Source organism: Carassius auratus, unplaced genomic scaffold, assembly GCF_003368295.1.
Source record: "Carassius auratus strain Wakin unplaced genomic scaffold, ASM336829v1 scaf_tig00017159, whole genome shotgun sequence".
In the NCBI taxonomy this organism is placed as follows: domain Eukaryota; kingdom Metazoa; phylum Chordata; class Actinopteri; order Cypriniformes; family Cyprinidae; genus Carassius; species Carassius auratus.
Genome location: NW_020524748.1, coordinates 1 through 72089, shown reverse-complemented (window position 1 = coordinate 72089; position 72089 = coordinate 1). Strand labels below are relative to the sequence as shown.

General features: G+C 39.1%; 3 protein-coding genes, 1 long non-coding RNA gene and 1 pseudogene across 12 annotated transcripts in view; 4 read left to right on the top strand and 1 right to left on the bottom strand.

Moving 5' to 3' along the window:
• The window catches only part of LOC113075551 (gastrula zinc finger protein XlCGF8.2DB-like), an 11334-nt gene extending 1949 nt beyond the window's left edge, over positions 1 to 9385 (top strand). The window contains exon 2 of the mRNA XM_026248236.1: positions 8335 to 9385. Within this exon, the coding sequence (XP_026104021.1) occupies positions 8340 to 9218 (879 nt within the window). The 5' untranslated portion in view covers positions 8335 to 8339 and the 3' untranslated portion in view covers positions 9219 to 9385. The remainder of the gene's footprint in view (positions 1 to 8334) is intronic.
• A 20201-nt stretch (positions 9386 to 29586) lies between these two features.
• On the top strand, positions 29587 to 33114 carry LOC113075552 (uncharacterized). 2 transcript variants are annotated; one of them, XR_003280976.1, is made up of 3 exons: positions 29587 to 29794; positions 32470 to 32618; positions 32696 to 33114. It is a non-coding gene; the product is annotated as an uncharacterized LOC113075552 (long non-coding RNA). The 2 variants fall into 2 exon arrangements; XR_003280977.1 differs by having other exon boundaries at positions 29589 to 29752.
• Positions 33115 to 33152: 38 nt separating this feature from the next.
• Positions 33153 to 38762, top strand: LOC113075550 (gastrula zinc finger protein XlCGF8.2DB-like). Its single transcript, XM_026248235.1, has 2 exons — positions 33153 to 33427; positions 37204 to 38762. Exon 2 carries the CDS (start codon positions 37209 to 37211, stop codon positions 38163 to 38165), a length of 957 nt encoding a protein of 318 aa, XP_026104020.1. The 5' UTR covers positions 33153 to 33427; positions 37204 to 37208; the 3' UTR covers positions 38166 to 38762.
• Positions 38763 to 49481: 10719 nt separating this feature from the next.
• On the top strand, positions 49482 to 71244 carry LOC113075549 (gastrula zinc finger protein XlCGF57.1-like; annotated as a pseudogene).
• On the bottom strand, positions 50719 to 59581 carry LOC113075547 (uncharacterized). Of its 8 annotated transcripts, none has more exons than XM_026248229.1 (12): positions 58670 to 58940; positions 55997 to 56070; positions 53679 to 53880; positions 53269 to 53571; positions 53117 to 53176; positions 52972 to 53022; positions 52796 to 52867; positions 52615 to 52692; positions 52226 to 52512; positions 51864 to 52084; positions 51537 to 51696; positions 50719 to 51432 (listed from the first exon to the last, which is right to left on the bottom strand). In XM_026248229.1, the coding sequence occupies exons 3-9, from the start codon at positions 53878 to 53880 to the stop codon at positions 52310 to 52312; spliced, it is 969 nt and encodes a 322-aa protein (XP_026104014.1). In that variant the 5' UTR covers positions 55997 to 56070; positions 58670 to 58940; the 3' UTR covers positions 50719 to 51432; positions 51537 to 51696; positions 51864 to 52084; positions 52226 to 52309. The 8 variants fall into 8 exon arrangements, with proteins under 8 accessions (XP_026104014.1, XP_026104016.1, XP_026104015.1 ...); XM_026248231.1 differs by having other exon boundaries at positions 53679 to 53723; positions 55840 to 56070; positions 58670 to 58939; XM_026248230.1 differs by lacking the exon at positions 55997 to 56070.
• Positions 71245 to 72089: the final 845 nt, after the last annotated feature.

The following is a 72089-nucleotide window of genomic DNA, read 5'->3' as shown; positions in this document are numbered from 1 at the left end:
AGAGTTGCCATACCAGACAGTAATAGAAAAAGTAAGGACACATTACCATCTACAGCCACGAGAGAGCGCTCTCTGCTGCTCAGTGCTACTGTAGCATACACCTGAAAATAACTGAAAACTGTTAACTGAAATATTAACTTAAAGACAACTGAGAAAGACTGAATGCTAACAAAATGCCCCAAAAAGAAAATCCTATTCTGCAGATTACAACTGCAGGTAGTAAAATATGCAGCTGAAAACGGTAATTGGAAATTCTAAATAAATGCGACTTATAGTCCAGTGCAACTTATGTTTTTTTTTTCCCTCATCATGACGTATTTTTGGACTTATTTTTTTTGGACATTTTGGGAAGGAAATGTAGTGTTTTTGTTGTTAATGTGAAATGTTTGATTGCTTCAACCAAATTGCCCTTTGGGAAATGAATAAAATGAACTGAACTGCACCTGCTCTCAGTGTGGAAAGTTTTTTTGTGCGTAAAGGATACCTTGAGACTCACATTTTAAAGGGGTCATCTGATGCCCATTTTCCACAAGTTGATAGGACTCTTTAGGGTCTTAATAAAAAGTCTATAGCAAACTTTAGTTTAAATTTCTCAATTGTAGTTTAAAACAACACAATTTTTTCCCTGTCAAAAACAGCTCTGTTCACATTGAGTGGTTTCACTGCAGGTTCCTTTAAATGCCAATCAGCTGTGTTTGTACAAAAGGCCCAAATATTCTTGAATGTCCCGGATAATCCCAACCAATCAGAGTGCTCGATGCTACCACATCATCCCGTGCTTCTGAATAAGTGAAGAGCAGCTGCGTCACTTGTGTGAGAGTGGAAAGTCTGCCATTTTCTGACTTTTAATACTTATAAATCCACGTTGAATTGCCATTAATTGTGGTTTATATCGGGTTACTGTGTGCGTGCATGTGGAAAACTTAGTGTAGATTATATATATTTTCTGTGACCAAGAAATCAGGAGGTTGAGGGCAGTGTTCTCACACAGGTCTGGAGCTGGAGGAGGATAAGTGCAGTGATCTTACACAGGTCTCCTGGAGCTGGAGGAGGATGATGGCAGTGATCTTACACAGGTCTCCTGGAGCTGGAGGAGGTTGAGTGCAGTGATCTTACAAGGGTCTCCTGGAGCTGGAGGAGGTTGAGTGCAGTGATCTTACACAGGTCTCCTGGAGCTGGAGGAGGTTGAGTGCAGTGATCTTACACAGGTCTCCTGGAGCTGGAGGAGGATGAGTGCAGTGATCTTAACACAGGTCTCCTGGAGCTGGAGGAGGATGAGTGCAGTGATCTTACACAGGTCCCCTGGAGCTGGATGAGGTTGTGTGCAGTGATCTTACACCGGTCTCCTGGAGCTGGAGGAGGTTGAGTGCAGTGATCTTACATGGGTCTCCTGGAGCTGGAGGAGGATGAGTGCAGTGATCTTACACAGGTCTCCTGGAGCTGGATGAGGTTGAGTGCAGTGATCTTAACACAGGTCTCCTGGAGCTGGAGGAGGATGAGTGCAGTGATCTTACACAGGTCCCCTGGAGCTGGAGGAGGTTGTGTGCAGTGATCTTACACAGGTCTCCTGGAGCTGGAGGAGAATGATGGCAGTGATCTTACACAGGTCTCCTGGAGCTGGAGGAGGTTGAGTGCAGTGATCTTACACGGGTCTCCTGGAGCTGGAGGAGGATGAGTGCAGTGATCTTACACAGGTCTCCTGGAGCTGGAGGAGGTTGATGGCAGTGTTCTCACTCAGGTCCCCTGGAGCTGGAGGAGGTTGAGTGCAGTGATCTTACACAGGTCTCCTGAAACTGGAGGAGGTTGAGTGCAGTGTTCTTACACGGGTCTCCTGGAGCTGGAGGAGGATGAGTGCAGTGATCTTAACACAGGTCTCCTGGAGCTGGAGGAGGATGAGTGCAGTGTTCTTACACATGTCTCCTGGAGCTGGAGGAGGATGAGTGCAGTGATCTTAACACAGGTCTCCTGGAGCTGGAGGAGGTTGAGTGCAGTGTTCTCACACAGGTCCCCTGGAGCTGGAGGAGGTTGAGTGCAGTGATCTTACACATGTCTCCTGGAGCTGGAGGAGGATGAGTGCAGTGATCTTAACACAGGTCTCCTGGAGCTGGAGGAGGTTGAGTGCAGTGTTCTTACACAGGTCTCCTGGAGCTGGAGGAGGTTGAGTGCAGTGATCTTACACAGGTCTCCTGGAGCTGGAGGAGGTTGAGTGCAGTGATCTTACATGGGTCTCCTGGAGCTGGAGGTATAAGTGAGGATTCAAGATGTCGACAAAGAAAATCTTGTTATATGATGTTTACAAAGAAGCCCAAGTACCATGGTGAAAGGTTAACATATATGAGCAGTCAATGGCAAAAGTAAATGAATTTAAGTATTTGGGACTATGGTTTGATAGTAGTTGTACATGGAAAACACATATAAAGCACTTGGAAACTAAATGCAAAAAAGTTATAAACCTTCTGAGAGCTGTGGCTGGATGTGACTGGGGTGCAGACAGGCAGTCATTAATTGATATCTATAGGGCTTGCCTGAGGTCATCAGTAGATTATGGTTGTGTAGTTTATGGAGCAGCAGCAAAAACAATATTGGGAAAAATGAATAGATTACAATATAGAGCATTAATGCTATACTCATAGAAGCAGGAGAGATGCCACTGGAGTTAAGAGGAGAGAAACGATGGCGTATTGGATCACATTAAAAGGAAGTGGGAAAGAAAATCCAGCAAAAGAAACAATACAGGAATGTTGGGAGTATTCCAAGTTTCAGGGGCTTGGGTTTTAATGGACAAGGGAAATGAGAGTGAGGGAATATGAAATGGAAACCTTAGATTTCACCATGGTCGGTTCAGTTAGTAGTATTCCACCATGGCTGTTTCCAGAAATAAAGGTTGATATTAATATAATGGAAAAGAAAATAGAATGGAGGAAGTGGGAGTTAAAACAAGCATTTACATAATAGTTATTATAATTATTTACAAATTTACACAGACAGATCCAAGAACAAACAGGATTGTGTGGCAGTTGGAATACCTATGACAGAATTTAAAATAAATCTCTCTAACCCTATCGCTACAACGTTTCCAATGGGACTAACTAGCGACATCTTTTGAGGACGTGCCCAGAATGTTTCTATAGGACGTTAGCCGAGATTCCAAAAAATTTAACTTTACCACAACGTCCTTACAATGTCGCGCTGACCAAATGACGATGAACTGGTGACATCATCACAGCATTCTGTGTTTTCTGGGCTGTTATTTGACAGACTATATACAGCACAAACTGCAGTGACCGCACAATAAGTGACTGTGACCAGTATAATTCATATTTAATGCATAGCATGCCAATTAAAAAGTACACCCCCAAAAAATTCAAATAATTTAGTCCCCATTATAATATCCATACCTGACATACTTGTGGTTTTGATTACCAGCATTATTCAAAGTTGCTGTTGATCAGGTCTACAGTAAATATTCCCTGCAGTTAATGCAAAAAATAACTTGGTGAAGTGGTCTATGCAGACGCTTTACTTGAACTTTACTCCTGTGTGTCTCTACATCCTGAGTGAAAAAGCAATGAACTGTAATGCTGTTTGTGTTGTAGTCACAGAGGTGTGCAGCTGTAAAAGCAGGACAGAGATCTTGCAGATGATGGATTGCAAATGGAATGAGTTTTGGTGAAAAATCTTATTTTGAAACATATTTTGGGTAAATTGAATTATTTTTAAAAACTTAACAATACACTGTGGGCAAATTCACCACCCTTTCATTGTGTTCATGGATGAAAACATCCACTAAATGAAACTGCTGTAAAAATGTATCAGATAAATATTTTTTTTTCAAATTTTTCTGCATAAATCTATTAATCAACTTCAGTCATGATCAAAACTACCAAATGTTTAAAATAAAAATCCAAGATTTTAATTCTTTAAAGCTGCGATAGGGAACTTTTGACACTCTAGCGGTTAATAAACAGAACTGCTTGCGTCTTGCGGAAGAACATCGTAGCCGGAACTACTTATCTCTGTTTATGTCTATGAAGAATCACAAAGGTACTGGGTTACTCCGCCGCGGTATCCCAGAAGCAATCTAAAATAGTCAGAATATAAACACTTATTATTAGGGGTGTAACGGTTCACAAAATTCACGGTTCGGTTCGATACGATACACTGATGTCACGGTTCGGTTCGGTTCGGTTCGATACGTTTTAGATACAGCAAAATGTAAAAACATCTCAACTTTTCAGAATGCCGCAAGCGCACCGCGGGTCATGTGACAAGAACCAACCAATCAGCTTCATCCTTTCCCGTAACAACGTTGAGAGCTCAGCCAAGATGAAGGAACAGCTGATCATAGTTGTATATGGATTGCAATTTTGAAATAAATTCAGTAGCAGAGCTACTGCAAGCGATTTTTAGAGCTGCAAATCCATTTATCCTTCGCTGAAATTTCCGCGTCTCATGGAGAGAGCACGTCATCGTTGCTTAGCAAAGACAGACGCCTCAGGAGAAAGACGCGCTTAGCGTTTTCCATGCGTTTTTAGGCACGATATGTGAACGGCCCCTAAGGCGCTCGCTCACTCAGCACGCGCTGAAGGCTCGTTGCAAAATGTCTAATGCATTTAACAGACCAGAAATATAAGATCCTAAAATAACCAACAGGTCTGGTGTTTGGGTTGGATTCCCTGTAAGCTATAGTGTCTAAATGCTGCAGGGATAGTTTGCTGCGTGCATGTTTCTCCTTTTTTTCGTCTTTTCCCAGATAGTACTGACGCATATATCCCAGATATTCCCGCTGTTTTTTTTTTTTTTTTTTTTTTTGTAATCCCGCTGGTGTACCCTGTCATGTTGCAGATGCGACATACCGTTGTTTATTTATCCACCACTCTCTTGCCATCACCATTATAGCTTAAAGGGAATCCAAAGTGCACCCAAACACCAGACCTGTTGGTTATTGGAGGATCTTCTCATTTCTAGTCTGTTAAACGCATTGGCTATTTTGCAACGAGCCTTCAGCGCGTACTGAGTGAGCGAGCGCCTGCTGAGTAGCCTAACATAAACATATAAGATGGTGTTTTTTTCTTCTTCGGGAGTGTCAGGGGCGTTGCCTGTTACGTTGTTTGGGTTATTGGGCTACCTTGTTGAACGCATATCATTATATTTCTTTCACTCTCTTTTTTTTTTTTTTTTCAAATATAATTAATTACTCCAACGAACCGTTCGGTATACATAATGCGTACCGCGTACCGAACCGAAAGCGTCGTACCGACCGGTTCAATACGAATACGCGTATCGTTACACCCCTACTTATTATAGGTGCACCCTAGTGATTCAGGACAAGCTAAAAACACGGTTTGGAAAATGGATTCATGGTGTACTCGCTTATTATATACATTTTTCTACATTTTGAACACAAAGTTACTGCAAATGGCAATAGGACCACTGGGAGGAGCCAGAGGAGCTTGATATTTTTCACAGATTATCTGTCTCATATTCTACTGTGAGGACATAATGACAGGTTTAACAAATATGTAAAAAATATATATTTACAAAAGTTACCTACTGCAGCTTTAATTACCAAGTTCATAAATTATGTCACTGATTTGGAAAAAAAAAAAAACACAAAATGACATTTTCAATATGAAAAGTGATTGTGGACTGGATACTTTTTTTTAACCTTTTTATCACAGTCTTGGGCTTGTGAAAGATCAGTAACAACACTGGCTTTGATGCATTATTAGTTTTTGTGCAGCAATATTTAATTTGTTCTCCCTCATTTGTTGTTCGTGGCTGTTTTTACTACATTGACTTCCATTATAACAACATTTTTTGATTGCAAAGCAATGACACCATAAAATTATGCATTCTTGATTGTTTGTGGTTTTCCCTTTTGGGAAGAGGTCAAATTTGTTATTTTTACAGATGAGCACTAGGTGGGACCATTAACCCTTTAGATAGGCCTTAGCAAAAAAATGCTTAGTTTCTGTCTTGTATATGGAGTATAACAGCAAATTTATTGTGTGTGTGTGTGTGTGAGAGAGAGAGAGATAGAAAGAGAGAGTGCGAGAGAGACGTTTGTGCACTTACCTTGATGTGTATGTATCTGACAAAATCCAAATATGCAAATATGAACTACATGGATTAAACAATAAAAAAGAAGTGTTTATGCACCTGTCACCTTTTGATGGTGAAAAAGTATGGACGGCCTATATGTGAAATGTAGAGGTCGACCGATTTATCGGTTTTGCCAAAAAAAATCAGCACCGATACTTGATTGCTGGAACAAGGATGAGTATCGGCTGATAGTTTTCCGCGTTCCGTCAGTTGCTGGAGCGGTTGATAGTTTCCCAGGTTGAGTCCGTTGCTGGAGTGGCTGAGAAGGCTCTGTTTTCATAATACAGTGCGAGAGCAACCCCTAGTGGCTGTAATCACTGACAGCACATGCTGTGTGTTTAGACACTTGACGCTGAACAAAGCGAGAAACTTCTGACAGAAAATACTGCCTCTTATAGTTTAACATTAAGTTACATTATGTTCTGAATGATTGTTAAAGTACATAATGAATTGTATATTGAGCATTTCCAAAGAAACGTTTGTCTTTCTGTGGCTCTATTAAAGTCTGTATGCTTAATTAATAGAACTACAATATAAAAAAAAAAATGTCAGAAGATCAGTTCGTTAACTAGAAGATCAGTTCGTTCCTCCCTTTCCGCGCTGACGGTGAGATCGTTCGCCAGCTTCAGTGAAAGTATAACGTGCCTAACGTTTTCGACTCATACATTACACGTCACGCCCTGATGTCACGTGTCGTTACGGGTTCTTTACTGGTTGTGTGTGAAAGCATGCAAATATCCCGGGTAATCACTGGCAGTGTGAAAGTGCAAAATCTAGCAATTGCCGGAACACTTTATCTGTGTATTTGCTCGAATCGCAGTGTGGAAGGGGCTTAAATGAGGATGGAAACACATGAAGAACATCTCACTTGAAGTGAAGAGAGTCACATCATGAGCATCTGACCATTTGATTTGAGCAAAAGCATCATATTGCATGTTCAGAATTGTAAAGTTATTAATTTATTTTGCAACCCATCAAAATAAAAGTCTAGTTTTTAAGTCTTTTGTTCAGTAGAATGTAAATCATCCACTACTACTTCTAAAATTAAACAAACATAATTTGAAGAATAATCACACAGAAAGTCTTCCATGTTTTAATTTTAATAGTAAAGTTTGCTTAATTTTAAGTAATTAAAAGACAAATCAAATTAATGTTTCATGCCTTGATTTGATAACAATAAAAATGTAAATAGACACATAATTTTTTAGGGGAAACAGTCATTAGGCTTATTTCAGAAAAAAAAAATTCAGTTGTTTGAAGCATACAGCGCTATGATTTCCGCGAAGCAGAAAACGCGGACAGAATCTCAAAATTTATTTTATCCAAAATAAAAGTTCACTTTTACATAAAGGCATTGTGCTAGAAAGTTACTGTTATTTACTAGAATGTGTGTGATACTGCTACTACTGTTTTATTTTTTTAAGAAATAAATCACACAATATTTCTTCCATGTTTAAATTTTAATAGAAAATACCCTTTATTTATCAAAATATTTTTTACATTTAATTAAGACAAATTTATATATATATATATATATATATATATAAACTTTAAACATAATTGTAAAAGAATGGCATTGGTTTTATTTTTAGTGATAAAGTGTTTTTTCTTTTTTTTTATTAGATTATTTTTGTGTTTTGCTTTGGTACCGAAATTGGTACAGAGAACCGTGGATTTTCACTGGTATCGGTACCGAATACTGACATTTTGGTACCGTGACAACACTAGTGTAAGGTAGAGAACAGTATCGTCTTTATTATGATTTTTTTATTTATTACTACATTGCATGTTTAATATTTAAAATAATTAGTGCCATGGCGTTTCAACAGATTCGTGAGACTGACCCAATCAGTGATCTGTGATGTGTAATTATTCGAGTTCAGTCAGATTGTTTTTGTCTCAAAGTGTTCCATGTTTTATGTGTGTGTGTGAATCAGTGACCAAACTAAACATTGTTTTTCCCAATGATAAGACTGTAGTATGTTATTTAAATTGTGAAATAAAAGAAAGTGATCAAATAACAAACCTTGTTTGCTGGAGCTGTCAGTGTGTAGTGTTTCTTTAAAAAGTGATATCACCATCTAATGACCTGTCAACATAATGCAGTGTTTTTAGTTATTTTCATTGCACACTGTTAACAAAGGACAGTTTTGATATCGTTTTCGTAAACAAATATTTTAGCCTCTTATTTTTCAAATTTACCATTTGATTTTCATTCTTTTTTTATAGGCCTAATGAAAATGAATGAAGAAAGGCAAGATCTGAATGAGGTGGAGGAGAAATATCAGGATCAGAAAGATCATGATGTCAATGGAGAAAAATCAGTGAGTTCCAGCCTTAAAAAAACAGGAGTCAAGAGGCCTTTCAGCTGTTCTCAGTGTGGAAAGAGTTTCATACGTAACAGTAATCTTAAGACTCACATGTTAATTCATACTGGGATAAAGCCTTTCATCTGTTCTCAGTGTGGAAAGAGTTTTACACGGAGAGCCAGCTTAAAGGATCACATGTTTAGTCATACTGGAATAAAGCCTTTCATCTGTTCTCAGTGTGGAAATAGTTTTACACTGAAAGCTAGCTTAAAGGATCACATGCTAATTCATACTGGAATAAAGCCTTTCAGCTGCTCTCAGTGTGGAAACACTTTTAGACGCAAAGAAGGCCTTGAGAAGCACATGTTTATTCATACTGGGATAAAGCCTTTCAGTTGCTCTCAGTGTGGAAAGAGTTTTACACTGAAAGCTAGCTTAAGGCATCACATGTTAATTCATACTGGAATAAAACCTTTTAGATGCTCTCAGTGTGGAAAGAGTTTTACATCTAAAGTAGGCCTTAAGAACCACATGATAATTCATACTGGAATAAAGCCTTTCAGCTGCTCTCAGTGTGAAAAGAGTTTCATATGTAACCGTAATCTTAATAGGCACATGTTAATTCATGCTGGGATAAAGTCTTTCAGCTGCTCTCAGTGTGGAAAGAGTTTTACACGGAAAGAAGACCTTAAGACTCATTTGGTAACTCACACTTCAGAAAATCCTTTCTGCTGCTCTCAGTGTGGAAAGTGTTTTACATATAAATCCAGCCTTAAGAGGCACATGTCAATTCATACTGGGTAAAAGTCTTTCATTTGCTCTCAGTTTGGAAAAACTTTTACACAGAAAGGACATTGCAGGGTTCATTTGGTAACCCACTCTTCATAAAACCCTTTCACCTTGGGGAGTTAAAGTAAATGAAGTGTAAAATGAAAATTCTGTAGGGAATAAATAAAATGAATTGAACTGCACCTGCTCTCAGTGTGGAAAGTTTTTTGTGTTGTGTAAAGGATACCTTGAGACTCACATTTTAAAGGGGTCATCGGATACCCATTTTCCACAAGTTGTTATGACTCTTTAGGGTCTTAATAAAAAGTCTATATGATACTTTAGTTTAAATTTCTCAGTTGTAGTTTAAAACAACACAATTTCACCCTGTCAAAAACAGCTCTGTTCATAGTGGTTTCACTGCAGGTTCCTTTAAATGCCAATGAGCTGTGTTTATACAAAAGGCCCAAATATTCTTGAATGTCCCAGATAATCCCAACCAATCAGAGTGCTCGATGCTAACACATCATCCCTTGTTTCTGAAGAAGTGAAGAGCAGCTGCGTCACTCATGTGAGAGTGGAAAGTCTTAGCCTGACTATGTCAGACTTCCTACTTCCACTCAATTTCATTTCGCTTCTGTACTCAGTCTGATACAGCGTCAGAGCTTTCTGTTTGCCACCGGTCTGGAAACAGCCGGACCAATCAACGAACAGAGGGCGGGCTGAGAACCGTGATGTAGATGCTAAGTGCCGAGTTTTACATTGTAGGTTAGAGAAATCAAAAACCTAAACGACCGCGGAAATGGGAAACGAGACACGGGATGCAATTCGCTCTGTTATGGAGAACATTCAACTCTTTTTCAAACTGAAGCCAGAACAAGAAGAGTGTTTGATAAACATTTTAAATGGAGGTGATGTTGTGGCCCTATTCCCGACTGGTTTTGGGAAAAGTTTAATTTATCAATTGTTACTGTTAGCGAGAAAGTGGGGAGGCCAAAGGCCGGCAAGGCTATAGTTGTAATTGTGTCCCCCTTGGTTGCACTCATGGAGGATCAGGTCAAGGAGGCAGAAAAAACCTGGTCTGTGTGCTGCACAGCTTGGCGTGCACAATGATCAAGATATAATGGCGGGGTATTACAGCCTTATTATTGGTAGCCCCTGAATCCTGGATTCTGAATCCCAAATGGTGAGCTATGCTAGCATCAACGCTTTATAAAAAATAAGTTTAGAGGGCGTGATTGTACCGTGTATGCGTAGATTAACTTCGCATAATCTGCAAAAGTCATTTACAGCCATGTTCACTCCGGTATTTCGCTCGCATCATCATGTGTTTACAACAGGTTTACAGTGGAAGTTCAATCATAGATTTCAGTTCGATACATGATGTCTGTGCTTCGATGCCACTGCACAGGCGCATAACATACGTCATAACTAAACGTATCTGATTGGTTTATGGGTAACCAATGATTTTAAACTTCAGACAAGTGCCCCCTAGCGAGAGAGAAAACACTTCTCTATTATGCCATTCCAGACTCTGTCTACGAAGAAAAATGAAGTAGCAGAGTCTGGTATTACCAGGCTAGGAAAGTCTGCCATTTTCAGACTTTTAATACTTATAAATCCACACTGAATTGCCATTAGGTTGTGGTTTATATCGGGTTATTGTGTGTGTATTTGTCGTCCTTGTAAGTTCATGAATGAGTATGTGTTACGGTCAGCTCAAAACTGCAACAAGAATGACGAAGACCAAACCAAAAACATATAATGAAGAAGATTTTTTATTACATAATTCTAGGGGTTTACATTTAAAATTAACACATCAATTTAATTACTGACGACAGATCCATAAACAACGTGCGATCAACTGACAGCATGAGATGATGTCACTTCCCACGTGCCTCGACCCACGTCTCAGAGGCACTTTTATTCGTACGTCCCGATCTATAACAGGTGTTGTTCATTACGCCATCACCTAGAAGAAATCACAAGAGAAAAAACAAAAAAAAACAAAACCCACACACCCATACACCATAACACCTCCCCCTTTAAGATAGAGGATCCTTGTAAAGGACCTATATTAATCAGAAAAAATAAGGGTTACAATGTACCAGATGTTCTCAAAATGGCCTCACTTGTAACTGGAACCATGGCAACTCTCTGCACCTACGAAAACAAATCAGTCACAGTCATACAAGTTTTTAAATCAGGTATCCCGATTCTCACATGGAGTCCGAGACAAGGCATCGGCCAACACATTCTCGACACCCCTTATGTGTCGAATCTCTAATGGATAAGGCTGCAGAAAAAGAGACCAGCATATAAGGCGCTGATTTGGGCTCTGCAAAGAATGTAAAAAGGTAAGTGGATTGTGGTCTGAAAACACCACAATCGGAAAAGTGCCACTTGTCAAATAAACTTCAAAAAACTGCAAAGCCCAGATCAATGCCAATGCCTCCTTTTCAATAGTAGAATAATGCAACTGGTGAGCCTTAAACTTCCTGGAGAAATAACAAACTGGTCTTTCTATTCCATGTTCATCAGTTTGTAAGAAGACAGCTCCGGCCCCAACTTGATTGGCATCAACCAGAATCTGGAACGCGTATCCAATCCGAGGCGCAGCCAAAACAGGTGCCGTACTAAGCAATAGTTTGACATTGTCAAATGCTTGTTTACATTGCAAGGACCACTCAAATTTCACACTCTTCTTCAATAAATCGGTCAGGGGGGCTACCACTGAAGAAAAATTTGAACAAAAACTCCTGTAATAGCCCACCATTCCCAAAAACCGCATAAGCTCTCGTTTTGTATTTGGTGGCGGAAAATTATCTATTGCCAGTACCTTAGCTCGCACAGGACGTACATTTCCCTGCCCAACTACTTTCCCCAAATAAGTCACAGTCGCCTTGGCCAACTCACACTTGGCCAAGTTGACGGTGAGCTTAGCTTCAGCTAATCGCTCAAAAAGTGCTCGAATACGTACAATGTGTTGTTCCCATGAATCACTATACACAACCACATCATCTAAGTAAACAGCACATCCATCCAAACCAGAAGTTACACGGTTCATTAAGCGTTGGAAAGTAGCTAGTCCATTTCTAAGGCCAAAACTCATTACTGAATAAGAATATAGTCCAGGAGGAGTAATAAATGAAGCAATCTCCTGTGCACAAGTGGTTAAAGGCACTTGCCAATATCCTTTGAGTAAATCAAATTTACTAACATGCAGAGCAGAGCCAACCGCATCTACACAATCTTCCATCCTGGGCAAAGGGAACGAATCTGGTTTTGTAATATTGTTAAGCTTCCGATAGTCAGTACAGAATCGGTACATACCATCTGGCTTTCCCACCAATAAACAAGGTGATGCCCAACTTGAAAAGGAAGGTTTAGCGATGTTATTCTCAATCATGTATTTTATTTCAGACTCAAGATGGCGTTGTTTTTCCAAAGAAACACGATAAAAATGCTGGCGTATTGGCTTGGCGTCACCAACATCTATATCATGTTCTATCACATTAGTACGCGAAGGAGAATCTGAAAACAACATAGGAAAATCTGAAATTAAAGACAATTCATCTCTCTGCTTAAAAGGCAAGTGTTTAACAAACTCATCCAGTTTCTTTAACGTTTCAGAATTGTTAAGCCGAGGCTGTAAAATACCATCCTCGGGGTACCTTAACATCCTAAGCCATTTCAGTCACAGAAGATGCTATGGCCACAGCAGCTGGAGCCTTCTCGGACTCACTGAAACGAGAGTAAAAAGGTTTTAACAAATTTACATGGCACAGCTGTGAATGTCGCTTCCGCTCAGGAGTTGAAATCAAATAATTCTGCTCTGAAACTTGACGTACAACTGTATAGGGACCCAAAAACTTTGCACAAAATGGAGAGGTAGGAAGAGGCAACAGAGCTAACACCTGGTCACCTGGACAAAACACACGAGACTCTGTGTTCCTATCAAACAACCGCTTCATCTTCTTTTGCTTATTCAGCTAATTTTCTTTAGCCATTTGACCAACCAAAAATAACCGACGCCTGAAACCCTCTACATATTGTAGCAAACCCTGAGGTGGGTCAGATACTTCCTTTAAACCATCATGAAGTAAAGCCAATGGTCCACGCACTTTATGACCAAACACTAACTGGTTGGGACTAAAACCCAGACTATCCTGAACCACCTCACGAGCTGCCAACATTAACCAGGGCAACCCCTCCTCCCAATCACCCTTTAACTCCACACAATAAGCCCGCAGCAACGACTTCAAAGTTTGGTGGAAGCGTTCCAAAGCCCCTTGACTTTGTGGATGGTAAGCACTAGACTGATTTTGCTTCACACCAAGTTGCTGCAACACTTAAACATATGCGAAAGTAAAATTGGATCCCTGGTCACTTTGAATAACTCTTGGAATCCCAAACACAGAAATAAACTGTGTCATAGCTTTAACAATAGCACGGGTAGTGATTGAACGAAGCGGATAGGCAGCTGGATATCTAGTGTTCTGGCACATTACAGTAAGAAGATATGCACTTCCTGACTTAGATGGAGGTAATGGACCCACACAGTCTATAATCAGATGTTGAAACGGTGTATCAATTACAGGTATGGGATATAACGGTGCCGGTTTAAGGCACTGATTTGGCTTCCCCGTAAGCTGACAGGTTGAACAGGTTTTAATAAACCTCCTTACATCTTTCTTTAACTGTGGCCAATAAAAATAACGCAACAAATGATTGTACGTTTTATTAACCCCAAGATGCCCCACAACATCTCCATGTGCCCAACGCAACACAGTATCTCGAAGAGACATTGGCACAACAACCTGTTCATAAGGCTCACCTATGGGTACTTCCCTACCAGATAGCCATTTTCTTAACAGGAGGCCATCCTCAACAAAACAACCACTCATTGCACTCTCTACCTCTTCCGGAGCTAGCACTTCAGAAAACATTTCTTTCAGACTGGGGTCCTCCCTTTGTGCCACCACCAACTCCTGACGAGAGACTGTAGGGAAAAGAAGAGAAAGATTAGGAAACACTTTCCTTCTATCCCTAATCTGTCTAGGTTCCTTATCCTGATTTTCGTCAACATGTTTACTCATTGCCCGAGTAACAGCACACGTTACGAACACATCAGGAAACTGTTTATCAACATCCACCTGTTCAAGTAAAGAAGGAGAATCCGTTACAATAGGTGGGGGTGGTACATCCCCCATTACACAACCTCCAGCCAAATTATTTCCCAAGATTACAGCTATGCCCTCCACTGGTAAAGAGGGTCGCACACCTACTACAACTTGACCAGTAATCAATTCAGATTCAAGTACCATAGTGTGCAAAGGTACAGACAAAACTTGTAAACCAATTCCTTTTATCAATACCTCACTCCCAGTACTGGAACTCTCTGAAAATGGTAATACGGACTCCAAAATAAATGTCTCTGAAGCACCAGTATCCCTAAGGATTTTAACTGGAATTTTCTCATCACTCCCAACCAGAGACACAGAACCATCAGTAATAAAAGGAGCATAACTCAACTTTTCATCACTACACAACACCAAATTACCTTGAGCAGTATTTACATCAACCCCCTCAACTACTTTAGTAACCGAGGAAGCAGCAAGAGCAGGTTTTAGATCAGATTTAGAACGGTTCATTTTTGCCTTAAGGGCTGGACAATCTTTTTTTCCAATGTCCCTTATTTAAGCAATAAGCACACTGATCACTCTTGTCACCAAAAGCTCTTAACTTTTTCTCAGCTTTTACATTAGCAGGCAAAGATGGAACCTCCACTGAAACATTGTCCACAGAGCTATTTGGACGACGCCAATTAGTTCTTTTTACATCTTTATGGGTCAACACATATTCATCGGCTAAAACAGCAGCAGCCTCTGCACTCTGAACGTTTCGCTCTGTTAAATAAACAGACAAATTTTCTGGCAAAGTATTTCTAAACTGTTCCAACAACAACAGCTCACAAAGAGAATCAAAATCCTCTACCTGTGAGACTGAGCGCCAACGATCAAATTGAATCCTTAGCTCCCTTGCAAACTCAGTAAATGTTTGTTGTGCCCCTTTTCTTAAAGCTCGAAATCGTTTCCTATAGGCCTCTGGAACCAACTCATAGGCTTTTAGCACGGTTTCTTTCACTTTACTATAAATCTGACTGTCCCTAACAGTAAGAGTGGAATACGCTCTTTGAGCTTTACCATAAAACACACATTGTAACAGAAGCGTCTGCTCAGAATCTTCCCACCCCATAAGATTTGCCAACCGCTCAAATAAATTAAAAAAAGTATCCAAATCATTATCATCGAATTTTGGCATCAATTTAAGAGCACGAGCCACATCAAAAGCTTTTGGAGTTGAATCGTAGTTTCCCAATCTACCCTCTCTAATCAGAGCAAACCTCGGAGCCTCCACATCGAACCTACGCAATTCAACTTCCTGACTCATTTTATTCTTTTCCATCTCCAAGAGCAGCAACTGTTTCTGTTGTTCAAATGTAAGTGATGTAACGGTCCCTTCAGGAAATTTCTTTTTAGTCTGTTCCTGATCACCTATAAGAGGTAAAGGGCTTCCTAATTCACATGTCAAAATGCCTAATTTTACCAGAGCAGCCTTAATGACCAGCCCCAGTCCTTCCTTTAGACTTTTATCTTTAATGGTAAGGGGAATTTTAAATTTGTCTGCGACCTCTAATAGCTGTTTTTTAGAAAGCTTACTAAAGCCCTCCTCAGAAGGATATTCAAAAAAAATCCATCAATTCTACACTCATTGTGAGACAAAAAAAAACTCACAATATTTACAAACTCAAACTTCTCACATTTAGTGACGTTTCCCACCTACCTAACAATACTACCTCAACCCTAGACTTCGTACTTCAGCCAAGAGCTAAGTGACTTTAAGCACTCTAATACCGTCAGCGCCGACCTCTCTCGGACAAACCAAAGAGAGACAACATCTGCGGCAGTGCCCTCAGCCCAGCGTCGGCACAAAAATAACAAACTAAAATAATAAAGGGTCAACGCAAGCGTTGCTTCAGCCTAACCAGGAAAAGTCACAAATGTGAGAAGTAAACGAACACTTAACCTTGCGCTTTTCACAAAGTCCTCGTGGAACTTACAATTATCAACTGCTGATACCAGACTACACAAAAACTCTTGAGCAAAACACTTCAACCACATGAATCAGTTTCCAAATAAATGTTAAAGTGTTAACTCACCCATCGCCATATCCTTTTCCATTAAAAGTGGAAGAAAAGACGAAAAACTTCACAAAAGCATCAAACTACACAAAGATCTGTCGGCTGCTTCGCGTGCAAACAGCTTAACTGCTGATAACGCAAAACAGGTGTTTCCAATTACTAACGTGCTTTACAACACAAATCCAAACAAACGCACAGCTGATTTAACTTGTCTATGTGAATGAAAAAAAAACGGGAAAAACATAACTATGAGAGGAAAACAAAACTGGGAGAAATAATATAATAATATTTTCCTCTTAAAAAAACAGAACCAGACGAGCTCCCATTTTGTTACGGTCAGCTCAAAACTGCAACAAGAATGACAAAGACCAAACCAAAAACGTATAATGAAGAATATTTTTTATTACATAATTCTAGGGGTTTACATGTCTTCTTCTTCTTCTTCTTCTTTGTGCTTATTTGGCGGTTCGCATTCTTAAAAAGAGCATTACCGCCATCTACTGTGGGTAATAGATCAGAGACAAAATACACTAGACTAGATCACCACTACCAGAACAATCAGGACTTGTGCTTTCAATGTTGCTGCGTGTTCAGCTCCTCCATCTACGGCAAAGTCCATCTCATTCCAGAGAGGGATGCTGTAACAAAAAAAAAAAAAAAAAAGTATACATTTATAACCCTTCTATATTCTATGGATCAAATTGGTTCTTCTTAAAAACTTTATTATTAACCTACCCCCTTCTACTGAATTTAAAATTATCCTTAATGTTAATTGCTGATTACCTTTCATCTGCAGTTCTCCTCTTAGCTTACTTCTTTCCTCTGGATATTTATTACACCTAATTAGAACATGCTCCACTGTTTCTCGTATTCCACACCAATCACACAAACCTGTATGATGTTTCCCTATTATTTGCATTGTTGAATTAAGTCCTGTGTGTCCCAATCTTAATCTAGAAATAATACAGTCTTTCTTCCTTTTTCCACTTGTCTTCCTTCCTCTACCTACCACTGGTTGTATTGAATGTAAATGTCTACCCTTTTCCTCATTGTCCCAGTACATTTGCCAATTATTATTTATCTCCCTTTTAATTATTGATTTGATTTCTAATTTGCTATATTTAATTTCCATATCTATAGTTTCTTTTGCCATAGCCTGTTTTGCTAACTTGTCTGCTGCTTAATTTCCTGCTACTCCAGTATGTGCCGGAACCCATAAAAACTGAACTATCTTATTCTCCTGTTGCATCATGAACAATATCTGTAGGATTTCCAAAACAATATCTTGTCTAGTATCTGATTTCTGAGCTTCCAGGCACATCAAGGCCGAACTTGAATCTGAGCATATTAACGTTTTACTTAAACCCATTTAATTTATTTTATTAATTGCTACCATAATTGCTAGTAACTCTCCTGTAAACACAGATACATGATCTGATATTCTTTCCCCTCTCGCCACTTTCAATCTGGGTATGATGTACGCTACCCCCACCCGTTCCTTTTGTGGATCCTTAGATGCATCTGTGAAAACATGTGCATATTGTTCATACTTACTCCCAATATACTCTTTTGTCATCTCTGCCTCCAACTGCCTCCCATTTTTATCTTGCCTTGATTCCAATAATAATAAATCTACCTTGGGTTGAGGTAATATCCATAATGGTATTGTTGGTAATATTAATGCTGGAATAACACTGTACTCATTTAATTTCATATCCTGAACTAAATCCTTAATGATCCAACCAAAATTGTTAACTTTCCCTTTCCCATGTTCCCAACATGTTTCAAGTATACCTTTTGTTGGATGACTATCCTTCTGCCCTTTTAGATTAACCCAGTATGCCAGTGTCAATTGCTTCCTTCTTAAGTGAATTGGCATCTCCCCCATCTCCACCTGTAATGCTGAAACAGGAGAGGAAGGGTAAGCTCCACAACATATTCTCAACGCCTGAGATTGAATTCGCTCTAACTTTCCTAACTGTGACTTAGCTGCTGTTCCGTATGCAATACAACCATAATCTAATATTGCTCTTATCATTGTTGAATAAATTGTTTTTAATGCCAATCTGTCAGCCCCCCATTCTTGTCCTGAAATACACCTCATTACGTTTAATATCTTCTTACACTTTTCCTCCATCTTGTTTATATGTACACTCCATGTAGCTTTGGCATCAAACCACATACCTAAAAATCTTATATCTTTAACTTGTTCTATTTGTTTATTATATAACTTCATCTTTAAATCAATGCTTGACCTTTTATTTGTAAAAAATATATATTTAATTTTCTCCACTGAAAATTTAAAACCCCATTTATAAGACCATTTCTCAACACTTTTTAACACTGCTTGCATTTTATTAACAATGTATTCTACATTCCTACCTCTAAACCACAGCACTCCATCATCCGCGAACAGTGATTTATTTATATTCTTATCTATTGTTGCAAATACATCATTTATCATAATAATAAACAACAAAGGGCTTATGACACTACCCTGCGGAGTTCCATTCTCAATTATTCCTTTCCTTGATATATATTCCCCAATCTTTACTTTAATATTTCTTTCCATTAAAAACTCTTTAATCCAATTATATAATTTTCCGTCTATTCCAATTTGATCTAATTTGATCAATAAACCTTCCTTCCATAGCATATCATATGCTTTTTCTACGTCAAAGAAAACTGCTACTAGAGTTTCTTTATTTATCAAAGCTTTCCTTATATCTGAATCCAAATTAATAATTGAGTCCATTGTACTTTTTCCCTGTCTAAAACCATTTTGATATGGGGAAAAAAAAATATTCTTCTCCATATGATACATTAAACGTTACGCATTAAACGCTATTGGTCTGTAGTTTAGTGGAATACTTGGATCTTTACCTGGTTTTCTAATAGGAATTATTACAGCTTCTTTCCAATTCTTAGGTAACGTCCCTTCTTCCCATACCCTGTTGTAAAACTCTAGAATGACTTTAAGAGATTCTTCACTTAACTTTTTTAACATTACATAACTAATTCCATCCTGTCCTGGAGTTGACGCTTTTGTATTTTTTAATGCCCTCTTCAATTCTGAATATGAAAAAGGCACATCTAGAATATTATTTGTTACTCTTTTTTTCCCTAAAATAAATGGATGTTCTTTTAATAACTTCTCCCTCATTTCCTTACATTCCTTCATCAAATTATTCGAACTATTTATTTTTGAAAATTCTTTTCTAAACATTTCTGCTCTCTCCTCATCACTTATTGCTATTTCTTCTCCACTACTTAACACAGGATACTCGTATTCTCTTCTAATGCCACTCATCTTTTTAATCATACTCCATACTTCCCCTATTGGAGTATTTCTCCCAATTTTGTCACAATATGCTCTCCAATATTCTTTCTTCACTTCCCTAATTGTTCTTCTAGTTTCTGCTTGTGCCTTTTTATATATTATCATGTTTTCCCAATTGTGAGTTTTCCTTAGAATTTTAAATGCTTTCCTTTTCCTCTTAACTGTTATTGCACACTCCTCATTCCACCATGGGACTATTTTCCCCTCCCTTTTTCCTTTGTTTTTCGGAATACATTCTCTTGCAGCATTCTGTATCACTGATATTATTTCTGTATATATTCTTTCAATTATTATTCATTCTTTCATCTTGATCATTTTCAATCCTTCCTCACATATTCTTTCAAATTTTTCCCAATCTGCCTTCTCATATTTCCACTTTCCTGTATTTACTTTCTTTATCTTCCTTATTTCATTATTTACAATTGTACTTAATATTGGAAAATGATCACTACCCACTGTACAATTTAATACCTCCCAATTTATTATTCCCCCTAATTCATTAGAAACAATAGTTAGATCAATTGCTGATTCCCTCCCTAAATTTACACCCATACGAGTTTTTGTTTCATCATTTATACAAACTAAATTCTCCTTTTCCATTACCTCTTCAATGACCATACCATTTGTATCGGTCAATAAACCTCCCCATAAAGTATTATGGGCATTAAAATCCCCGCACCATATTACTCTTTTTCCTCTTAATCCTTTTATTGCTCCCATACTTTCTTGTGTTATTTTTTTACACGGATTATAAAAGTTTATTATAACATAATTCTTATTTCCAACCCATATTTCTACTACTATATATTCCATCGTTTCCCCTTTCTCCAAAACTCTATATGGTATTCCCTCTTTTACAAAACTGACACATCCTCCTCCTTTTCCTTCTACCCGATCTCTTCTCACACTTATGTATCCTTTCAAGACAAATTCTAATCTAGGATTCAACCATGATTCTTGAATACATATCACATCTGGTTTATCTTTCATTTGGTTTATATCCCCTTTAAATTATTGTCCATTAGCATACAGGCTTCTAGCATTCCATTGTAATAGAGCTAACATACTAGCCTACCCCTAATTCCTGACTTGACTGAGATTCTGTAAGGTTTTTCATTATGTCTTCACATTTCAATCCCTTTATATCTAGAAATCTCTCTGCCGCTTTTACTATTATTTGTAGCTTTTCTGTTCTCCTTTCTGTTTGTGCTGTACAATTAATTACTTCCACCATAAAGAGCACAACATTTCTCTTAGTAACTATCATTGCATCTTCTGGTAATCTACCTTCATCCATTCTTCCTGTATCTTCATTTATTTTCCCATACCCCAGTCTCTCAGTTCCACTTTGTCTATATCTATTATTTACCGCTTTCACAGCTTCAGCATATGTCCCATTATTCTTTGTCTTTTCCTGTTGAACTTCCACTGCCTTTTTCCTCACCTCACAACCTCCATATGCCGCATTGTGATTACCTCCACAGTTGCAACACTTCAATCCAACTCCCTCTCCACACTTCCCAAATTCATGCTCTCCTCCACAACGCGCACACCTCATTTTAGACTTACACACTAACGCAGTATGTCCATAATGTTGACAATTATAACACCTCAAAGGAGGGGCTATATACTGCCTTATCGGGTAACTGATATAACCCAACTTCGAATCCGATCTGGTACTTCTTTTCCCTCCAATTTTAGACGTACTGATAAGCTATCCATTCTTTTACCTTCTCTGCTCATTTGTTGTCGGACTGCTTCTATGACCTTTACCCCCTCTAAATTTTGGGGGTTTACATTTAAAATTAACACATCAATTTAATTACTGACGACAGATCCATAAACAACGCACGATCAAGTGGCAGCATGGGATGATGTCACTTCCCACGTGCCTCCACCCACGTCTCAGAGGCACTTTTATTCGTACGTCCTGATCTATTACGGGTGTTGTTCATTACGCCATTACCTAGAAGAAATCACAAGAGAAAAAAAAAAAAAAAAAAACCCACACACCCTTACACCATAACAGTATGCTAGAGCAGCAGGGGTCAGAAGGGGCAGCTGAATTTGAATGTGGTTCGCATGTGTCCAGGCTACAAGACAAACTTCCACAAAAGCTTAGGACCAGTTGCAAGAGGTATGTTCACCCATCAAGAATAACAGTTCCTACTCTTCTTGACTTTAAGGATTGGTTGGAGTGCGAGCTCCAAGTTCAGGATGATACTTCTAGAACAGGTACTTATGCTCCAGACTCATCAACCAAGAGGAGAGACGGTCATTATGGCTCCAAGTCCCGAGTAAAACCCACCCATTTTTACCTTGTGGTGTGAATGGGAGAAAGAGTTGAACGGACTAGATGAGATATCTCTGCCCAGATGTTACTTCAGCTCAAAGATGGATCACCTGTCCTGTAGGCATGAGATTCATGTCTTCTGTGATGCTTCAGAACAGGCATATGTTTCAGTGGCTTACCTGGGGACCAAGAGTAAAGAGGGACAAGTTGAAGTTGCCTTTATACCTGCCAGGTCTAGAGTCACTTCTCGCAAGCAGCAGTCCATACCCCGTCTGGAGTTATGTGCAGCTCTTTGTGGTTCTCAACTTTCCAAACTCCTATTTGCAGAACTTAAGGCCAATTTATACTTCTGCGTCGCGTAGTAGGTACGGCGTAGCATACGCATTGACGTGTACCATACCCCGTACCCTATGCCGTACCCTGACGCACACCTCCTCAAAAATGTAATTACACGTCACGACGACGCGGACCGCAAGATCTGTGATTGGTCGGCTTGGTAGTATCACGTTTCCTCCTACACATTTCTGGAATGTTCTTCTGCACTCTGGACCGCCCGCCATTTTTTAATTCCGAAATTCAGTGAAGAGCGAACATTGAAATGGACCAAGTGACCAAGCGATTAATTGAATACATCATCTTTTATATATAAATTATACTATTTGTTATTTCTTTCATAATCAGAGGATGGGACTGATACCAGCTCAAACTCCACTGGTTTATCGGATGTGAGACCTCCAGCCAACAGCGATGATGACCAATTACCAAGTGGTAGCCCCCGTCACCAGCCATCTCTTCCGTCCCCTAGTCCAAGAATGGCACAAAAAAGGAAGAGAAAAGAAAAAGATGACTGGGTCCAAGCGCAGGTTGCTCGGTTGGAGGCTCAGTTGGAGGAATGGCTGGTGGAGCCCCAACAGAGACTGTGTCAAGGCAATGATGAGATGACCGGTTTGGACAAACTGTTGCAGATATGCTACGGAGGGTGCCAGAGGAACACAGAGCACAGGCAATGTTCGACGCGTTGAAAATACTTTTTGAGTGGCAGCAACAATTGTGCCTACGTTGACAACGTTCAACCTTTTAAATCTGCGCATATGGAAATGCCCTGTATCTGCAGTTTGCACTTTTTTATTTTTTTTGTGTATAGTTTGCACTTTTGCATCCATTAATATTTTATCTTGTTTTACTATTTGTGGAGGGTATAAAGTTTGCACATTTTTGTATGTAGTATGCACTTTAGCTTTATTTATTGTCTGTTCACACCAAATCATGTACCTCTTTTTTACTATCTTTTACATTAAACAATTTGTGTATATAGTTTGAACCAATTATGTTGGTTCCTGCTGTATGCATATTTTATGGTTCAGGTTACAGTAAATTAAGATCTTACAGTTAATTTATTTGTATAGTTTGCTCTTTTGCATTTATTTAATGTAAACAATTATAGACCATTGCACCTTTACATGATGTATTATCATATACATAGTTCGACCATTTGTATGTATAGTACAAACTTAAAAAAAAAATCTATCCCTGCTGTTTGCAGATTGTATTGTGTAGGTTAATGTAAATAGAGGAACAATGACATGACTTTAAAGCTGGGCTTTATTTAAATGGTTTCATGTAATTTATTGGTGCATTATATTTTACACCAATACAATTTACACAACAAGTTGACCAGGTAGGACAAGCACAGAAAATTCACCCTCTTTCTGTCTCAACTGGTTCACGAGTCGCATGTACCATCTCCTCCGACGCCTTCTCTCGTTTCTGCCTTTTAGTTTTAGTAACTTAACAAAAATTAACAGTTTTTGGACCTCGATAAGCTCTAGCTCCAACATGATCTGCTCTCTGTTAGTCACCATTGGTCGTAGAAGCCCGCGAGGATCGAGCAATGTGAACACAGTGGAACCCGCTCGCGTCAATTAGCGTTTCGGCGGTGTAACTGCAGAGCAGAACAGACATACACAGAAGTATAAATGCTCATGACGCCGTCGCCTACATGCGTAGCCTACGACGTACACTACGGCGTACACTCGACGCAGAAGTATAAATCGGCCTTTACAATCCCCATTCACTCTGTTAAAATCTGGTCAGACTCCACCACGGTGCAAACATGGTTGAAATCCAGCTCATGCTGCTTCTAAGTTTTTGTAGGGACACGTGTAATGGAGATTCAAGAGCTGACAGAATCTGCTTTCCGGCACTATGTAAAATGTAGAGACAACTTGGCGGATGATATAATTAAATTAAATTCAAGATTATTTGTATAGCGCTTTTTACAATACAAATCATTGCAAAGCAACTTTACAGAAAATTACGTTTCTACAATATTTAGTACTAGCTTATAAGTGGTGACTGTCAGTTTGTGCATGTATGACAGGATTTTTCAGAAAAATTTATACAAGACGTAGTCAGCCAGACTATGAACATTATTAACAGCAATTATTATATGATGCAGTCACACTTGTACCAATATTTGTTAGTTCTGTTTTTTGATTTAGGGTTAGCATCATCCGGGTCCTCTGAGGGGTCAGCATTATCTCTTCTCAGGTGTTCTAGATCCAGACTGGAGCTTGTGTAAATTCTAGTTACGCAAAACAGAGAAATACATAGAGACATCATTAGCATAGCTGCTGTTCCAACAAAGTTAAATTAATTAGTTTAAACCAAGCTAAAGAATAAGAATGCGCATTTGATCAGATGCAACTACACTCACAATTTAAGAGATAAATTATTTTGAATGCTTGGCGAAAGAGATGCGTTTTTAATCTAGATTTAAACAGAGAGAGTGTGTCTGAACCCCGAACATTATCAGGAAGGCTATTCCACAGTTTGGGAGCCAAATGCGAAAAAGCTCTACCTCTTTTAGCGTTTTTTGACCTTAGGGTGCGTGATGGGTTGTAGCGTGGTAGAAGGCTAGTTAGGTACGCAGGAGCTAAACCATTTAGGGCCTTATAGGTAAGTAATGATAATTTGTAACTGATATGGAACATAATAGGTAGCCAGTGCAGAGACTGTAAAATTGAGGTAATATAATCATATTTTCTTGACCTGGTAAGGACTCTAGCTGCTGCATTTTGGACTACCTGTAGCTTGTTTATTGAAGAAGCAGGACAACCACCTGTCCAGTCTAGAGGTCATGAATGCATGAACTAGCTTTTCTGCATCAGAAACAGGTAACATGTTTCGTAGCTTGGCAATGTTTCTAAGATGGAAGAATGCAGTTTTTGTAAAATGGGAAATATGATTTTCAAAAGACAAGTTGCTGTCTAATATAACACCCAGACTTTTGACTGTAGAGGAAGTAACAGTACATCCGTACTGACTCAAAACCAAATACATCTTATAACAGGTAAATAATATATCCACGATATATGTACACCGGCTGAAATGTTTTGAAATCACTTGTACCCTACCTGTTCGAAAAAATCTAGTCTCTAGTCTGTGTCAGTTTGAGTCTTGGTAAAGGTTTAAATCCCTGCGCCAAGAGGCTCCCCTGTCGGTCACAGATTATGGTAACTGAACATAAATCTATAGGGGTGGTTGGATATATCCACGCACTTTAAAATATTAATTTGAAGCGTCTTTCTTTTCAGATTGTTACAACTTTATCATAAAAGGCTGTATATTAACTTATCGGGAGAAAACCAGTAGTTCTATGTGAAATCAGACATTTGAGCTCCCCCATATAGTCAAAATGGCATAATCAATAACACCCCACAAATATTTGACAGTTAGATTGGTAGTCGAATCAGGCTCCTTGAATCAAAGCATGGATTCGTCGACTATTTGGGATCACATCTATTATTTTTACAAATCATTGTTTGAATTGCGAACGTAGCCACTGGAGGAGGCTTTAAGACCATGCAGAATGCTCTGTTGTCTGGTCGCTCCCATTTCACAGCGAGTGGGATTTCTGCAGATTAGTCGAATGCAGAGATGTGATTATTGATCATGAGCACAGCATCCAGCAGGGCTTGGGTCTCCTGGAGCTGGAGGAGGATGAGTGCATTGTTCTTACACATTTCTCCTGGAGCTGGAGGAGGTTGAGGGCAGTGTTCTCACACAGGTCTCCTGGAGCTGGAGGAGGTTGAGTGCAGTGATCTTGCACAGGTCTCCTGGAGCTGGAGGAGGATGAGTGCAGTGATCTTTCACAGGTCTCCTGGAGCTGGAGGAGGTTGAGGGCAGTGTTCTCACACAGGTCTTGAGCTGGAGGAGGCTGAGTGCAGTGATCTTTCAAAGGTCTCCTGAAGCTGGAGGAGGATAAGTGCAGTGTTCTCACACAGGTCTCCTGGAGCTGGAGGAGGATGAGTGCAGTGATCTTTCACAGGTCTCCTGAAGCTGGAGGAGGATAAGTGCAGTGTTCTCACACAGGTCTCCTGGAGCTGGAGGAGGATGAGTGCAGTGATCTTATACTTGTCTCCTGGAGCTGGAGAAGGATGAGTGCAGTGATCTTTCAAAGGTCTCCTGAAGCTGGAGGAGGATAAGTGCAGTGATATTTCACAGGTCTCCTGGAGCTGGAGGAGGTTGAGGGCAGTGTTCTCACACAGGTCTTGAGCTGGAGGAGGCTGAGTGCAGTGATCTTTCAAAGGTCTCCTGAAGCTGGAGGAGGATAAGTGCAGTGTTCTCACACAGGTCTCCTGGAGCTGGAGGATGATGAGTGCAGTGATCTTTCACAGGTCTCCTGAAGCTGGAGGAGGATAAGTGCAGTGTTCTCACACAGGTCTCCTGGAGCTGGAGAAGGATGAGTGCAGTGATCTTTCAAAGGTCTTCTGAAGCTGGAGGAGGATGAGTGCAGTGATATTTCACAGGTCTCCTGGAGCTGGAGGAGGTTGAGGGCAGTGTTCTCACACAGGTCTTGAGCTGGAGGAGGCTGAGTGCAGTGATCTTTCAAAGGTCTCCTGGAGCTGGAGAAGGATGAGTGCAGTGATCTTTCAAAGGTCTCCTGAAGCTGGAGGAGGATAAGTGCAGTGTTCTCACACAGGTCTCCTGGAGCTGGAGGAGGATAAGTGCAGTGTTCTCACACAGGTCTCCTGAAGCTGGAGGAGGATAAGTGCAGTGTTCTCACACAGGTCTCCTGGAGCTGGAGGAGGATGATTTCAGTGATCTTTCACAGGTCTCCTGAAGCTGGAGGAGGATAAGTGCAGTGTTCTCACACAGGTCTCCTGGAGCTGGAGGAGGATGAGGGCAGTGTTCTCACACAGGTCTCCTGGAGCTGGAGGAGGATGAGTGCAGTGATCTTACACTGGTCTCCTGGAGCTGGAGGAGGATGAGTGCAGTGATCTTTCACAGGTCTCCTGAAGCTGGAGGAGGATAAGTGCAGAGTTCTCACACAGGTCTCCTGGAGCTGGAGGAGATTGAGGGCAGTGTTCTCACACAGGTCTCCTGGAGCTGGAGGAGGTTGAGGGCAGTGTTCTCACACAGGTCTGGAGCTGGAGGAGGCTGAGTGCAGTGATCTTGCACAGGTCTCCTTTGTAAGGAAAGCATTTAGGCAAGTAGAAATGTGGTCATATTAGTGAGGATTCAAGATGTAGACAAGAAAATCTTGTTATATGATGTTTACAAAGAAGCGCAAATACCATGGTGAAAGGTTTACATTATATGAGCAGCCAATGGTGAAAGTAAATTAATTTAAGGACTTGGGACTATGGTTCGATAGTAGGTGTACATGGAAAACACATATAAAGCACTTGGAAACTAAATGCAAAAAAGTTATAAATCTTCTGAGAGCTGTGGCTGGATGTGCCTGGGGTGCAGACAGGCAGTCATTAAATTAATATCTATAGGGCTTGCCTGAAGTCATCAGTAGATTATGGTTGTGTAGTTTATGGAGCACCAGCAAAAACGATATTGGGAAAAATTTATTGATTACAATATAGAGGATTAATGCTATACTCATAGAAGCAGGAGAGATGCCACTGGAGTTAAGAGGAGAGAAACGATGGCGTATTGGATCAGATTAAAAGAAAGTGGGAAAGAAAACCCAGCAAAAGAAACAATACAGGAATGTTGGGAGTATTCCAAGTTTCAGGGGCTTGGGTTTGGATGGACAAGGGAAATGAGAGTGAGGGAATATGAAAAGGAAGCCTTAGATTTCACCATGGTCGGTTCAGTTAGTAGTATTCCACCATGGCTGTTTCCAAAAATAAAGGATGAAATTAATATAATAGAAAAGTGAATGGAGAATGGAGGAAGTGGTAGTTAAAACAAGCATTTACATAAGAAACAGTTATTATGATTATTTAAAAATTTACACAGACAGATCCAAGAACAAACAGGATTGTGTGGCAGTTGGAATAGATATCCCAGAATTTAAAATAAATCTCTCCAAAAGACTCTTTGATCGGTTATCTGTATATACAGCAGAAATATATAGGCCTTGTGGTGCCATCCCAAAGAAATTCAAAATCACTCTCACGGACCTTTTCCTGGACTGTACCCAGCTGGTGGAATGACCTCCCAATCTCAATTCGTACAGCTGAGTCTTTACTCATTTTCAAGAAACATCTAAAGACTCATCTTTTTCGCCTGCACTTAACCTACTAGCACCAGTACTTTTCCTTTTTTTTCATTTAATAAAAAAAAAAAAAAAACTATATACACCTGGCTATGCGTTCTATACTAGACTAACTGAGACTTGTCATGGCACTTGTATTCTGTTGTTGTTCTCTTGTTGACCTGACTGCTTCTATTGTACTCATTTGTAAGTCGCTTTGGATAAAAGCGTCTGCTAAATGATTAAATGTAAATGTAAATGTAAATAGTGGCAGCCATTATTGCACTACAGTAGGTTGAAACGTGCTATGCACAGACTCTTTAGTTGTCATTAAAAGTATTCAGTCAATGACATCGGTAAGAGAAGATCTACTAGTAGAACCTTTTCTCAGTTTATTTAGATTACATCGGGGTGGCACAGATGTACAGTTTTGCTGGGTGCCAGCACATGAAGGGGTTAAAGGGAACAAGAAAGCAGACAAACTGGATAAAGGCGCTGCTAAAAGAAATAATAATTACAATTTCCACTAGGAAAAGGTGAAGATAAAGCAGTGGTTAAGGAGAAAGGACTTGAAATATGGCAGAAATGGTGGGAGGAAGACTGGAAAGTAGGATATATTATAAAATACAAAAAACTGTCAGTATAAAGAATTACATGGAAAAGACCAGGAGAGAGGAAATTGTAATGACAAGATTGAGAGTGGATCACACAGGGCTGAATGGCACATTATTTTTAATGGGGAAAAGGAATAGTGAGAACTGTGAAAACTGTGGGGTTAAAGGAAATGTTGAACATGTAATATTTTACGGTGAATTGAATGAGGTGGAAAGACGGGAGTTTAAAGATAAGGTTCAGGAGACAGGGCGGGAGTGGAATCTGGTAGGGATACTGGGACTAGAAGGAAAGGGGGAGGAATCAAGAATTACGAGGAAGGCACTATTTAAATTTTTAAAAGACTCAGGGTTGTGGAATACAATCTGAAATTGTAAAATGACATGATTATACATACTCCAGTACAGTAGGTGGCGGTATGCACCTTAATCTTGGTTGCAGTCCGCTATTAAATAAAAAAAGAAGAAACTCCTCTTTTTTTTTCTACTTGAGCTCAACGGCTGCAGTCCTGGATTCAGTGAGAGCTAAGGAACAAATAACTTTCAGCAGAAACCGTGAACTAAGAGTCCTCAAATCTTTCGGACGCAGCTGCAGCGATCTTCTGAGGAGAGGGGAGCAGTTCATGGTATTTCTCATCTTTAAACAACAGGAAAACACACTTTACACTGTATGTTTGAACAGTACACGAGCTCATTTCTGTCTTGTTTGTGTTTGTGTCATCTAGTAAGCTGTTTGTGTGTTTTCTGACTTAAGACATTTAGAGCAGCAGAAGGCAGTAAGTAGCTCTATGTGAGGAAAACACACGGAGTTCATTAAGAACAGCGATTTCATGTTTATGTTGCTGTTAGTCTCGTGATCTGTGAGGAGAATGAATGCGAACCAATATCAATTATTGCATCTGCGATTTCATTGATATCATTTTTCTTAGGCATTTCAAATCTGTTTGTGCAATAAAGTTATTTTCAAGTTATGTATATCTATGGATATTCGCATTGTTTAAGGGACCGTCTGCAAATTCCAACGTAAACAATGCCCAGTCGTTCTTTGACATTAATGATTTTTACAAGGTTGTAGTAAATGAAAACCAACTTACTTCATGTGAGCTGCAACAATTGGAAAGTTAGTGCACTTGTTTAAAGACGGTGATTGAGGTAAATAGTTGAGCGTGGCACTAACGGTGTTCTTAAGAAGTATTGGCAAAATGTCAGCTGTATAGAGCTTGGGAACATGACGTCAGCAACGCAATGCATTCTGGGACTTTAGGACACGGACGCTGCTGTATGTATTGTATTGGATTGATAATAGACTGTTTTGTTTGCTCTCTACAGCTAAAAAATAAGATACAATGGTAAAACCTTGTTGTGTAATTAACTACCATACTCGTACTCATGACCGGCATGGAAAAATAATTTGAATGGAGTGCGATTTTTCAGCTTTCCTGCTGGAAAACCGCACCTTGATCTCAGGTCTCCGTTAACAAAGCGGCGTCACATAGCTTGGTTAGCAGCAGTAAGAAGGAAAAGAAGGATTGTCCCTTTGGTCTGATATACACACGTATGTATGTGCATTTTTATATATATATATATATATATATATATATATATATATAGAAATGTACGTTATATATATAGAAATGTACGTTATAGAAACAACTTTTTTTTTGGATGTGATTAATCGATTTGACAGACTTACATTAAATGTTACCTATGCATGAACCACATCTCCTGCATTATCAGTGTTATGCATATTGCATACCACCTGTTACAGTAATAAACGACAAAATTGATCAATTCTGTATATCTTTATTTGTGCATCATAACACACTGAGGTTAATTTGTACAGTTTACAATAATGCATATTAAAAAGTGAAGGGGCAGTGTAACTCGCTCTTTGACGCGGAAAATGTGTAGGTTCTGCACCCATCCATTTGTAAATTGCAGGTGAGACTCGAGAGATTTATCATTTTTTAAACTGATCAGAGGTGTACGCTCTGACACTACAAACAAGGTTAGAAAACACATTGGGGAAGGTTACGAGTGGCAGCTCTTTAAGATCATCCAACCACTCTTTGTGTTCGTGCAGATTGAGTTCGTTGATTGTCTTGATTTTTTTCTAAATACCGCATCTTTGCTTCCTTGTTGAGTTTTTCTTTATATGTAATCTTACACTTGATCTGTATGTCATGTCACTTTCACTTTTACTGATAAGCGTGCCCCAAAAAATGGCTGCGACTACCCAGAATGCAATGAGCAGTGACGTAATTTCCCAAGCTCTATAGAGAAAATAAACGCTGAAAATGAAGTGGATTTACGGCCGATCGGAGTACCCCTACATTTTGGTCCAAAAATAGCAAAAACGCCGACTTTATTCAGCATTGTCTTCTCTTCCGTGTCTGTTGTGTGAGAGAATTCAAAACAAAGCAGTTTGTGATATCCAGTTCGCGAACGAATCATTCAGTTCACCAAATCGAACTGAATAGTTTTAAACGGTTCGAAATCTCTAATACGCATTAATCCACAAATGACTTAAGCTGTTAACTTTTTTTTAATGTGGCTGACACTCCCTCTGAGTTCAAACAAACCAATATCCCGGTGTAATTCATTTACTCAAACAGCACACTGACTGAATTGCTGTGAAGAGAGAATTGAAGATGAACATTGAGCCGAGCCAGATAATGACTCGTTCACGAGTAGCGCTGCTACTTTAAATGTAAATTTGTCCCGTGCTCTCTTTAAATAAATCTCTTTCATTAACAAACATTATCACCATTTGCTAAGTTGTTTGTGTTTTCTTAAATTGATGGCAAATGTTATATATATTTACTATATTTCCCAAATAATAGGCTATTCAAATGGTATCTTAATAATACATGTAGGTCTGATCAAAACTACCAAATGTTTAAAAAAAAATCCAAGATTGTAACTCTTTAATTGCCAAGGCAAGTTCATAAATGTTACTGATTTGGGGGGAAAAACAAACAAATTTTTCAATATTAAAAGTGATAGTGGAATGGATATATTTTTTTTTTTTTACCTTTTTATCACAGTTTTGGGAAGAGGTCAAATTTATTTTTACAGATGATCACTAGCTGGGACAATTAACCCTTCAGGTAGGCATGTGCAAAAAAAAAAAAAAAAAAAGGCTTAGTTTCTGGCTAATCGGGAACCTCCAGCAAACCATCTCACGCACTTCGAAGGGCCCTTCGTGAACTTCGGAGACCTGGTCTTCCAAGTCCGCGGCCTTTGAAGTGTGTACACTCAACTTTGGGACACAGCTGTCGGGTCACCATACTTGGCTGTATGACACATCACTTTTTTTTCTTCTCTCCTCTCTCCAATCAAGCGTGCTGTGGGCAGAGTGGATAAAGACACATGCCTTTGGTGTGAGAGACACGGGTTCGAATCCACTGTGAGACACCAATGTGTCCCTGAGCAAGACACTTAACCCCTAGTTGCTCCAGAGGCGTGTGACATCTGACATGTATAGCAATTGTAAGTCGCTTTGGATAAAAGCATCGGCTAAATGACTAAATGTAAATGTAATAACTGTAATATTGTCATCCTCACAGTAGTGACTACGTTTTGATGAAAAGCAGGAATATTTGGAGGAGTATCATCTGAACTGAGATCTGCTGCTGTGAAGATGATGTTTGTTAAAGAGGAGAGTAAAGAGAACACGAGTGAACCAGAAACCTGGAGAATAAAACACGAGGAGCCAGAAACCTGGAGAATAAAACCAGAGGAGCCAGAAACCCGGCGAATAAAACCAGAGGAGCCAGAAACCCGGAGAATAAACCAAGAGGAGCCAGAGACCCCGGAAATAAAACCCAAGGAGCCAGAAACCTGGAGAATGAAACCCGAGGAGCCAGAAACCCGGCGAATAAAACCCGAAGAGCAAGAAACCCGGAGAATAAGCCACGAGGAGCCAGAAACCTGGAGAATAAACCGTGAGGAGCCAGAAACCTGGAGAATAAACCGTGAGGAGCCAGAAACCTGGAGAATAAACCGCAAGGAGCCAGAAACCCGGAGAATAAAACCTGAGAAGCCAGAAACCCGGAGAATAAAACCTGAGAAGCCAGAAACCCGGAGAATAAAACCCGAGGAGCCAGAAACCCGGAGAATAAAACCTGAGCCAGAAACCCGGAGAATAAAACCAGAGGAGCCAGAAACCAGTAGAATAACCAGAAACCGAGAGAATAAAACGCGAGTAGCCAGAAACCTTGAGAATAAAACGCGAGGAGCCAAAAACCCAGAGAATAAAACCCGAGGAGCCAGGAGGATAAAACATGAAAAACAAGGAGGTTGGTGTTTATTCTGCGTTCATCTTTAAATAATATTTTTGGTACATACACAAATCCTTTATGCAAAAATAAGACGTTAACTATCATTACATTGTCTTAAATCCATGTTTTAAAATGGTTATTGAAATGTAACTGCACTGACACTGAGGAGATTTAATTATTACTTTAATTAAACTTTATTTTTGCTTTTTCAAAATCAAGAAACTGTATTGAACTCCGAGCCTGGGAGACTGAATATATTTTTTACGCTCGTAGTAGAAACCAGCGTGGGTATTTAACATTTAAATATTATTTAAAAACATCCTAAGTGTATGGTAGCAACAAATTTAAACCAGAGAAAGCTTTGATGTGCTAAAGCAGCGCTTGATGTGTAAGCGATCATCTGACGATTTCAGAGATTGGGTTTAAAACGTCTAATCTACTTTTTTTTTAAGCCTTTTGTTTTACTGGCACACAGGAGCTGTCCTCATAAACCATATTTATGTTGTAGTACCCATGACATTATACACATTTCATAAACCATATATACCAGTATACACCAAATAAATAAATAATAAATGAATAAATATGAATATAAATAATTTGCTGTAGAATCAAAAGCCACTAAGAGTACTACAACCTTTAGCACATGAAAAAAGAGAATTAGGTGAATTTTGATAAATTAGTTTTTTATGAAAATATTTGTGTGCTATACAAGCAGTAAAGGTGTTACTGTGAAAATGTAACCTTTAGTAAATCAGTCTGGTCACTACGAATGTACAGCAACCAAAAAAAAAAAAAAAAAACCTTTAGGTAAATTACAGTAATTGTATTTGATAATTATGTACTTTATGTACAGAAAGGGTGATTATTGGCAAACTTTCACCTGTTTGAAGTCAGTCTTGTCACTAGGAATGTACAAACCCGATCCCAAAAAAGTTGGGACACTGTAGAAATTGTGAATAAAAACCGAATGCAATGTGGAAGTAATCAAATAATAAGTTTAAAATTTCAATATTTTATTCAGAATACAGCATAGATGACATTTAAATGTTTAAACTGAAAAAATATATAATATTAATGGAAAAAATAAGATTTTAAATTTCCTGGCATCAACACATCTCCAAAAAGTTGGGACAAGGCCATGTTTACCACTGTGTGGCATCCCCTCTTCTTTTTATAACAGTCTGCAAACATCTGGGGACTGAGGAGACAAGTTGCTCAAGTTTAGGAATAGGGATGGGTACCGAAACCCGGTATTAAACTGGCCCCGGGGCTAAATTATGAAAGACTGTAGTATCGGTAAGTTCTGACCGTACCGGTTCTGCTTTCGGTACTGGAGGGGAAAAAAATAATGTAGGCTACTATGTATTTTTGCTTGATAATGTTATCGTGCACATTTTATCTCACCAAACATTTCTAATGTTCGATCACATTAAGATGTTTGTCTGTGAGATCTGCGAGATCGCTCATGCGCGCCGCAGAGGCTGTCTGTCAGTCACACACACACACACACACGCACACACACACACACACACACCACAACGAGCGGGGCACACCCACAGACATAACAGTATGAAAACTCTCGCTTAGTAATAAAGAGTGACGATGGCGAAGAGATTTGCTTATTGATGTTATCGTCACATTTTATCTTACCAAACATTTCTAATTTGCGATATTAAGACATTTGTCTGTGAGATCTGCGAGATCACTCATACTCGCCGCGGAGGCTGTCTGTCAGTCACAAACACACAACAAGAACGAGCACGGCGCACACACACACGAAGGGGCTGTTCACATATCGCGTCTTTTGCGCGCTCAAGTTCGTTATTTCAAATGCAGGTGCGTGGTATGCACGCTCATAATGGAAGCGACGCGGTCGCGACACGCACGCGGTCTGACAAGCTCATTTTTCAGAATGCCGCAAGTGCACAGCAGGTCATGTAACTTCCTCACCTTTTCCGTAACAACGTTGAAGCTCAGCCAAGATGAAGGAACAGCTGATCGCTGTATGTAGCAGTGCAACTGCAAGCGGCGCGCCTAGCGTTTTTAGACGCGTGGAAAACGGCCCCTTAGAGTACAAAAACTCCTGCTTAATACAAAGAGTGATGATGGGGGAGACAGCAAAACATTCCAAAGTGTGGTTATACTTCACTAGAGTTGATGCAGATAATGCTGGTTGTCGTAAGTGCAACAAAATTTTTGCATGTAAGGGTGGAAACACAAGCAATCTGTCAAAGCATTTTTCAAAAGTGCATTATGTGCAGACAGAGAAATGCAAAGTTTTCGACTGCCTAACACAACACAAAGTACCGATAAGAATACCGTTAAAGTACCGGACCGTTAAGCAGTATCGGTAAGAGTAGTAATACCGTTAAAACCTTAACGATACCCATCCCTATTTAGGAATAGGAATGTTGTCCCATTCTTGTCTAATACAGGCTTCTAGTTGCTCAAATGTCAAAGGACTTTGTCGCATCTTCCTCTTTAGGATATGCCAACTGTTTTCTATGGGTGAAAGATCTGGACTGCAGGCTGGCCATTTCAGTACCCGGATCCTTCTTCTATGCAGCCATGATGTTGTAATTGATGCTGTATGTGGTCTGGTTTTGTCATGTTGGAAAATGCAATGTCTTCCCTGAAAGAGACTACGTCTGGATGGGAGCATATGTTGTTCTAGAACTTGGATACACCTTTCAGCATTGATGGTGCCTTTCCAGATGTGTAAGCTGCCCATGTCACATGCACTCCTGCAACCCCATACCATCTAGGTTCAGTCCCAGAATGAGTCCTGTGTGAACAAAAGCCAGAACTAATGCCATAAAGGGTGTGTTGTAGTGATGATGCATGTTATCGCGCAACTCTTTTAGTGGGTGTTTTGAATGCAGATCAAGTTTTAAAACAAAAATGTAGCCATTTTTTACTCAATGTATTTAATCAGACATCAATGAAGTATATGAAATTTTTGAATGTAACATTTTTCAAAATGTGTAAAACTACCCGTTTCAGCAATGATATCAATTTGTCGCGTACACTTTCTGACAAGAGAATTTTTAACTTTAACAACATGAAGAGATCTGCCTACCTGCAGGTGCTATTTTGAAGGTCCTGCCACGTGTTGCATAATTTAAAATCAAGATTTATCTTAAAAAACAAAGGAAAAAAAAAGTGTATAAATGGCTCTCCAAAAATGTTGCGGAGGATGAGTTCATCAGTCAGAATATTTCAGAATATTTTAATTCTAATTTGTTTAAGTCTGAGTTCAGACATAGATAGACACATTGTGGTGATGAGAATTTCAGCATAAAATGCAAAATTACTCTGTGTGTAAGGTAGAGAACAGTATTTTCTTTTGTTTTTATGTTATTAGATTGCATGTCTAATATTTAAAATAATTAGTGCCATGGCGTTTCAACAGATTCGTGAGATAGACCCAATCAGTGATCTGTGATGTGCAATTATTCGAGTTCAGTCAGATTTTATTTGTCTCAAGTGTTTATACATGTGTGAATCAGTGACCAAACTAACATTGTTTCTCCCAGTGATATGAATATGTTTAAATTGTTAAATTAAAGAAAGTGATCAAAAAACAAACCTTGTTTGCTGGAGCTGTCAGTGTGTAGTGTTTCTCTACAAAGTGATATCACCATCTATTGACCTGTCAGCATAATGCAGTGTTTTTAGTTATTTTCATTGCACACTGTTAACAAAGGACAGTTTTGATATCGTTTTTGTACACAAATATTTTATCCTCTTATTTTTTAAATTTACCATTTGTTTTTCATTCTTTTTTATAGGCCTAATGAAAGAAGAAAGGCAAGATCTGAATGAGGTGGAGGAGAAATATCAGGATCAGAAAGATCATGATGTCAATGGAGAAAAATCAGTGAGTTGCGGCATTAAAAAAACAGGAGTCAAGAGGCCTTTCATCTGCTCTCAGTGTGGAAAGAGTTTTACACGGAAAGCTAGCTTACAGGATCACATGTTTATTCATACTGGAATAAAACCTTTCATCTGCTCTCACTGTGGAAAGAGTTTTACACGGAAAGTTAGCTTAAAGGATCACTTCTTTATTCATATTGGAATAAAGCCTTTCAGCTGCTCTCAGTGTGGAAACACTTTTACACGCAAAGAAAGCCTTGAGAAGCACATGTTAATTCATACTGGAATAAAGCCTTTCAGCTGCTCTCAGTGTGGAAAGAGTTTTACACTGAAAGCTAGCTTAAAGGATCACATGTTTATTCATACTGGAATAAAGCCTTTCAGTTGCTCTCAGTGTGGAAACACATTTACACGCAAAGAAAGCCTTGAGAAGCACATGTTAATTCATACTGGGATAAAGCCTTTCAGCTGCTCTCAGTGTGGAAAGAGTTTTATACGGAAAGTATCCTTAAAGGATCACATGTTTATTCATTCTGGAATAAAGCCTTTCATCTGCTCTCAGTGTGGAAAGAGTTTTATATCTAAAGTAGGCCTTAAGAACCACATGTCAGTTCATACTGGAATAAAGCCTTTCAGCTGCTCTCATTGTGGAAAGCGTTTCATATGTAACCGTAATCTTAATAGGCACATGTTAATTCATGCTGGGATAAAGTCTTTCAGCTGCTCTCAGTGTGGAAAGAGTTTTAGACTGAAACAAGACCTTAAGACTCATTTGGTAACTCACACTTCAGAAAGTCCTTTCTGCTGCTCTCAGTGTGGAAAGTGTTTTACACATAAATCAAGCCTTAAGAGGCACATGTTTATTCATACTGGGTAAAAGTCTTTCACCTGCTCTCAGTTTGGAAAAACTTTTACACAGAAAGGACATTGCATGGTTCATTTGGTAACCCACTCTTCATAAAACCCTTTCACCTTGGGGATTTAAAGTAAATGACTGTTTTTTCTGAATGACTAACGTCAACTGGATCACCTCAAGGATGTGTCCTCTCCCCCTTATTATTTATCTTGTACACAAAGACTGTAAAAGCAGTTTTAGAAATAGGCATTCTATAATTCCATAATCGTTAGCTTATTGAGTGAGGAGGACTCCATGTTTGGCCCTGTGGTTTGATTTCATTATGTGGTGTCAGAATGCTTTCTTGAAAAATACTGTAAAGGCACAATATGTAATTTTTCACTGCTGGAGGGAGTATATTCAAAACAAGCCGTCTAAGTGAAACAAGGCCAACGAACAAACGTGACACACATATAGCTTGAAAGCTTTTATTAAGCCACAGTTGATCATATCTGCTGCTTACAGTCGTGCGAATGAGAGAAATGCAGCACTGTTTTCTCATTCTAGATACGTTTGAAAGTCCTGTTATAATGCTACTCTGTGCGGTCATCACCAGTCTATTAAAACACACAACATTAAAGCGTCTTTGTTGTTTCCATGTTTTCTACCAAACAAAACCAGAAATGGAGGGTAAATGAAGTAAGGTGTCACAATGAGACTATGGCCACTGTCCGTGTAACTAGTTTTAAACTTTCTTTGAAACATTCGGGATGATGCAAGTACACAAGTCAGCAAAATATATAACACTTCTAGTGGTTTTGGGATATTGTAATCTTACATATTTTGCATTTAATGTTTCTAAAACTAAGGAGATGACTATTGATTTTAACTCTTGGATGAAATCTATTTAGTATAAGCAAACAAGCATTAATGGATTATGTATTGAGAGTGTTTAATGCCGATCGAGGATCAAATCCACATTCATTTTCAGAGTTTATTTATTTATCTTTTCAGTTAACAATGGCTCTGTGTAGTAACAGCTGCTCTTTGTGAAATCGCGCACCTGATGGAATTTACCGCTGATTAGAGAACCGGCTTTATTGACAAGATGTGCCTAAAGGCGGGCATACACTGTGCGATTTCGGCAAGGTACCAACTCACACTGTACGAGTAGATCGCTTGCGATATAAAGCCAAAGCTCAAGATATTTATGCGCTCACTGTACGGTCCGATCGTTGAGTTGTGATTTGACTGCTCACACTATACGTGAGGAATCAACTGAATCAACACATGAGATCCCTCAGAACCCAGATGTTTGTGGCGGTTTCTGAATAACCATGCTTTCCCGGGATAAACGCACTGCTTTGGTGATATGCGCAATTCTGTGTGCTGAAACGTCAAAAAAGAAAAAAAAAAAAAGGGCGTAGACATATCAAGATGCGCAGGTGGCTCGGAGGCCGTGGCCAAAGGTTTATCCATTTTGCAACGTGAACTGGAGGTAAGCAGGCGTTTTCTTCCCTCTTTTTTATTTTTATTTGCCATAACTCCACAAGTTTTCCCTCCATCACTTCAGTCCACGCTACACACCGTGTCACCATGGTTTCGTTTATGGTGTCATGCATGCGCAGTGAGGGATACGTGGAAAATCGGTTCATAGCTACAACAGTGCGCTATCTCACCAGAGGTGACCAAATTTTCTGACATGTTAGAAATACATCCGACCAACCGATTGCCGGTCAGGAGAGGTTAATTGCCTCTCGTTTCCTCTTGTACACTGCACGACAAACGACGCATGAAAATGCTGAAAATCGGACCAACCCAGAAAAGAATCGCACGAGTCAGAATTCAGCTCAAAATCGGATGAAAATCGCACAGTGTATGCCCGGCCTTAACAATCGGACCACCCCTACTGTGTTTGATAACACATTTTAATTCTCTCCCATTACTGAGGTTTTGTGTAAGAGGAGGCGGCAAAGATTGTGTTGCTTGTGGAAACTAAGGTTATTTAATGTGGACAAAACATTGATGTAATAATTTTTCAGGAAGGAAATGTATTGTGTTTTTTCGTTGTTTATGTGAAATTTTTGATTGCTGCAACCAAATTGCCTTTGGGAAATAAATGAAATGAACTGAACTGAACCTGCTCTCAGTGTGGAAAGTGTTTCCTGCGTAAAGGATACCTTGAGACTCACATTTTAAAGGGGTCATCGCATGCCCATTTTCCACAAGTTGTTATGACTCTTTGGGGTCTTAATAAAAAGTCTATAACATTCTTTAGATAAAATTTCTCAATTGTAGAGACAATTTTTACCATCAAAAACAGCTCTGTTTTTGAGTGAGTGGTTTCAGTGCAGGTTCCTTTTAATGCCAATGAGCTGTGTTTGTACAAAAGGCCCAAATATTCTTGAATGTCCCGGATAATCCCAACCAATCAGAGTGTTCGATGCTACCACATCATCCCGTGCTTCTGAAGAAGTGGACATCAGCTGCGTCACTTGTGTGAGAGTGGAAAGTCCGCCATTTTCAGACTTTTAATACTTATAAATCCACACTGAATTGCCATTAAGTTGTGATTTATATTGGGTTACTGTGTGCGTGCATGTGGAAAACTGAGTTTAGATTATATTTTCTGTGAAAAATCGTCCATTTTTTCCAGTTCATAAGAGCTGTCGATTACCATCCTGACTGCATTAATCTTCCTATTAAGTGTATTTCTAAGTTTTACTACGTTCCGATTCAGTACGAGATGTTTATTGCACACCATTATTGCTGTATGTACGGCTATTTGGAGATGATTATTATCATAACGATTAAAACGATTATCATGTTTGTTGCTTGCTTTTATTAATTTATGCATGGTTAAGCTGCATTCACGTGTTAATAGCACTCTATTGTGGACATTCAAATAATTAACACTAAGACCTGTTCAGAATACTTAATGTCATTGCTATGTTCATTTGATTAGTGTTTCATTATTCAAATGGATGTGTTTATATTTGTGTAACACCTGTATGTATATATCAGAATTTATTTTCTTGTTTAATTATTGCAGAACCACACATTTATACTCAAAATTCTCCAGTAAACTAAAGAGAACCTAGACATTGCTTGGTGCCTCTTCAGTTAAGAGTTGGCTCATTCAGTCCTAACTGACTGCCTGGTGTGTTTCACACCCATCCAAATAATGCACTTCCGAACTTCCTATATTTCAAATGGTCCTTCGAGCCAGATTGGTGAATCACAGCAGAGAGATGACATACAATTCCAAGCCAGATCCTCCTGTGTTCGCCCTCGACGACAAATAAGGCCACATAAACATTTGGCAGATTATCAAATCCCTAGATCAGGCTATGTGAAGAGAGCAGTACCAGCTGCACATCTGGATCTGCTTTTTCAAGATGAATGGCAAGAGACAGATACACAATCAGAGAAGGATGAGTTTCAACTTCAAGCTCAACAGCTATCTGACATTAAGTGACATTAAGTCTATGTGTGAAAGACGTGAAGAGAGACAGTGGTGAGCGACATTTCCACATCCTACCCGATATCCTGTCTGCACTACAAGGCCTCAAGGAATGCTACATTAAAGCAGGAGATCTAGCAGATCACCACAGGAATAGAGACTCCTCACCGCTCCGTGACCCCAGTGTCAGCCTCTACTAAGAACTAAGAACCCCCAACCGACACACAGCCAGCATTCATCAGTTACCCAGAGAGAGCCTTCAGCATGTTCTGGGGATGTTTTCCATCACATATCTGTCCAGTGTGAGCAGCTGACAAGGCAGAATCACCCAGGTTAGAAAAAACACATGCTAGTGAGAGCTATTGTGTTATCCCGCGGAGGTCATCACAGTCTGCTGAAGCTGTTCATTACTCTGACGACAACCCTCAATTCATACACAGGCATTATCCAGACAAGAGAGAGTTCCACCTACCACATCAACCTGAGATTACATCTAGAGCTAAAATGGTACAAATGCAAGAGAGAATTTACCGGGGACCAGCACCTAACACACCTGTCATAACGTCAGCAGACCCAAAACAGTTTTTGAGACTGCGGATGGCACGGTATGTCCTTCTCCCAGCAGTTGCAACTGAACACTTCAAATATCAGGTCGATTGGTAGCCGATTCTTACTGTAATTCTGTGAGACCCTACACAGATACCATGCGAGCTCTGAAAATGATGTACAGTATTGTTCAAAATAATAGCAGTACAATGTGACTAACCAGAATAATCAAGGTTTTTAGTATATTTTTTTATTGCTACGTGGCAAACAAGTTACCAGTAGGTTCAGTAGATTGTCAGAAAACAAACAAGACCCAGCATTCATGATATGCACGCTCTTAAGGCTGTGCAATTGGGCAATTAGTTGAAAGGGGTGTGTTCAAAAAAATAGCAGTGTCTACCTTTGACTGTACAAACTCAAAACTATTTTGTACAAACATTTTTTTTTTTCTGGGATTTAGCAATCCTGTGAATCACTAAACTAATATTTAGTTGTATGACCACAGTTTTTTAAAACTGCTTGACATCTGTGTGGCATGGAGTCAACCAACTTGTGGCACCTCTCAGCTGTTATTCCACTCCATGATTCTTTAACAACATTCCACAATTCATTCACATTTCTTGGTTTTGCTTCAGAAATAGCATTTTTGATATCACCCCACAAGTTCTCAATTGGATTAAGGTCTGGAGATTGGGCTGGCCACTCCATAACATTAATTTTGTTGGTTTGGAACCAAGACTTTGCCCGTTTACTAGTGTGTTTTGGGTCATTGTCTTGTTGAAACAACCATTTCAAGGGCATGTCCTCTTCAGCATAGGGCAACATGACCTCTTCAAGTATTTTAACATATGCAAACTGATCCATGATCCCTGGTATGCGATAAATAGGCCCAACACCATAGTAAGAGAAACATGCCCATATCATGATGCTTGCACCCCCATGCTTCACTGTGTACTGTGGCTTGAATTCAGAGTTTGGGGGTCGTCTCAAAAACTGCCTGTGGCCCTTGGACCCAAAAAGAACAATTTTACTCTCATCAGTCCACAAAATGTTCCTCCATTTCTCTTTAGGCCAGTTGATGTGTTCTTTGGCAAATTGTAACCTCTTCTGCACATGCCTTTTTTTTAACAGAGGGACTTTGCGGGGGGTTCTTGAAAATAGATTAGCTTCACACAGACGTCTTCTAACTGTCACAGTACTTACAGGTAACTCCAGACTGTCTTTGATCATCCTGGAGGTGATCATTGGCTGAGCCTTTGCCATTCTGGTTATTCTTCTATCCATTTTGATGGTTGTCTTCCGTTTTCTTCCACGTCTCTCTGGTTTTGCTCTCCATTTTAAGGCATTGGAGATCATTTTAGCTGAACAGCCTATCATTTTTTGCACCTCTTTATAGGTTTTCCCCTCTCTAATCAACTTTTTAATCAAAGTACGCTGTTCTTCTGAACAATGTCTTGAACGACCCATTTTTCTCAGCTTTCAAATGCATGTTCAACAAGTGTTGGCTTCATCCTTAAATAGGGGCCACCTGATTCACACCTGTTTCTTCACAAAATTGATGACCTCAGTGATTGAATGCCACACTGCTATTTTTTTGAACACACCCCTTTCAACTAATTCAACTAATTGCCCAATTGCACAGCCTTAAGAGCGTGCATAACATGAATGCTGGGTCTCATTTGTTTTCTGAGAATCTACTGAACCTACTGGTAACTTGTTTGCCACGTAGCAATAAAAAAATATACGAAAAACCTTGATTATTCTGGTTAGTCACATTGTACTGCTATTATTTTGAACAATACTGTATGGTCAACCACTCAAGCTTGCTCTTTGGAATATTGCTGAAGTTCTGGAAAGTCCCAACATCAGGTCAGGAGATATTTAAGCTTTCAAGCTATTTGTCCTCCTTGTAAGTTCATGAGTGAGTATGCTAGAGCAGCTGGGGTCAGAAGGGGCAGCTGAATTTGAATGTGGTTCGCATGTGTCCGGGCTACAAGGCAAACTTACACACAAGCTTAGGACCAGTTGCAAGAGGTATGTTCACCCATCAAGAATAACAGTTCCTACTCTTCTTGACTTTGCGTATTGGTTGGAGTACGAGCTCCAAGTTCAGAATGATACTTCTAGAACAGGTACTTATGCCCCTGACTCATCAACCAAGAGGAGAGACAGACGTTATGGCTCCAAGTCCCAAGTAAAACCCACAAGCATCTTTACCTTGTGGTGTGAATGGGAGAAAGAGTTGAACGGACTAGATATCTCTGCCCATATGTTACTTCGGCTCAAAGATGGATCATCCATCCTGTAGGCATGTGATTCATGTCTTCTGTGATCCTTCAGAACAGGCATATGGTTCAGTGGCTTACCTGTGGACAGAGAGTAAAGAGGGACAAGTTGAAGTTGCCTTTATGGCTGCCAGGTCTAGAGTCACTCCTCGCAAGCAGCAGTCCATCCCCATCCGGAATTATGTGCAGCTCTTTGTGGTTCTCAACTTTCCAAACTCCTAGTTGTAGAACTTACAATCCCCCGAGTTACACTCTGGTCAGACTCCACCACGGTGTAAGCATAGTTGAAATCCAGCTCATGCTGCTTCAAAGTGTTTGTAGAGACACATGTAATGGAGATTCAAGAGCTGACAGAATCTGCTTTCCGGCACTATGTAAAATCTAGAGACAACTCAGCGGATCATATAATTCAATTCAAGTTCATTTGTGTAGCGCTTTTTACAATACAAATCGTTACAAAGCAACTTTACAGTATAGTACTTATAAGCTACTACTATATTTAGTAGTAGTAGCTTATAAGTGGTGACTGTCAGTTTGTGCACGTATGACAGGATTTTTCAGAAAAATTTATACAAGACGTAGTCAGCCAGACTATGAACATTATTAACAGCAATTATTATATGATGCAGTCACACTTGTAGTTAGTTCTGTTTGTTGATTCAAGGTTAGCATCATCTGGGGTCCTCTGAGGGTTAGCATCATCTCTTCTCAGGTGTTCTGGATCCAGACTGGAGCTTGTGTAAATCCTAGTTACGTGAAACAGAGAAATACATAGAGACATCATTAGCATAGCTGCTGTTCCAACAAAGTTAAATTAATTAGTTTAACCCAAGCTAAAGAATAAGAATGCGCATTTGATCAGATGCAACTACACTCACAATTTAAGAGATACATTATTCTAACGCTTGCTGAAAGAGATGCGTTTTTAATCAAGATTTAAACAGAGAGAGTGTGTCTGAACCCCGAACATTATCAGGAAGGCTATTCCAGAGTTTGGGAGTCAAATGCGAAAAAAGCTCTACCTCCTTTAGTGGACTTTGCTATCCTAGGAACTACCAAAAGTCCAGCGTTTTGTGACCTTAGGGAGCGTGATGGATTGTAACATGGTAGAAGGCTAGTTAGGTAAGCAGGAGCTAAACCATTTAGGGCCTTATAGGTAAGTAATGATAATTTGTAACTGATATGGAACTTAATAGGTAGCCAGTGCAGAGACTGTAAAATTGGGGTAATATGATGATATTTTCTTGACCTGGTAAGGACTCTAGCAGCTGTATTTTGGACTACCTGTAGCTTGTTTATTGAAGAAGCAGGACAACCACCTGTCCAGTCTAGAGGTCATGAATGGATGAACTAGCTTTTCTGCATTAGAAAGAGGTAACATGTTTCGTAGCTTGGCAATGTTTCTAAGATGGAAGAATGCAGTTTTTGTAACATGGGAAATATGATTTTCAAAAGACAAGTTGCTGTCTAATATAACACCCAGATTTTTCACTGTAGAGGAAGTAACAGTACGTCCGTACTGACTCCGTACTGTACTGACTATTCGGGGTCACTCCTATTATTTTTACAAATCATTGTTTGAATTGCGAACATAGCCGCTAGAGGAGGCTTTAAGACCATGCAGAATGCTCTGTTGTCTGGTAGCTCCCATTTCACAGCGAGTGGGATTTCTGCAAATTAGTTGAATGCAAAGATGTGATTATTGATCGTGAGCACAACATCCAGCAGGGCTTGGGTCTCCTGGAGCTGGAGGAGGTTGAGTGCAGTGATCTTACACAGGTCTCCTGGAGCTGGAGGAGGTTGAAAGCAGTGTTCTCACACAGGTCTCCTGGAGCTGGAGGAGGTTGAGGGCAGTGTTCTCACACAGGTCTGGAGCTGGAGGAGGTTGAGTGCAGTGTTCTTACACAAGTCTCCTGGAGCTGGAGGAGGTTGAGTGCAGTGTTCTTATACAGGTCTCCTGGAGCTGGAGGAGGATGATGGCAGTGTTCTCACTCAGGTCCCCTGGAGCTGGAGGAGGTTGAGTGCAGTGTTCTTACACAGGTCTCCTGGAGCTGGAGTAGGTTGAGTGCAGTGTTCTTACACAGGTCTCCTGGAGCTGGAGGAGGATGATGGCAGTGTTCTCACTCAGGTCCCCTGGAGCTGGAGGAGGTTGAGTGCAGTGATCTTACACAGGTCTCCTGAAACTGGAGGAGGTTGAGTGCAGTGTTCTTACACAGGTCTCCTGGAGCTGGAGTAGGTTGAGTGCAGTGTTCTTACACAGGTCTCCTGGAGCTGGAGGAGGTTGAGTGCAGTGTTCTTACACAGGTCTCCTGGAGCTGGAGGAGGTTGAGTGCAGTGTTCTTACACAAGTCTCCTGGAGCTGGAGGAGGTTGAGTGCAGTGTTCTTACACAGGTCTCCTGGAGCTGGAGTAGGTTGAGTGCAGTGTTCTTATACAGGTCTCCTGGAGCTGGAAGAGGATGATGGCAGTGTTCTCACTCAGGTCCCCTGGAGCTGGAGGAGGTTGAGTGCAGTGATCTTACACAGGTCTCCTGAAACTGGAGGAGGTTGAGTGCAGTGTTCTTACACAAGTCTCCTGGAGCTGGAGGAGGATGATGGCAGTGTTCTCACTCAGGTCCCCTGGAGCTGGAAGAGGTTGAGGGCAGTGTTCTCACACAGGTCTGGAGCTGGAGGAGGATGAGTGGAGTGATTTTACACAGGTCTCCTGGAGCTGGAGGAGGTTGAGGGCAGTGTTCTCACACAGGTCTCCTCGAGCTGGAGGAAGATAGAAATGTGGGCATATAAGTGTGGATTCAAGATGTCGACAAGAAAATCTTGTTATATGATGTTTACAAAGAAGCACAAGTACCATGGTGAAAGGTTAACATTATATGAGCAGCCAATGGCAAAAGTAAATGAATTTAAGTACTTGGGACTATGGTTTGATAGTAGTTGTACATGGAAAACACATATAAAGCACTTGGAAACTAAATACAAAAAAGTTATAAACCTTCTGAGAGCTGTGGCAGTATTTTTCACACAATTCACCTATCTGTATACCGCTGTTTTCACTGTCACAAAAACGGGCTGATGAATTCCTTGTTCTATAAAGTCCCTCCTTCAGAAATAAGTAACAAGTTCTGATTGGGCCAGCGGTTCCTGTGTTGTGATTCGACACCAGCTTAGAGCAGGCTGGCCTCCTGGTAACGCATTTGGACTAGAACACCCGTGCTGGAGATGTACTTATAATCGCAGAAGCGTTTTTACTGACGAGATGCGCATGAACATCGCAATCGTTTTTTTTTTTTTGCACAGCCCTAACATCTAGTTAACAAAGCTAAACAGCGTTGCCCTTTCTGTAATAAGTTACAGAAACTGTTAAACACACCAACTTAATAAAATACACTTACCGGTTGTGGTCCATAAACAACAACTTCTCACAAAGAGGAAACTGCTCCATCTATAAAGAATAATCTTTTTGCGAATCCGGCATTAAACTGGTTGAGATTGAGGAAATTTTTGCTGTCCTCAGCAAAATGTGCTGCACATAGTTTTACATGAGGATTATAATTTTTGGGAACCGAGTTAAACATAAATTGTAACCATTAATCTCCAAGTACAGCGTCTCTGGGAAGCCCAAACAAAGATGATTGGACTCCAAGATGAAAATAACAGCGTTTCAACGACATGTCGAACACAAACGCAGCCCTTCCTTCTTCTCCGTCAGAGTGCATCAAGACCACGCCCCCTGTTTGTGAATTCATGTGGGCGGAGGTTAGTCAAAAAACTGTTTTAGTGACGTCATTACTGCAGGAACTAGAGGGCTGTAGTCCAAACGGGTCGTTTTTCTGCTAAATAAAATATCTCGCTTGGCATTGAACTGTGAGCTTTAGAATTTTATAGTTATTATTTATACTCTAACAACAACATTACACACTAAGTAAAGTTTAAAACATGGGATCACGAAGAAGGGGACCTTTAAGACAACCCCCATTAATGCTATACTCATAGAAGCAGGAGAGATGCCACTGGAGTTAAGAAGAGAGAAACGATGGCGTATTGGATCAGATTAAAAGGAAGTGAGAAAGAAAACCCAGCAAAATAAACAACACAGGAATCTTGGGAGTATTCCAAGTTTCAGGAGCTTGGGTTTGGATGGAAAAGAAAAGAGAATGGAGAATGAAAGAAGTTGGAATTAAAACAAGCATTTACATGAGAAACAGTTATTACAATTTAAAAATTTACACAAACAGATCCAAGAACAAACAGGATTGTGTAGCAGTTGGAATACATATCCCAGAATTTAAAATAAATCTCTCCAAAAGACTTTGTTCGGTTATCTGTATATACAGCAGAAATAGTGGCAGCCATTATTGCACTACAGTAGGTTGAAAAGTGCTATGCACAGACTCTTTAGTTGTCATTAAAAGTATTCAGTCAATGACATCGGTAAGAGAAGATCTACTAATAGAACCTTTTTCTCAGTTTATTTAGATTACATCGGGGTGGCATAGATGTACAGTTTTGCTGGGTGCCAGCACATGAAGGGGTTAAAGGGAACAAGAAAGCAGACAAACTGGATAAAGGCGCTGCTAAAGGAAATAATAATTACAATTTCCACTAGGAAAAGGTGAAGATAAAGCAGTTGTTAAGGAGAAAGGACTTGCAGTATGGCAGAAATGGTGGGAGGAAGACAGGAAAGTAGGAGATATTATAAAATACAAAAAACTGTCAGTATAAAGAATTACATGGAAAAGACCAGGAGAGAGGAAATTGTAATGACAAGATTGAGAGTGGATCACACAGGGCTGAATGGCACATTATTTTTAATGGGGAAAAGGAATAGTGAGAACTGTGAAAACTGTGGGGTTAAAGGAAATGTTGAACATGTAATATTTTACGGTGAATTGAATGAGGTGGAAAGACGGGAGTTTAAAGATAAGGTTCAGGAGACAGGGCGGGAGTGGAATCTGGTAGGGATACTGGGACTAGAAGGAGAGGGAGAGGAAATAAGAATCACCCGGAAGGCACTATTTAAATTGTTAAAAGACTCAGGGTTGTGGAAAAGAAACTGAATCTGTAAAATGACATGATTATACCTACTCCAGTACAGTAGGTGGCGGTATGTACCTTATAACCTCCGCAATCCGCCATTAAATAAGAGAAGAAGAAACTCCTCTTTTTTTGTTCTACTTGAGCTCAATGGCTGCAGTCCTGTATTCAGTGAGAACTGAGGAACAAATCACTTTAAGCAGAAACCGCGAACAAAGAGTCCTCAAAGCTTTCGGACGCAGCTGCAGCGATCTTCTGAGGAGAGGGGAGCAGTTCACGGTATTTATCATCTTTAAACAACTGGAAAACACACTTTACACTGTATGTTTGAACAGCACACGAGCTCATTTCTGTCTTGTTTGTGTTTGTGTCATCGAGTAAGCTGTTTGTGTGTTTTCTGACTTCGACATTTAGAGCAGCAGAAGGCAGTAAGTAGCTCTATGTGAGGAAAACACACGGAGTTCATTAAGAACTGAACGATTTTATGTTTTTGTATGTTCCTGTAAATGATGGTTTCTATGTTTGCAGTGATAATGTTGCTGTTAGTCTCGTGATCTATGAGTAGAATGAATGCGAACCAATATCAGTTAATGTTGCAGCGAATAATTGATATTATAATTATTTTTTTGAGATTTTTCTTGCAATAAAGTTAGTTTCAAGTAATATATATATACATGGATAATTGCATTGTTTAAGGGACCGTCTGCAAATTCCAGCGCAAAAACCGTAAACAATGCCCAATCGTTCTTTGACATTGATGATTTTACAAGGTTCCCAGATAGCAATGAGTCGGCGGACCGCCGGCGGCGCTCCGGCGGCAGTAGAAGCGTCAGAATAGCGTAATCGCAAACACGTTTGACGGTGCACCGCCGGCGGCAGCCGCTTTTTAGAAGCGGCAGCCGCCTTCCTACCGCCTTCGTTCCGCGGCCGGCCCGCGGGCCAACCGCCGTCCCGCCGCCGTTATATCAAAGGCGACCCTTCCGCGGCCCGTCGGAGGCAAACGCTATTTTCGAGCGATCGGTCGCCGCTTGCTTATTTATTTATTTATATATATATTATATATTATATATATATATATATTATGCAGTTTATCAAGAATAATGATTGATCAAACCAGACAAATTTCCATTTGACGTTTTAATTCCACATTTCAAAGTACAGTAACTGTCATTGAAACATGATGTCAGATCCCTGAAATATAAATAACAGAAAAAAAAAATAAATAAATACACACACACACACACACACACGCAGGTTTCCAATTAAATTGTTAAAAAAAAAAAAACAGCCTTAGCTTACAAGCAAATTATAACACTTACAATAATTGTTAATAATATAAAGAGGTCAGCTCTGGCATGAAAAGAATTACCAGTAAACATAAGTAATGAGTATATCTGGTACCAAAGAATGTGCAGGACACCAAAAAAAATTCAGGTATAACATCACATTTACAAGCCATTTCTAACAATAAGATAAGTGGTAATAATTTAGAATAAAGCTCTGGAGTAGAATAGACCATTATAATGGCATTGCTGACCTGGGGTACAAGATGTCTCTTGTATCTGTGATAAACATCTTCAAATATATATAAAAAATACTGAGGTAAAAAAAGTAGTAGAACAGATATAACTGCAATGCTGACCTGTGGCACAAGGATTTACAAGCTATATTTAACAATATAATAAGTTAAGCACTATGATAATATCCACAGTGAACAGTGTGGATTGGGGAGTGCAGTCTGACACTTCTGGCTTCTTTAGGGGTCTTGATGTTACTGACTGCAGGATAAAGAAAGGGTTCCAGTTGTCAGTGATGCTGGGATGTCAGTAGTCAGCCTAGGTTTAAGGGTCGGCTGTGGGTCCCTCTCAGCTGTGCGGCGCCTTTTTCCGCCTTCACGGTCAGATGCTCCTTTCAGGTAACGCGTAACGTTAACCTGGATGGCTTCATCAGTGGCATCCTGTGTTGCCGGGTTCTTCCGGATGGCTCCTGTAGAAATACAGATCTGTCATTCCATTTGAATGGCATAATGCCATACACATCTACTAAACATATTTTTTTTTTTTTTTTTTTTTTTTTTACATCCAACTTACTTTGAACAATGGTCTTCAGGAACATGTCTCTAAAACATGCTTTATCCCCAACTCCAGTCCAGGTTGTATTGATGGAAAGGTGATTAGAGAAGATACTTTGAAGCATCCGCCAGACGGTTGTCTTTAGGTCCCTCCCACATTTGATTGCCAAAAACCGAAGCTGAAAATCCAAAAAAAGTGTTTCAAATTACATTTCTCTGAAGCTTATCATACATAAATATAAAATGTGACAGGCTATGGATTCAGACTGTAGAATATGCAGTGTACAATCTTAATTCTACTTTTTACATTACCCTATGGAGTTATAAACGAAATCAGCACACTTACAAATCGTTCCTGGAGCTCTTTATCCTGCCTCAAACTGTTGTCAAGCAACGCCAAATCTTCCTGGGTGTCTAGGGGGAGTAACAGATCCCCTGGCAGGGATAACTCTCCAACAGACACATTGGCACTGAAATGTTGCAGCATAGTGTCCATTTTGTTGTCCATGCTACGCACAACATCGCCAAACTCTCCAAGACGTCGCAGCATTAAGGTCTGATCTGCACCTACAGGGGTTAAATAAAATAATAGTCAGTCCTGGTCCCTCAACTACTAAACTATGACATTTATATCTAGGTCTACTACATGTATAGGTGGCCCCAGTGGGAATTAAACCAACAACCACAGGTGTTGTTTGCAAGTTGTACCTGATTGCCCAGTGCGAGCAAACGTCTTCAACATTGTCCCAACTTGCTTCACCTGCTCTTGAAGTGAGCCGCTGTCATCCGAAGCTACAAAATGAAAGGCATATGGTAATTTTGTACATACATCACATACTCTTTCCTAAGTTTGACTTTTTTGTGCATGTTCTTACCTGTTCGTGCAGTGCTTTCCCTCAGAGCTTGGTTCTCCTCCCTCAGAGCTTGGTTCTCCTCCCTAAGGGCTTGGTTCTCCTCCATCACGGCTTGTTTTTCATTCTGGAGTCTCTGGAAATCTACATTAAAAAACAAAACAACAACAAAAAAAAAAACACCTAAAGGCACTATTTTCAATACTTTTAAAACACTGGACACTAAGACATAGGCCTAAAATATACCTTCATAGCTGAAAACTTCATGCTGTACACGAGATGCCAGGGGAGTCCAAGGGCCAATTACAGAGCGATGACTTTCTCCTATTGATAATCATTGACGTAAAAATATGTTTGAAGTTATTGCATACATTTAATGAATTGGACTTAAAATGGAACACTTAGTTTAGCGCAACATATTACATACCTCCAGCGTTTTCACCCATATGCTGCCAGGGTAAATTTGCTGCTGGGGGTGTAAAGCTTAGTACTTGACGAGCTGGAAGAGCAAACATAACAGCTTTAACTTCAGTGCAGAGTATTGCATATTCAGTAATGAAACTATAATTGAACTGTGCAATGCTAATGGAATGTACAACACACCTCGACACCTTTCATCCAGAAACTGCTGCGGCGAGTAACCAGTCAAGTGTCCTAATGAAAAACAGATTATGATTAAAGGATTCCTTATCTTAAATAGAAGCAATAGTTTCCAAGACAAAAAAACGTCACAAATAACATCACTTACTTGTACTCAAACTCTTGGCTCTGTGAAGTGGAGTCTGAATTTCTGGGGAGAAACCTGGTTCTGAGAAAGAGGAAACAGAAATTTGAAAATCTAACAAAGGGTATAGTTTAGTGGCAGGATCACAAATCAAGCATCACAGCAATTTTACATACCACCTCTGAAGTCTACAGATGGCACAACATTTTCCTGGTTTTCTGGAATCGATGCAACTTCTGGAGCATCGGGCAGCACTGAAACCTTGTTACCAGGAACAATGTTTTCAAAGCTCAAAAGAGGTTGTCCAAACGACAGCACTGCTGGTGCATCTGGAAGACTAGACTCCTCTTCATCAGAAGAGGCCTGGGGTCTGTACTTGGAATTTGAGATTCTCTTTCTCTTCTTGTCATCGTCCGTCGTTTCAACGCTAGAACCTGTTTGGAAGCGCACCAAATATCTCATCGCCTCTTGCCAACATTCTAGAGCAGGGAATAATGAATGAAAGTCAGTTATCCACCATAAACAGACAAAGAAAATACACAGATGAAATGCAGGAAAATCAAATGCATAAGTCAGAACCATTTACCTGCTCCCTTCATAAACTTAAAATGATGTTTCTCCCAGGTGCTGTGTGGAGGCGTGCAGCGGATGGCTAAATTGTTGCCTTTGTCTTTTTTGCGGAGGTTAAATGGGGGCCAATAGCACATGCCCTCGCTGAGCCACACTTGCGGAACCACTGCAAATGGCTGATCCTCCTCATCAATAAACTGAACAATGGCAAACAGCATCTAAAATAGAAGAAAAACGTGCATAAAGTAAAAATTGATTAATTTCCAGGCAAAATAAATTAAATTCTCACCCCTTCAAAAAAAGCAGTCATTTTTACAAGTGGATCAACGGAAAACCAGCCTTTCCATCCAGGCAAGGAAGAAGATAATATTTCTTCTGCACATTTGCTATATGGGTAAAGCGGAGTGTATCTGACAGGCCAGATAAATGAAAAATGCCTAGCTTGGAAGATTCCACAGGGTAAGTGAAGAAATCGACCATGTTCCGGAACCTCTTGTAGATGAGCAAAGTGTTGTCCATTTCATCAACGACGACATTCTGTATAACAACTATGTCTTTATTTTCCAACAGGACACAGTTGTCTCCCTCTGAACGTTTCACAACAAAGTCTTGAAAGTAACACTCCTCATACTGCTTTTTCACAGAAAGACCGTTGAGAAGTGGTCCATGGTTGTGCTCTCTCAAGGACCTTGTTTTGGAGATGTTTGTTCTTCTGTGCTGACTTCTCTCTGACAATCGGCGAACAACCTGCTCCAGTGGTTGTGCAGGCTTGCGCAACAGTTTCTTCAGACACCCAAGGAAGTTTTCAAATGGGAAGCATGATATGTTATCAAGGACGCCATACTTTTTGGCATCTTGGCTCAGGTGCACCAATCCATGCATGTTGTATGTCACATGTTCTTTTCCATAAAGCTTGCTGCAGTGATCAACAAAGAGAACCAATATTCTGTGTGCATAGTCTGCAAGGTCAGCACACAGGGACACATTCAGTAGGATGGTGATGCCAACTGAAAGCAGCATGAAGTTGTTGTACACTTGAGTTGGTACAAGGCCTTTTAAGCTGACTGGTCCAGTGTACAAGAGGAACTGCCTGAATTCTGTAGCTTTCCAACGCTCAACATCTTCCATGGATCGTTGCTTCCTGTTGAACTCGCACGGAACATGAGGTGTGAAGGTCAGGAGTACTCTGGAGATCTCTTTTACCATGCTGGGCGAAAATCTTGTCAGCCGCCGTCCCTTTAGCCAAAGATGCAACAACTTTCTTGTCACTCCAAGGCATACCAGATGCATATAATCCAGTGGGAACTGGGTGACCAAACCAACAGACAACAATGCCAATGGCGTTTCTCCACACTGATGACTGTCATCAGAAAGTTCATCACGGACTGCATGGTCTAATCTTGGAGCAGAATCTGTTTGAGGAAAGGTCATCCTGTTCTCGTAGTGGACCCCCTTTTGAACACACTTGTCACACCCATAATATCCACTGTGACCTTTCACATTTCGAACAAGTGCACGAGCAGGGGCGTCACAGATAAATGTTGATATTTTGAAAGGAAGTGCTCTCCTTTCAAACAGAACTCCTTCCGCTTCAAGTCGCTGTGCCTCTTCTACAAAAGGATTCAAAAAGTGAAGGCTGCTTGGCTTCTTCTTCCCATAATAGAGACCAATGACAAATGGAAGTTTGTTTTGTTGGACATTACACACGTATTGCTCAATTAAACCAAGAACTGGCCAGAACTGGGCATTTGAGCTTTTGAAAAGTGGAAGTCCATCAACATTAACTTGCATTGAAACTGACGTCAACTTCTGCAATTCAGGAGACACTAAAAACTGTGATAGTATTCCACTTTCAATTCCAGAGTGATGGTATACACCACCTGAGAGTTCTGTTGTTTTAACACAAGTCACTGTTTTCAGAAGGGTTCTTGGGTCTTTAGGAAGGGTTGGATGATCCTTGGACAAAATGGTTAAAAGCTTACCCAGTGCCACATGGGGGATCATGTTGTCAATAGCCCACCCTGCCAATTGTGTCCTTAGGCAATCCTCTTCCTCCTCACTATCTTCTGTGCTTGAGTAAAAAATTTCACTAGGTTCATACACCTCATCAACAGTTATTTCCTGTGCTTCAGGGGTTACAGTTTGTCCATGGCTTGTTGAAGCCATTCCATGTTGATGTTCATTTACAGGAGGATTTACTTGGTCAAAGTCAGGAATAACAGCAAGTAGAGCATCGTTTGCAGCTGCAATTTCCTGTTTGTCCCTCTCAACTCCTTTCAATATTCGTCTCCTTTTGGCCCAGTAACTAGACATTGTAACTAACAATGCATTTACCTTTAAAGCCAAAACGATTGTCCAACAGTAGGTCTCTTGTGTGAAGTTAACCAGTTATGCTCCGGTCAAGGTATCTGCAAGAAAATGTGAACAAAACCACATTGTTAACGTTAGGAATATACAGTAGCTATGCTGTAGAAAAAAAAAAAACAAAAAAAAAAGATCAGCCAAACGTGGAACAGTGAAATTGTTAAAAAAATAAAATGTACTCATTCAGTGTAGTGATTCAAGTGAACAGCACTGTCCTCAAACATAAAAAGTACAGCACTTCAGATAAATAACTCATCATAATCCCCTTAAATCCTAGAAGTACAGTAGCAACAGCACGTGCTAGCCAACACTTGCTAGTCACTGTAGCTACATTGTGAACTGAACTAGCAGCATACTTTGATCTGACAAACAAAATTTAAACAACCATCATTCTGCTTTGTTAGAAAACACCAAATAATTTAAGTTATACTGAAGTCTTTCTAGATGTAAAGCTTTGGATACCTACTGTAGCTAGTTACATTTCTACATGTAATGTAACTAGCAACATTGCTTAACCTCAGTGTGTAAGTTACTGTAACAAAGGCACAACAGCATGTGTTAGCTAACAATTGCTAGCCACTACTGGACTAGCAGCTACTTGTTCAGACAAACAAAATCATTTAAACAACCTATATACAACGTTAGTTTTGTAAGAAAACACTAGATGTAAAGCTTTTGCTACGTACTGAAGCTATACACATTTCAACATGCTTGAACAGTGTAAAAAAGGCGAAACAGCATGTGTTAGCTAACACTCTGAACTAGACTAGCAGCGTGCGTGTCGGAACAAACAAATGAAAACAACCTAACGTTACTGGTATCATCATTCGGTTTAGTTAGAAAACAATACAAGTTATACTGATCAGTCTTGTCGTAGATTTTGCTACCTACTGCTGGAACCACATTACCACATGGGCGGCGGCATAATTGTCCATACAAGTAACTGTAGTTAATTCGACTGACCAAAACTAACTTAAAACACATACGTACTCACACTCGTATAAACATACGTATCTTAGAAGAAAAGAAAAACTCAACGCCTGGAAGAAACAAAGTAGCTATTACAGAAAGTTAAAGGAACACTCCACCGTTTTTTGAAATAGGGCTTATTCACATTATTTCCTACATTTAGATAGGTGGGCAAATGCATTTTTGTGTCAGTGCATGCATTGTTTTAGTTTGACTGGGTCGGCGTTAGCTTAGCTTAGCACAATGAATGGAATCCTTTGTTGCCAGCTAGCATGGCCTGAGTAAAAGTGATCAAAAAAACAAAAAAAAACCCACCTAATTACTTCTTGTGGCCTGCGTATCCACAACGAGTACAAATAGCGATCCAGATTAACACTAGGCGATTTCCTAGGCAGATATTGACTTGGGACTATATTATGGGGAAGCACAGGCGAAGCACTGCTACTTCGGCGCAGAGATATCACGCAACACATGAAAACATCAACTCTATGTGAATACAGGTATAATATGGGTCGATCTATACATGCGTCATGATTAAAATAATCACTTACTCTGTGGACAGCTGTCCATTTGGTCCATTCGGCGTGGGGCGTTTTTTCCAGTTCACTTTGTCACACCGGAAAAAAAATCGAGTACTGCAGAATGGATCAGCGCCGTGAAATCCTCTGTAGATGTGACACAACTTCGGGCACGCTCATCTTGATCTGACGTGTTGAGCCTGGTCATCAACTCTCTACAGCACAGACACTCTATTTCCGTCGGCATAGATTGGCATATTCCCCCACATTCACACCACCAGTTCATGTTGGCTCTCATCCTCACGTCCTCAGGCTGTTGAGCGATCGCAACTAATACACGCGCATATAAATTTCACTCGCGGCTGGCTTGACGGTGTTTTTCTGAAGTGCGGCTGGCTTGACCGCAGTCTCCTACTGTCGTTCTATTTCCAAAGCACGCAGCTCGTCTTCTGTAAACTCTGGTTCAAATAGGTATGGTTCTGGTTCTTGACTGTCTGAGAAGTCACCCTCTTCGTCTCTCTCAAAATCAGCCATGTTCATCGCCATTCGTGTACTGTAAGGAAAATAGCCAGGCAGCTACTATTCATGCCGGTATGTTGACGGAAGTCGTGGGATTTCATGTGTTGCGTGATATCTCTGCGCCGAAGTAGCAGTGCTTCGCCTAAGCAGCAGTGCTTCGCCTGTGCTTCCACATAATATAGTCCCAAGACAATATCTGCCTAGGAAATCGCCTAGTGTTAATCTGGATCGCTATTTGTACTCGTTGTGAATACGCAGTCCACAAGAAGTAATTAGGTGGTTTTTTTTTATTTTTTTGATCACTTTTACTCAGGCCATGCTAGCTGGCAACAAAGGATTCCATTCATTTTGCTAAGCTAAGCTAACACCGACCCAGTCAAACTAAAACAATGCATGCACTGACACAAAAATGCATTTGCCCACCTATCTAAATGTAGGAAATAATGTGAATAAGCCCTATTTCAAAAAACAACATGTTTTTTTTGTAACATGGCGGCAACTTTGTAAACAAGGCTAACTTACTTTAGCCTTACTTTAGCTTGACTAGTAAGGCATGAACAAAGATGACTACAGATTTTACAAAGATAAACTAAAAACAATGTAAACATAATATTGCGTTAAGGAAACATGTACTTACTTAAACGATGGTAGTCCACAGAAACTCGCGATTGAACGGCGAACTGACGCGAATGTGTGCTCTAGTTATGTTGTTTGGGGAGGGGCCAGGAGCTCAGTGGCTCCAGTGCGTCATCGAGCCACCGTTTTAGCTCCGCCCAAAAAAAAATCCTGAACACAGCAATGGTGAAAACCTATACTTTCTAACATTTATAATGTGTTTACATTTTTTTAAGTGTTTTACTGTCTTAAACATTTGTACAGGTCGCAATTGCAAATTAATCCCTTATACATGTAAAAAGTCAAAAAAAAAAAAAAATCGAGGTTGGAAAAAAATGAAAGACATAAATGACATTTCCTGGAATGGCAGAAAGACGAAATATTTCTAAATATTTCATAAATCTGCCAGTGCAGCTGTGAAACCAGAGGAGCTTTTAGATTTTAGTTTATCCTTCTGATCAGGTCAAAACAGAGATTTTCCTGTTTATGATAGGCTATTACCATGGTTGCAAATTAATAAAAAATTATAAAGTATAGACCTACCCAAGATTTTGGCCATGTTGCAGATGTCTTTCACTGTTCACTGATGTAGCCAGGCATTAGTGAAAAGTCTAACTTCATCAATTTATTCAGCTAAATTGTTCATACCATGAATTAAATATCTATTTTAAAACCTAATCAGAATCAGAAAGATATTTATTGCCAAGTAAGTTTTACAAAAGGAATTATTTTTGGTTTATGCATGTCTCAATTGTGCATAAATCAAAGAAATGTAAACAATTTTCACCTAAGTGCATAAAATAATTTTACATATAGCCTATTAGGCTACTCTATCGCTTCAGAGTTTCAAAGTAATTTAAATGTAATTTCCTAAACCGTACCTTATCATGGAATCAAGAGTCAAGAATAAACCCTAATGGCTTAAAAAAAAAAAAAAATAATAATAATATGGGATTTAATTCACATATAGGCTATTATGATTTTATAATCGCTTCAGATGTGAAAAGTAGTTAAAATGCTGTCAGTTCCACTTCCATTCTAACTCCCAACATGCTAAACATAGCCTTGGCTGCTGGTCGATTTTAGTAGAAATCCTTGCATTTCAAAGCGGCTTGCCGCCAGCCGGCCGCGGTCCATTAGACGGAGGCAACCGCCAAAGAAAATGAAGCAGTCGGCCCGCCGGCTTTTCGCCGGCGGCATCTCGCAAGAAATGGGAGTGACGTATTCGGCGGCAAACGTTTCATCCCCGCCAGCGGGACGCACCTATAGCCGACAGCTTAGGGCCGGCGGCAAAAAGAAGCCGTGCGGATATTTTTTGCTAGCTGGGTTGTAGTAAATGAAAACTAACTTATTGAATGTGAGCTGCAACAATTGGAAAGTTAGTGTACTTGTTTAAAGATGGTGATCGAGGTAAAGTTGAGCATGTCACTTAACGGTGTTCTTAAGAAGTTTTGGCAAAATGTCAGCTGTATTAAGTCAGTCGAGACTCTAGCAATGTTCTACAAACATCCACATACAGAAGTCACAGATGAAGTATATTATTAATAAATAGATTTTATGTTTAAATATCTTATCTTCAAATAGAAGTACATATTTTATATAATATGTAAATATATTTTGAAATGTATATTTAAATATTCGATTTTGGCCGCTTTTTAATATTTTTCACATTTATTAAATGTTAATGTTGTTATATGAAATTTACATATATTTACCTTATGTAAATACAATTAGATGTCAGACTATGTAAATATATTGATTAGCAATATATTTCTACATATTAATTTCTATATATATATATTTTTTTTTTTATATAGATTTATTTCAACATTACATTTCTGTACGTGTAAATGTATTAGATTTCTGTAAATCCAAACCCAGCTAATACAGTTGCATGAAAACACAACTTGTAATAAACAATGCACACATTCTTGAAGAACTTACACTCTGGTGATTACTTCCTTCCCTCACTGCTGTCTTCTTCAGTCGTTCCCAGACCTCGTTATTTTTCATCTTTCCCTCAAATCTACACAAACAATAAAAACTTATTAAACATAATTTTATAGACAATTTGGATAAATCATGAATTGCAATAGTTATATAATCACAATACTCAAGCATGGCAATATTAAATGGGCACAGAAGTATTGGGATAGTATTGAATCGGCAGATTAGCGAATCATCCCAGCCCTAGTTACTTTAGTCAAAAAAATTAAACTCTCTTCAAGAGCGCACAATAACTGAGATTTAAAACTGTTAAAAGAAAAAAGGCTCAAAATATTGCACACACGTAACGCACAACATCAATATCTCTTCCCTTGTTTTTTTTTTTACATTTCTGTGTAATGCTGCACGCTGTCACTCAAGCGCATCATTGCTTCAAGAGCATCATTCTGCGCACTGGTTGTGTTTAAAAGCTGTGAGCCTCATTATAATACTTTAGCAAAATGTTCTGTACCATCTATCACATCTAGTTGTCTTCACTACTGTGCTATACATTTAAAAGAAATGTCATGCTGGTCACTGCATGCTGCTGCAATAGACGCATTTTGCAGTCGAAATTGGCAGATATTCTGAAATATTGGTATCATTGCATCCCTAAATCCAACCCTGTGGGATTTACCTCTCTCTTTTCATAGTGACAGCCAATCATATTCATTTTCTGGTATTGCATGCACATGATTGGCTAGTGTCTGCTCTAGGGTATTTGCATAAGGCGATCTGATTGGAGGACGTCTGCATTGGCGCTTAAAGGCAGCTTCTGCCATGAGCAATGGAACCACAATTTTGCCAATGCTTGATGTCACTCCATTCAAAGTAAACGAGAGCCGTTTGAATGGGGCGTTATATGTTTGGATACCGCTACACAAATCTTTTAACCATGAGAAATACAGTTCCAGCATGGCATCACAACCAGGACAGCAGAATTAGAGATGTAATCGGCCATAAAAGTTAGGCCCGATAGGACCCGAGTCCGACAGGTACATTTTGTGACCGCTTTTTAAAAGCCCGAACCCGTTTACAGCCCGACATTATTCAAATGTGCACAGACACACAGCTTGTTTGCCTTTTGTCAAGAATGAGTAATTTATACATGTTTTAACATAATTTATTCATAACTAACGTAGCCACTTGGAATTTGGAATAAAGAAATAAAAAGTAAGAAGCGCTGTTTCCGGGTCCAAGCCTCAACTCGCACACAAATAATTTTTATATATTTTTTTTATATTTATATTTTCATTGTCTGGCTGTCTGGGACTTCAGTATGGAGTTAAAGGTTAAGATTATAACTTTTTCGCTAGTATTCTATCACATTGTGAGTTTATATTAGCACCTTTTGTTGTTTTCTCGTGGTAACTGATAGAGCGTTTGGACACGGAAGCGCTGCTACGTGACGTCAGACTTAACAAGCGAATAAATAGACCAATGTACCAATAAAAACAAGACTTTAACTAATTAAGATACATTTTAAATCAAGATGGATATTTGGCACTGACGAAATTAACATAAGGCACCATCAGACATTTAATAAAAGAATAATGCCAACATTAGCGTAAATACTCTGTCCACATTATGCATTTAAGACTCATTGAATATATAGTTATCATTTGAAAAACCTTAACTCACAGAGATTAGGCTAAGCCTACATGTTTTTGTGGAGAAAAATGATTGAATCCACTGTAGATGTATTCAGCGATTTATATAAATTAAGCCCGAACCCGCCGGGTCCAATCGGGTTCGGCCAAAGATCTTCAGCTCTAAGCAGAATGGTCCGGATGACTTGAAACCTATAACCACCTTAAATCAATTTAAATGTGTTTAGTCTTGCGCTGAGTGATGCTGAAACAACCAAGTTTAGTTTTTCACCCAGGATAAACTGCTTCCTGTGGAACAGTCTCCACGATGAATGATCTCTTAATCCTGGAACCTTGCTGCCATCCACTCGGAGATGATTTGGATGATGTGGTTGTGTCTAAAGGGTAACAAACCAATGTTACAAGAATACTGATAGCAGCACTATTGATCCTGTAACTTATAATTTTTGCAGTACTGAACAAGTCAGGAACCAAATTAGTACTAGTTCTTAAAACCCATCTATACTTGTAATAGTTGTCTTGTTCCTGCTGCCTTTTCACCTGATGATAAATGTTAATTTTACAGAAATAAATAATACATTTAAACTACAAGGTGGTAACAAATCAATATATTTTCTTTGTAAGCAACTCAATGAATCTTTGAACCATTAGTTTTAACTTAAGTTAACTAATGTAACAGATCTAAGAGAGTTTAGCTATGCGTAGCATATGTCATCAAAAATGTAATGTTTTATTGATCTTTGTTTGGGAGCTTCTATAAAAATAGAGAGTCTGCACTGCGGATCATAACAGAAAGCTAACAGCTAGAACACCAGCATTAAACGCTTTTTTTTTTTTTCTTGCTCAAAACTCTTTCATTTACAAACTTTATCACCAATTGCTAAGTAAATTGTTTGTTTTGTTCTTAAATTGATGGCAAATATGTGTGTGTGTGTATGTGTGTATATATATATATATATATATATATATATATATATATATATATATATATATATATATATATATATATATATTTATTTCCCAAATAATAGGCTATTCAAATGGTATCTTAATAATAACATGTAGTGCAATAATATGAAAAGTTATCAGGAGACCAGCTACAACATTCCCAATGGGACTAACTAGCGACGTCTTTTGAGGACGTGCCCACAATGTTTCTATAGGACGTTAGCCGAGATTCAAAAAAATGTAACTTTACCACGACGTCCTCACAATGTCACGCTGACCACATGACGATGAACTGGTGACATCCTCACAGCGTTCTGTGTTTTCTGGGCTGTTATATGATAGACTATTTACAGCACAAACTGCAGTGACCGCACAATAAGTGACTGTGACCAGTATAATTAATATTTAATGCATAACATGCCAATTAAAGAGTACACCCCCAAAAAATTAAAATAATTTAGTCCCCATTATAATATCCATACCTGACATACTTGTGGTTTTGATCACCATTATTCTTCAAAGTATCTTCATTTGAGTTCTGCAGAAAAACAAAAGTCAGAGGTTTGGTAAGAAATCTGGTTTACTATACATTGAAGAAAATTAATAAACACTTTTCACCAGTCATTTGCTATGCCAATAAATACCAGTGAACCAGTGCATTACAGTTCATTGCTTTTTCACTCAGGATGTAGTCACAGAGGTGTGCAGCTGTAAAAGCGGGACAGATCTTGCAGATGATCTCCGTCATACCGATGCATATGACTGTAGTACATTCTCATTATAAAAATAACTGCAACTAGCTTATTTGAAAACATCAAACTTACACACAATTGAGTCAAGTTTAAAACTATAAATAATATAATAATTTCTTAATTCAAAATAAAATATTAATTAATCCATCTCTGCTAATCCTGGGTTGCTATGGTCACAGAAGTTTGTTTATGCATTAAACTCATAGCCAAGAGAAAAACATGTCATTCCCTCAACATAAGAAGCCGTGGCCACGAGAAATGAATATTGTTCCCTAAACATAACTTCTCGAGGCCAAGACATAAGGATGTCATTACTTTGACAAAATGATCTTGTGGCCACGACATATCATGTTCCCACGCGTTAATATGATGTTCCCAAAAATTAATATCTTGTGGCCACAACATATTATCATGTTCCCACTAGTTATTATGTCGTGGCCACAACAAAACTAAGTAAACAGACCAAGTCACTTCTTATGTCAGAAAGTGCTGTGTTAGTCATGTCATATTTAGCCTGTGTTGGAATTGCCAAACAAACAACAGAAGAACCTGTTACTGGTGTTGATCAAATAACATGCAAGTCTATTTTATTTATAATTTATTTTTGCAGATCAGATTTGTTTCTCGTGGCGTAGCGGTTAGAGAGTTTGATTCCTAACCCTAGGCTGTGGGTTCGAATCTCGGGACGTCGGTACCAAGACTGAGGTGTCCTTGAGCAAGGCCCAACAGTTCACTGCTGTGTGTGCACTTTGAATGGGTTAACCCTTATGCGTTGTTGGGGACGTTTGTCCACTAGGGGATAAAGTTAAGTCTTATTTTGGCCACAACTTTCTCTGTATTTCAGCAAATGGAATGATTTTTGGTGACATCTTATTTTGACACATATTTTTGGTAGATTGAAATGTAAAAAAAAATTAACAATAAACTTTGGGCAAATTCACTACCCTTATGTTTTGTTCATGGATGAAAACATCCACTAAATTAAACTGCTGTAAAAATGTATCAGATAATTTTTTTTTTTTTTTTTTGCATAAATCTATTAATCAACCTCAGTCCTGATCAAAACTACCAAATGTTTTAAAAAAATCCAAGATTTTAACTCTTTAATTACTTAGTTCATAAATGTCACTGATTTGGGAAAACAAAAAAACAAAATTACATTAAGTATTAAAAGTGATTGTGGACTGGATATTTTTTTTTTTACCATTTTATCAGTCTTGGGCAGGTCAAAGATTAGTAACAATATTGGCTTTGATGCATTGTTAGTTTTTGTGCAGCAATAGATTTAAATTTTTTCTCCCTAATTTGTTGTTTGTGGCTGTTTTTGCCCCATTGACTTCCATTATAACAACATTTTTTAATTGCAAAGACCCCATAAAATCATGCATTCTTAATTGTGGTTTTCCCTTTTGGGAAGAGGTCAAATTTGTTGTTTTTACAGATGATCACTATCTTTTAGATAGGCCTGTGCAAAAACTAGGTCGCCTTCTGTGTGAAAGCAAACACGTCCCCCTTGTCGGATACCTAGTAACATTGCCTGGTTCAATCACGGGACGAACAGTGTGTGAACAAAAGCCAGATCTAATGTGTGTCGTAGTGATGACGCATGTTACCGTGCGACTCTTTTACCGGCTGTTTTGAAGGAAGATCAACGTTTGAGACGACAAAAAAAAAATGTGCACACTGTAATGAAGCAGAGATCAGTTAGTTCCTCACTTTCAGCGCTGAAGCCGAGATCGTTCGCTTGCTTCAGTGAATGTATAACGTGCCTAACGTTTTCGACTCGTACATTACTAGTCACGCCCTGATGTCATGTGTCGTTACGGGACCTTTACGGGTTGTGTGTGAAAGCACGCACATATCCCGAGTAATCAACTGGCAGTGTGAAAGTGCAAAATCTAGCGACCCGGTAACATGAGGACGAAAATACATGAAGAACATTCATTTCGAGTCACTTCAGAAGCATCTGACTGTTTGATTTGAGCAAAAGCATCATATCGCATGTTCAGAATTGTAAAGTTATTCATTTTGCAACCCGTCAAAGTCTGGTTTTGAAGTCTATTGTTCAGTAGAATGTACATCGTCTACTACTACTACTAAATGAAACCAACATAATTTTTGAAGGAATAATCACACAAAATGTCTTCCATGTTTTAATTTTAATAGTACATCCCCCTTGTTTGCCAAAAAAGTTTGATTAATTTTAAGTAATTAAAAAACAAATAAAATGTTTCATGCCTAGATTTGATAATAAAAATGTAAATAGTCCGAATTTTTTAGGGGAAACAATCATTAGGCTTCTTTAAGAACAAAAAAAAAAGTTGTTTTATGCGTTCAAATAATTAGACACGCTAAAACATTTTTGGTAACAAAAAAATGGTGAGAAACAATAAAACATTTAATTGGGCCCTAATCATGTAACTTTTCTTAAACTTTCAAAATACTTTTGTTTACTCCATGTAGTTTTGAGAGCTGAGGTGTACATTTAGATTTTCTCAAATACATCAATGTAAGTGCGCAAAGGTCTCTCACACACACACACACACACACACACACACACACACACTCTTCATATACAAGTCAGAAACTAAGCTTTTTTTGCACAGGCCTATCTAAAGGGTTAATGGTCCTACCTAGTGATCTACTGTAAAAATAACAAATGTACCTCTTCCCAACAGGGAAAACCACCAACAATCAAGAATACATGATTATGTGGTGTAATGGCTTTGCAATCAAAAAATGTCGTTATAATGGGAGTCAATGGGGCAAAGACAGCCAGAAACAATAAATGAGGGAGAAAAAATTAAAATCTAATGCTGTACAAAACCTAACAATGCATCAAAGCCAATGTTGTTACTAATCTTTGGCATGCCCAAGACTATGAAAAGTTTACAAAAAAAAATACTTTTTATATTGAAAATTATTCATTTTGTTTTTCCACAAATCAGTGACATCATTTATGAACTTGCCAATTAAAGAGTTTTTTTTTTTAACATTTGGTAGTTTTGATCAGGACTGAGGTTGATTTTAATAGATTTATGCAAAAAAGAAAATCTTTATCTGATACATTTTTACAGCAGTTTAATTGATTGGATGTTTTCATAACGTAAAGACATAGTTTTTTAATCAGGTCAATAAATACCTGTAAATATTGTCATCCTCACAGTCGTGACTACATTTTTATTAAAAGCAGGAATATCTGGAGGAGTATCATCTGGACGGAGATCTGCTGCTGTGAAGATGATGTATGTTAAAGAGCAGAGTGAAGAGAACACGATTGAACCAGAATCCTGGAGAATAAAACAGGAGGGGCCTGAAACCTGGAGAATAAAACATGAGGAACCAGAAACCCGGAGAATAAAACCCGAGCCAGAAACCCGAAGAATAAAACCCGAGGAGCCAGAAACCCGAAGAATAAAACAGGAGGGACCAGAAACCCGAAGAATAAAACAGGAGGGGCCAGAAACCTGGAGAATAAAACACGAGGAACCAGAAACATGGAGAATAAAACCCGAGGAGCCAGAGACCCGGGGAATAAAACCTGAGGAGCCAGAAACCTCGAGAATAAAACCTGAGGAGCCAGAAACCCAGAGAATAAAACCCGAGGAGCCAGAAACCCAGAGAATAAAACCCGAGGAGCCAGAAACCCAGAGAATAAAACCCGAGGAGCCAGAAACCCAGAGAATAAAACCCGTTGAGCCAGAAACCCGGGGAATAAAACACAAGGAGCCAGGAACTGGGAGAATAACCAGAAACCTGGAGAATAAAACACGAGGAGCCAGGAGAATAAAACATGAAGAACATGGAGGTTGGTGTTTATTCTGCATTCATCTTTGTATACTATTTGTGGTACATACACCAATCCTTTATGCAAAAATAAGACATTAACTATCATTAAATTGTCTTAAATCCATGTTTTAAAATTCTTTTGTATATGTAACTGCACTGACACTGAAGAGATTTAATTATTACTTTAATTAGACTTTATATTTGCTTTTTGAAAATCAAGAAACTCCAATGATCTCCGAGCCTGGGAGACTGAATATATTTTTTACGCTAGTAGTAGAAACCAGCGTGGTAAAGTTAATTTTAGGTTCAGTGTTCGCCAGACATTTGCTTTCCTGTGCCACTACTCTAGTCGTCAGTCCTACAAAGATACCACTACCAAGATTAGTTTTAACATTATGCAACAACTTTATATAAACATTAAAATATTATTTAAAAACAGCCTAAGTGTATGGTATCAACAAATTTAAACCAGAGAAAGCTTTGATGTGCTAAAGCAGCGCTTGATGCGTAAGGGACCATCTGACAATTCCACCGATTGGGTTTAAAACGTCCAATGCATTTTACGTGACTTCTTACATTTAAAATTTTAAGCCTTTTGTTTTACTGGGACACAGGAAGTGTAGAATTAAAAAAGCCACTAGGAGTGTACTACAACCTTTAGAACATGAAAAAAGAGAATTAGGTGAATTTTGATACATTAGTTTATGAAAATAATTGTGCTGTACAAGCAGTAAAGGTTTTACTGTGAAAATGTAACCTTTAGTAAGTCAGTCTAATTACTACGAATGTACCAGCAACCAAAAAAAATTGATTGCATAATTATTCTTAGAAAAAAAAATACACTCTTTGTACAGTAATGGAGATATCAAGTTTCACCTGTAGTAAATTAGTCTTGAAGCTACAAGTATACCACAACCTTTGGAACATAACCCTTTTGGTCAATAACAGTAATTATATTTGATAGTTATGTACTTTTTTAGTTATTTTTTATAACTACTCTTGTTGTAACTTCTAGCCCATAATGTTTCTCTCTTTCCTGGGAGTTGGTGGGTTGGTATAAATGTTTTCTCTGAAATTGGTCACCATAGTATGACCAATAGCCTGTATGATTATATTCTCATTACCCAAAAAAAAAAAGATCTCTCTACCGCAACTGGCCTTAAATTGTCGCGGTAAGTGAAAATGGTGTTGTGGAGGTTGAGTTTTTTTAGGATGTTTTGCTTACGACAGAGAAACCATGATGATTTAGCCAATTTTTTTACTCAATGTATATAATCAGACGTTAATAAAGTAGAAGACATTTTTTAATCCAACATATATTCTAAATGTGTAAAACTACCCATTTTGGCAGTGATAATCAATTTGTTGCGTATACTTTCTGACAAGAGAATTTTTTACTTTAACAATATAAAGAGAACTGACTACTTGCAGGTACTATTTTGAAGGTTCTGCCATGTGTGTTGCATAATTTATCTAAAAAAAAAAAAATGTGTTTAAATGGCCTTCAAAAAATGTTGCGGAGGATGAGTTCATCAGTCATGGATACTTTATTTTTAGACGATTGTATCGGTAATATTATACATGAATATTCAGTCTGTCATTTTTCTGTAGTGTGAAAAAATCTAGCAGAATATCCATTTACTTTTTTCAGAATATTTTAATTCTAATTTGTTTAAATTACAACAAGAGTTCAGACACCGCTAGACGCATTGCGGTAATGAGAATTTCAGCAGAAAATGCAATAAAATGCAAAAACAAATTTATTCCAATGTTGAAATACTCTGTGTGTAAGGTAGAGAACAGTATTGTCTTTATTATGATGTTTGTATATATTACTGAATTGCATGTTTAATATTTAAAATAATTAGTGCCATGGCGTTGTAACAGATTCATGAGATTGACCCAATCAGTGATCTGTGATGTGCAATTATTCGAGTTCAGTCAGATTGTATTTCTCAAAGTGTTCCATGTTTTAGGTGTGTATGAATCGGTGACCAAACTAAACGTTGTTTCTCTCAAAGATATGAATGTAATATGTTATTTAAATTGTTAAATTATAGAAAGTGATCAAAGAACAAACCTTGTTTGCTGGAGCTGTCGGTGTGTAGTGTTTCTCTACAAAGTGATATCACCATCTATTGACCTGTCAGCATAATGCAGTGTTTTTAGTTATTTTCATTGCACACTGTTAACAAAGGACAGTTTTGACATTGTTTTCGTACACAAATATTTTATCCTCTTATTTTTAAAATTTACCATTTGATTTTTCATTCTTTTTTTTATAGGCCTGATGAAAGAAGAAAGGCAAGATCTGAATGAGGTGCAGGAGGAATATCAGGATCAGAAAGATCATGATGTCAATGGAGAAAAATCAGTGAGTTCCAGCCTTAAAAAAACAGGTGTCAAGAGGCCTTTCAGCTGCGCTCAGTGTGGAAAGAGTTTCATATATAACAGTAATCTTTGGGCTCATATGGTAATTCATACTGGGATAAAGCCTTTCAGCTGCTCTCAGTGTGGAAAGAGTTTTAAACTGAAAGAACACCTTAAGAGTCATTTGGTAACTCACTCTTCAGAAAAACCTTTCAGTTGCTCTCAGTGTGGAAAGAGTTTTATGTAAAGTAAGCTTAAAGGATCACATGTTTATTCACACTGGAACAAAGCCTTTCAGCTGCTATCAGTGTGGACAGCGGTTCATACGTAACAGTAATCTAAAGGCTCATATGTTAATTCATACTGGGATAAAACCTTTCAGCTGCTCTCAGTGTGGAAAGAGTTTTACACTGAAAAATAACCTTAAGAGTCATTTGGTTACTCACTCTTCAGAAAAACCTTTCAGTTGCTCTCAGTGTGGAAAGAGTTTTGCATGTAAAGTAAGCTTAAAGGATCACATGTTTATTCACACTGGAACAAAGCCTTTCAGCTGCTCTCAGTGTGGAATGAGTTTTACACGGAAAGTAAGCTTAAAGGATCACATGTTTATTCATACTGGAACAAAGCCTTTCAGCTGCTCTCAGTGTGGAAGAGTTTTGCACAGAAAGCACAGCTTAAGAGTCATTTGGTAACTCACTCTTCAGAAAAGCCTTTCAGTTGCTCTCAGTGTGGAAACACTTTCACATTTAAATCGAGCCTTAAGAGGCACATGTTAATTCATACTGGAATAAAGTCTTTCAGCTGCTCTCAGTGTGGAAAGAGTTTTACACAGAAAGAACATCTTAAGAGTCATTTGGTAACACACGGTTTAGATAAACCTTTCAGTTGCTCTCAGTGTGGAAACACTTTTGCACGCAAAGAGACCCTTGAGAAGCACATGTTTATTCATACTGGGATAAAGCCTTTCAGCTGCTCTCAGTGTGGAAAGGGTTTTACACTGAAAGCACACCTTAAGAGTCATTTGGTAACACACAGTTTAGATAAACCTTTCAGTTGCTCTCAGTGTGGAAACACTTTTGCACGCAAAGAGAGCCTTGAGAAGCACATGTTTATTCATACTGAGATAAAGCCTTTCTGCTGCTCTCAGTGTGAAAGAGAGTTTTACACATAAATCAAGCCTTAATAGGCACATGTTAATTCATACTGGTAAAAGTCTTTCACTTGCTCTCTGTTTGGAAAAACTTTTACACAGAAAGGACATTGCAAGGTTCATTTGGTAACCCACTCTTCGTAAAAGCCTTTCACCTTGGGGAGTTAAAGTAAATGACTGTTTTTCTGAATGACTGTCATCAACTGGATCACCTCAAGGATGTATCCTCTCACCCTTTATTATTTATCTTGTACACAAAGACTGTAAGAGTAAATTTGCTGATAATTCCATAATCGTTAGCTTAATGAGTGAGGACTCCATGTTTGGCCCTGTGGTTTATGATTTTATTATGTGGTGTCAGAATGCTTTCTTGAAATATACTGTAAAGGCACAAAGTGACGTGACATTCAGCCAAGTATGGTGACCCATACTCAGAATTTGTGCTCTGCATTTAACCCATCCAAAGTGCACACACACAGAGCAGTGTACACACACACACACTGTGAACACACACCCGGAGCAGTGGGCAGCCATTTATGCTGCGGCGCCCGGGGAGCAGTTGGGGTTTGATGCCTTGCTCAAGGGCACCTAAGTCGTGGTATTGAAGGTGGAGAGAGAACTGTACATGTACTCCCCACCCACAATTCCTGCAGGCCGTGACTCGAACTCACATTGGGAGTCCGACTCGAACCATTAGGCACGACTTCCCCACGTATAGCTTGAAAGCGTTTTATTATGCATAGTTGATCACTTCAACTATGAAGTGGTAAAGCAGTGCTGTTTTCTCATACTAGGATACGTTTGAAAGTCCTGTCATAATGCTACTCCGTGCGGTCA

Coding starts and splice junctions, on each gene's coding strand:
- LOC113075550 (XM_026248235.1), top strand. CDS start 37,209: ATGAAAGAAGAAAGGCAAGATCTGAATGAGGTGGAGGAGAAATATCAG.
- LOC113075547 (XM_026248226.1), bottom strand. CDS start 55,666: ATGATCCCCCATGTGGCACTGGGTAAGCTTTTAACCATTTTGTCCAAG. Junction 53,198..54,151: donor CTTTGCTCATCTACAAGAGG/TTCCGGAACATG, acceptor TAGATTTTCAAA/TTTCTGTTTCCTCTTTCTCA.